The 60,948-nt window shown below is 34.5% G+C and overlaps 5 protein-coding genes and 1 pseudogene across 11 annotated transcripts; 4 read left to right on the plus strand and 2 right to left on the minus strand.

The window, feature by feature from the left end:
* Positions 1–2,194: 2,194 nt before the first annotated feature.
* On the minus strand, positions 2,195–4,792 carry CAM3 (calmodulin 3). Its single transcript, XM_086246056.1, has 2 exons — positions 4,611–4,792; positions 2,195–2,888 (listed from the first exon to the last, which is right to left on the minus strand). The coding sequence occupies exons 1-2, from the start codon at positions 4,684–4,686 to the stop codon at positions 2,515–2,517; spliced, it is 450 nt and encodes a 149-aa protein (XP_086102182.1). The 5' UTR covers positions 4,687–4,792; the 3' UTR covers positions 2,195–2,514.
* A 9,287-nt stretch (positions 4,793–14,079) lies between these two features.
* On the plus strand, positions 14,080–17,865 carry LOC147282758 (zinc ion binding protein). Of its 5 annotated transcripts, none has more exons than XM_086248346.1 (6): positions 14,088–14,184; positions 14,712–14,771; positions 15,329–15,395; positions 16,065–16,403; positions 16,521–17,447; positions 17,571–17,865. In XM_086248346.1, the coding sequence occupies exons 4-6, from the start codon at positions 16,243–16,245 to the stop codon at positions 17,671–17,673; spliced, it is 1,191 nt and encodes a 396-aa protein (XP_086104472.1). In that variant the 5' UTR covers positions 14,088–14,184; positions 14,712–14,771; positions 15,329–15,395; positions 16,065–16,242; the 3' UTR covers positions 17,674–17,865. The 5 variants fall into 5 exon arrangements, with proteins under 5 accessions (XP_086104473.1, XP_086104469.1, XP_086104472.1 ...); XM_086248344.1 differs by having other exon boundaries at positions 14,101–14,184; positions 14,649–14,771; XM_086248347.1 differs by lacking the exon at positions 14,712–14,771 and having other exon boundaries at positions 14,080–14,184; positions 16,019–16,403.
* Positions 17,866–19,125: 1,260 nt separating this feature from the next.
* Positions 19,126–24,100, plus strand: LOC147282759 (DNA replication ATP-dependent helicase/nuclease JHS1-like; annotated as a pseudogene).
* Positions 24,101–29,942: 5,842 nt separating this feature from the next.
* Positions 29,943–35,025, plus strand: UBC22 (ubiquitin-conjugating enzyme 22). Of its 2 annotated transcripts, none has more exons than XM_086247137.1 (7): positions 29,943–30,098; positions 32,507–32,646; positions 33,271–33,415; positions 33,497–33,574; positions 33,834–33,946; positions 34,109–34,212; positions 34,481–35,025. In XM_086247137.1, the coding sequence occupies exons 2-7, from the start codon at positions 32,644–32,646 to the stop codon at positions 34,842–34,844; spliced, it is 807 nt and encodes a 268-aa protein (XP_086103263.1). In that variant the 5' UTR covers positions 29,943–30,098; positions 32,507–32,643; the 3' UTR covers positions 34,845–35,025. The 2 variants fall into 2 exon arrangements, with proteins under 2 accessions (XP_086103263.1, XP_086103264.1); XM_086247138.1 differs by having other exon boundaries at positions 33,307–33,415.
* A 949-nt stretch (positions 35,026–35,974) lies between these two features.
* Positions 35,975–39,438, plus strand: LOC147282761 (uncharacterized). The gene is given in 7 exon segments (XM_086248665.1): positions 35,975–36,138; positions 36,688–36,780; positions 37,403–37,501; positions 37,992–38,033; positions 38,128–38,359; positions 38,809–39,074; positions 39,076–39,438. Coding segments are annotated over 7 exon segments (912 nt in total). The 5' UTR covers positions 35,975–36,015; the 3' UTR covers positions 39,133–39,438.
* Positions 39,439–51,200: 11,762 nt separating this feature from the next.
* LOC147282762 (PQ-loop repeat family protein / transmembrane family protein) lies at positions 51,201–60,669 on the minus strand. Of its 2 annotated transcripts, XM_086247257.1 has the most exons (12): positions 60,328–60,669; positions 58,668–58,710; positions 57,412–57,438; positions 57,201–57,293; positions 55,674–55,867; positions 55,303–55,471; positions 55,093–55,212; positions 54,331–54,450; positions 53,871–53,950; positions 53,611–53,701; positions 53,233–53,343; positions 51,201–51,627 (listed from the first exon to the last, which is right to left on the minus strand). In XM_086247257.1, exons 1-11 carry the CDS (start codon positions 60,561–60,563, stop codon positions 53,263–53,265), a joined length of 1,254 nt encoding a protein of 417 aa, XP_086103383.1. In that variant the 5' UTR covers positions 60,564–60,669; the 3' UTR covers positions 51,201–51,627; positions 53,233–53,262. The 2 variants fall into 2 exon arrangements, with proteins under 2 accessions (XP_086103383.1, XP_086103384.1); XM_086247258.1 differs by lacking the exon at positions 57,201–57,293.
* Between the last annotated feature and the right edge of the window lie 279 nt (positions 60,670–60,948).

Genomic DNA, 60,948 nt, shown 5'->3' on the forward strand with positions numbered 1-60,948 from the left:
GTTTCTATGCTTCTCTATGGCCTTCTGGACCTTCTGGTCAGTAGGCTTAGTTTAGAGCACGCAGCACGTGTTGGTTCAAGGAACAGTATTGTAAACTATTTAACTGAGGCAACAGGTTACTCATCAATTTAATACTAATTGAAGGGAGTTACGTGACTAGTACGTGACTTGTAAAAAATGCAGCTGCACCGGTGCAGTGCTCCACCGTCTCCTGACTTGAATATTTGATACTAAATATTTTTATTGTGAATAAAAATACGTATTTGATGTATGGGTTGACCGGCCCAAAAACAAAAAAGATGTATGCGTTGAGAAAGGGGCCGGGTCCAACCATTTCAATTGTTGCACCAAAATTGTTTTGTTGGCTTAAAAAGTATAATTTGTATCTTCATTCTAATATCCTTAATTTTTATGATTTTGGCTAGCAAATGTTATATTCGTGTTCAAAATTAAGCGAAATGATAATGAAACAATTTTATTTCAAACCCATTTTAATTTACAAATTTCAAAAGTAATTTGGTTACTTTGATTGTAAGCATGTTATGTTAAGGCATCATGTGATCCTAGTTTACATTTAAAGGAAAATACTGGATGCATACAATTGCTCAAAATCAATACGCTAGGATCATTGGTATATAATTTAAAGGGTAAATTACAATTTAATACCTCAACTTTACCTCGGATTTCAAGTTAGTACATCAAGTTTAAAAAGTTGCAATTTCATGCCTCAACTTTCATTTTGTTTCAAGTTAATACCTCTGTTAGTCTTGCCGTAAAAAAGGTCGTTATCTGATGACGTGGCACACCACTAAAAGGTTTTATTTCAATTTAGTACCTCAACTTTATCATATTTTTCAAGCTCATAACTCAAGTTTAAAAACTTGCAAATAAATAAATGTTTTCCAGTTTTTATCTCAACTTCACCCCAGTTTTTTACCCATCAAATCTCTACCAAAATTATCAATTTTATACTCATTTTGAAGCTATGAATCCCCTCTTTACAACCATATAAAAATCATGCAAAAAGGAGTTATGAAACCTAAGATAATTGGTCACAAAGTAGGCTACCCGAAAGTGCCAAATTTTTCAAACAAATTGACAATTTCGGATAGCCGAATTTGTGACTACTTCTTTCGTGTTTCATAACTCCTTTTTGAATTATTTCTATATGGTTATAAAGAGAAGATTCATAACTTCAAAATGAGTATAAAATTGTTGATTTTTGTGAAGATTTGATGGGTCAAAAGTTGAGGTGAAGTTGAGATAAAAACTAGAAAACATTTATTTATTTGCAAGTTTTTTAACTTGAGGTATGAACTTGAAAAACATGGTAAAGTTGATGTACTAAATTGAAATGAAGTCTTTTAGTGGTGTGCTACATCATCAGATAACGGTCTTTTTGACGGCTAGACTAACGGAGGTATTAACTTGAAACAAAATGAAAATTGAGGCATGAAATTGCAACTTTTTGAACTTAAAGTACTAACTTGAAATCCGAGATAAAGTTGATGTATTAAATTGTAATTTACCCTAATTTAAATTATCTTATATATTGATATTTGTCAATTCATCAAATAATTAATACCTATGTTGACACATGGACGGATAATGACTTTTTTTGTAGCTCGTATAATGGAAGTTTGACATTAACATTTAACTGAAATTGAAGTCCCAATGTAACTTTTTGAAGTTGAGATAACAAAGAATAATAACTTTAGTACTAAAACATAATTTGCCCCTTTTAAAATAAATGATCCACATTAATTTGTCTTTATTTCCCATCTTCTCGTTATCAACAAATTGAATGGTTGTTTTCATATTCCTCCGTTTATAGCCGTTGGTGCATATCCCAATATTGCATGGCGTTAATTTTTCAGTTATGCTGTTGGTGTATATTGATTGCATTGCTTCTAACTTTCAGTTATTGCTGCATATATACAAGGGAGTTGTATTCCTTTAATATATAATTACCTAGGAAATTTGGATATTTCCCCCATAAATTCCTAAAAATACAAGGAAAAATCATCAGTGAGGCTATGCAGAATACATCTTACAGACTTTAATGGTGGCCATCACCAGACTCTGCTTGAGGCTTACAATCATAGAAAATGAGAAAAATCATATGATAAAGAGAATCATTGTAATGCATGGTATTGTTCAAACAAAAGATTCAAAAAACTACTGTGAACAAGAGTGAGTCTACAAATAGAATGAGTCACCAATTCAACATAGAACACTGATTCCTCCCAAAAGGTTAAGGTTCACAATAGACCAGAACAGAAAAAGGAAGAAAAAGAAAAATTTTGACCTGCCAAGACATTGTCACAAGACATTAGAGACAAAATACCAAACACCATTTCCACAAGAAGAGTCTACTACTTTCTTTTAAAACCATAACATAAAAATTGAAGGAAGCTAGGAATCCCACATATTAGTTTAACCCTGTTGCCCACCTCTTTTTTTTTTTTTTTGGGTTCTTAAAATCATGTTGAGTTGGGTTTGTTCAGAGACTTATCACTTAGCCATCATGACTTTGACGAACTCCTCATAATTTATCTGGCCATCCCCATCAACATCAGCCTCACGAATCATCTCGTCAACTTCCTCATCAGTGAGCTTCTCCCCCAGATTTGTCATCACATGGCGCAGCTCGGCAGCGGAAATGAAGCCATTCTGATCCTTGTCAAAAACTCTGAACGCCTCTTTCAGCTCCTCCTCAGAGTCAGTGTCTTTCATCTTCCTGGCCATGAGGTTTAAGAATTCAGGAAAGTCGATGGTCCCATTACCATCAGCGTCCACTTCATTAATCATGTCCTGGAGCTCTGCCTCCGTCGGGTTCTGCCCCAGAGACCTCATCACAGTACCGAGCTCCTTGGTAGTGATACAGCCTGCATGATACAATTATTAAAAACAGCAATAAGTTACTTCTTAGGGTTGGAGGATCAATCTTTTGTCTAGATCTGCAGCTAATTTCTTAACAGCATCAAATTATTATTACTAAGCATAAAAGGAAACACAAGATATGCAGATTTTGGGATGTGATATGGAAAATTGTTGGGATAGAAACAGGAAAATGGTGAATATTCCTGATTTGTACAATATAGCATGAGCAATTTGAACTAGTCCATCTTGCAAACATCAATAGTCGTCAAATAGAAACAGCATATTATGATGAACATTCCAAATACAAAACACCATTTGTACAATACACACATGGATATAAACAAACATTGAAAAGCACAGTATTAGCCACTATCAACACTGTGCAAAAACAGAGTATATCAAATGTAAGAATCACTTTTTAATTTGATAACATCAATGGTAACAATGTGACATACAAACATCCACAAGCACAATATTAGGCTATTAGCCCACTATCTAGTATCTACCTTTATATGTAAAAATAGAACATAGCAATTGTAAGAAAATACTAACATGTACGAGCATCCAACAATGAATAATACACCAATAACAGAAGCACAACTACTCATCCTACTGAATAAGTAGACAATAGGAGCTAACAATATCATTCTTGAATCACATATTTTCTACAAGCACATGATCTGTGAATCTGTGAAAAAAAAAAAATACTGCAACAGACAACATGTCACAAATGACATTTCCACTAAGGAAAAGGAGTAGTACTACATGCACCAAAATAAATCCTAAATTTTGTGTATATGCTTTTATTTATTTGTGTTTATAGCAACAAGCATACTGTCATATCTTATCAGATATGTTTTCTTGCTAAGGAGTCTAACAATATAGCAATTTTATGTTATCAGACTGAATCTTATCATTGATTAGGTAAAATCTTTATTGGATGTGTGATCCAGATTCTTACTCTTTATTGCATGTGTGATCCAGATTTGGTCAAGAAAAACTTCCTTGGGACGGTCCTATACACCCATTCTGTATCTCTCTCACGTGATGAGACAGTCCTATTCGTGACAATCGCCGTATAGGACCGTTCCATAGAAGTTTTTCTCAATTCGGTCTCGCCAAACAACATTACCCCACACCACATCTATGCAAATTGAGATGTGTTCATATTTAATTTGAAAGTGAAAAATTATTGCAAGATAATTTATAATTAATGCAAGTATCGTCCTTGCCACATGGATTTAAATAAGAGATCACATCATAAAGATCCGGAATTAATTACCATTTTTACAAGTCTCAAAACCCAATACCATTCGAAGAGGAGATTAAAAACATTTTTGAATCGCTTAACCTCAACTTTTTTTCAGTCTGATTTTTCCACCCACATAACAAGTACAAGCCAATCATTTCCACAGATTCCCAGAGCAAAATATTAAAATTTAAAAGGAAATAAAAATGGATTATACATCCATGTCTCCATTTTCAAAAATCCCACAACAAAAATCAGCTAATAAACACATATGGTATGTATATGAATATTAAAACAAAAATCAAAATAAAAAAAATGGGGCGCAGACACCATAGATACATGTAACAAAAGCTAAACCCAATACAAGATCCTCAAAAAGCAACACAGAGAACTAGATCTGAGAGACTGACACAGAGGAATTGATCCATAACACGTATATACATGTGTGTGTATGAAAGTTTTGAATGAGAGATCTAACCATCGCCATCCTTGTCAAAGAGGCTGAAGGCTTCCTTGAACTCAGAGATCTGATCGTCGGTGAGTTGATCTGCCATTATCTCCTCCTTTGTAATCTACGAATCTCAAAGTGAGTTTTCTCTTCTTCTCTTCAAATAATTTTGCGAGAGAGAGAGTGGCTTCTTTGTTCGGACAAACAAGAATGTGGGTTAAGCGTTTTGGAATATGTTATATACGACCCCAACGCATCTTGTTACTGTACACCCGCCCCCACGCTATTAGCTCCTTTTGCATCTCTAGTTTTCAATTTTACCCCTTCTCGGTTTTCTACTCTTCCAAGTTGGACATGTCTCAAATGACCGTTTTGTCCCCTATTCTAGTGTGTTCTAAAGTTAAAAGATATGCTTCACACTATTTTTTAAGCTTTTAACAAGGACAAATTATTTTGTGTAACTGACACAGTAACATGTGGTGTAACTAATTTAATGTGTCATAATATTGTGTCATAATATAGGTGAATGTTATTAATATTATACTCTATTAATATAAATACATCGTCCAATAATATCATTACACGTTGAATTGATTACACCACGTAACGGTATATCGGTTACACCCAATAATTCTTTTATATAAAGCTAATATTTAAAAATAAATAAATAAAAACTAGAATGGAAACCCTCAATTACAACTTGATCTTAAATGATCAAAGTTGAACGTCGAAGTAGCCTACTTAGAAATGGACGACTGAATGAATTATTTATAATTTGTTATTTTAGAGATGGATTAAAAAATTAAAAAGAAAAATAAATAAAATGCTTAAATTGATTACCTGTGTTCCATTTGGGGACAGATTTACAAATTAACAAGTTTAAATGTTTTATCATGTTACACAAACTACATATATGTCATATATTTTATCATGTTTCATAGTTAATAAATACAAATGGTTCATGATATTAAAATTATAATATGAATTAAAACTATTTTTTTATTCATAATATAAATTAAAATCTTAAAAGAAAACAAAAATTCTTTTCTACAAGATTTATGACCTTCAAGCTTCAACTCATGAGTTATTATTTTATGAAAAAGAAAGTTATTATTTTCTTAAATATGTAATTGAAACATAAAATTAATTATTGCGATATGTTTGGAACCGATACTTTCATTAAATATTATATATTAAGTATATAGTAAATAATCCATTAATTCACCTAAAATTTTGCATTATATAGATTAAAAAAATATTTTTCATTATATCATTAACCCACCTAATTTTTTTTTTATGTTAAAAAACTTTTACAATGATAAATAAGTCCATGTTATAAATGTGGAGGTGCTCCTACTACATGGCTAATTGGTCCGCGTGCTCTTTTGTTTATTTGTTTTTTGTTTACTTTTGGTTGTTTTGATCTCTTGCCTAACGTGGTGATATATTGTAGTTTGTATTTTTTTTTTTTTTGTTGAGTTATGACTTAAGGTTTAGCTTCAAGATTATGATCCTAAATTAATTTGCTTAGCTTCAAGATTATGATCCTAAATTGATTTGCATATATTTATTAATTTATTTATTTTCTAAGTTTAAGAATAGTATCGAATTTATTATAATTATCACTCGGCGGCTCCCGTGATGATCGATCAACTTATTAAAATTGACCGACTTATCATATGTTCGGCAGGTGGATTGTTTTATCAACCAACATAATTATTGATAATATGCTTTATGCCATATGTGTAAAGTGCAATTATTTTTTCGAAGAACTCAATTCTTTTCTATACCGACAAAAAAACTCAATTTGTTAAAAACTTAAAACAACAAAAGGGAGAGGAGGCAACATAGCACAAATGAGGGGCATTTTAGGTTGGGAAAATTTGTGAGAAACTTTAAGAAAGGGCATAACAGTAAAAACAGCAATTGCTAGAAAATTGAAACAAATAGCATGGAAAAAGGTATGGTTTAGACAGGAAAATTAAGTGAGAGTTCTTGTGAGGGGCTTCCCATCTTGCCACGTAGCAGATAAGATACATCTAAGATAGGTGGCAAGTCATTGGCCGTCGGATATAGGAGCTCCTGTGGGCCTGACTGTACCGAAACAGGTCTTTGTCTATTTTTGTAAGATTAACTCTACGCGTCGGCGTAGCGGTAGTTGTGAAGATTTTGAGCTTTTTCTTTTTTTAAAGTTTTTCGAAGGATGTGAGTGACGATTATTGGTGGAAGGAGCTCACACTTGGAATTTGACGCGGTTTGTACGCGGAATGTGAGCTCATTCGTCATACGTTGACTGCCACCCAAGCACAGCACACTTCTCTTTCCCTCTTCCATGGCTCTATCGAAGCTTAAATTACGTCCCCTCTTTTTCTTCTTTTTAATTAAATGAATGAATGGGGATAAAGCCCCGGAAACAAACAAAGTTTTTTCAATGGGAGGTTTTAGGCCCCGTTTGAGATTGTTGTGGAAGATCCAAAAACTGCTGTGGATGACAATTCTCAATCACCCACGGCATCTTTGGTGTTTGGTAAAAAAATGAAAAAGTGTTTTGCCCAACAATTCTCAACTCCCCACAGCAAAAATAGAAAGCAAATTTGTAAGTGCTTTTGAAAGTTGCAGTGAATCACAGCAACAATGAAAATTTTATTTTACCTATAATATCCTCATTTTAGTAATTATAAATAGCCACATCAATTTTACATTACAATTTACCAAACACCTTCATACTGCTTTTTGTACTCACAACACTTTTGAAAATATAGTTTACCAAACACTCAACTGCTTTACTTCATAGCTGACTTTACTTCACATTTGCTTTACTTCACAGTTGTTTTTTCTCACAGCAATCCCAAACTAAGCCTTAGGGTCTTAGCCACTTCCTAGATTTGTCAATTATGTCCTTCACCACCTCATTAACAAAATTACAAACCTAAGCAAAGGTTAGGGTGTGCTAGCATTTGGTATCCTATTCAAACTATTTTAAGGAATTTTTATCCTCATTTTATTCATATATATCATAGATTAAAATAAAAAATAATTTTCAAAAAGAAAGTAAACTATTATTAGGTCCATCTTTTAGGTCTACTATTTCTTTTAATTAGAATTGAAGTAAATATTCTTTTTCATTTGGATGAGGGGATTTGAACTTGAGGCCTCTCCGATATTGCTTAGAAAAATACTATTGATCATAGCTAGTTGGGTAATTGAAATTAATATTCAATACATTGCAACACATATCATAGAAAAAAACGAAAGTTGAAATAATATAACTTGATTTAAAACTTTTGAGAAAATTACAATTTAGAAGATATAATTAATATACTTAGATAAACATAATAGATAATCAACAAGATTATTTAAACAATCGAAGACAACAACGTAACTATATTTTATTTTGAGTGTATACACACACATGCTATATTATATCTTTACTATTATAATGTCAGGAGAAGAGTTTGGTGGCTTCACCAAAAATAGTATTGCCTAAAATACTCTTTATTCAATAAAACAATTATTTTAAAATAACCAAATAAATGAGGGTATAGTTGTAAAATACAACGATTAAAATTAAAATTAAAATTTAAAAAATAAAAAATACACCCCACTGCTTTAAAACGTGAAGAAAGTAGTGAGAATAACAATAAATAAAAAATAAAAAATAAAAAATAAAAAATAAAAAAACAAAGTAAAAATAAAAATTGACAAGTGCGGAGTGCGTGCAAAGAGGCTAATATGTATATATTTGTCTTTCTGAAGAAAAAAAAAGGTATGAGAAACATTTCATTTCATTAGATTTATTTTTAAGCTATTTGAGCTCTCATAAAAAGAGAAAGCTTTCTTCCTCGCTTTTGGGCTTTCTGACAGTTTTATTTCAAACCTAAAAAGGAGAAAACTTTCAAGCCCAGTATAATTCTCTTTTTTTTTTTTTGGGCCATTGGCCCAGTATAATTCTATCAGCTCTTTCAATAAGGGATGGAGCTTTGGTAGCCTTCCTTTGCCCAATATTGTTAATACACATTTTGCGGATCTGTACCGCATGTTTTGCACCTTATTAGGCTACAGCATTCTAGGTACATGGACCAAACTCAAACCTCCTCTTGACCCAAAAAAAAAAAAAAGTTTTTTAAGTCACCTACCTAAATTATGACCTCATATACACTTCACTACCTAAATTAAAAATTGAATCAATCTGCCATTTGAATTTAAAAAAATTTGCAATATCACGCCTCCATCTAATTCCCTCAACTTTTTCGTCATTTTTCAGATATTTTTTCGTCTTTCCAAGCCTAATCTTTATCTCCACCGCCACCACCAACCTCCACCCACCCCAACCTTTCCTTCTTTCTTTGGTAGTGTAACTGTGTGTGTGCACTTGTGAATTGATTATATTGTAAAACAATTGGGAGATTGTCATCCGCTTATTATAATTTCATGTATAAACTGTACATCAAAACATTACTTGATTTTATTCAAAAACTGCTATAATATCTGAAATTTATCTAGAGATTTTCTTGATTTTCATGTCATCTTTGATATTAGAGAAAACCTGAACAAGCTTACATGCAATAACTAATTAACTGGTCATATAGCATGCCTTGTTTCTAAGCATCTGGTAAAGCTTAGGCCAAATGTGATTTACAGTAGTGTGAACATCATATATGTGTTGATTATTACATAAATATATGCAGATTTTGTAGCTCCTAGTTATAGAAGTCACCGATCTATCTGCAATAATGTAAGTAATATTGGATTTTACTTGCAGTTGTATTATTCATAATACAATTATGTTGATAACCAAATATGTCAAGAGCATCTAATAAGTTTTTGGGTTTTTTTTTTGTTAAAGTCCATTTTTAAAAATTTACTATTCATCTAGCCCGCATGCTACAGTAAACTACTGTAGCGGCCCACTTTTTAAAAAATTTGGTGCTACAATGGTGGCACTACAGTGTTTTTTTTTTAAATGCCATTTTTTTTCCTTCTTCAATTTTTTTTTTCATTTAGTGTCAATTGGTACATAAATTACCAAAAAATAAAAAATCATAATTTAGGTATTTTTCATTCCATAAACATATTAAATAATAACCAACATAAAACACAAAAAATCAAGATGAGACATCTATAATCTTTTGCGTTTTAATAGTAAATATAATTGTTACTATCGAATAGTAACAATCACCTATACTACTACTGTCTGGCAATAACAATCACCACCGAAAATTTATGTTTAGAGTTACATTTATAAGCAGTAACATTCATATATAGCCCCACTTACATATTTTTACTGACAAACAGAAACAATTATAGCCTCACTTACATATTGTTACTGTTTGTTAGTAACAATCATAGCCTCATTTACATATTGCTAACTGCTTGTTAGTAACAATCATAACCTCATTTACATATTGTTACTGACAAGCAGTAACAATCATAGCCCCACTTACATATTGTTACTGCTCGTCAGTAACATCATAGTCCCACTGACATATTGCTATTGCTTATTAGTAAAAATCATAACTTCACTTACATATTGTTACTCATAGTCTCACTTATATATTGTTACTGTTTGCCCACATAGGCTTACTTACATTTTCGATTTTAAATCAAAATCGAATTCGTAGCAAAACTTAAACCTACGATCATTCTATATGAAAATATCAAAATAAATCAAATTTCAAATCCTAAAGGAACATCAAAATCACAATAATAGGTTGACACTCTCAAACATGTAATCAAATCTAAATAAACCAAAATTAAAGCTTATGCAATCAAAAGCAATCAAAACAAATAAACAAATTGATTAATCAAATCCACATCCACCTATTAAACCCACAAATAAACCTGTGTAACCAAAAAAATCACTGGGGTCCTTAGATCCACGATCCGCACCGTCTCTAGTCGTCATGACACGCACAGTGGCTGCCGACCCCAATCAAAATACAAAACACCACAAAACTCACCAATTAACTTGGAAATGGTTTCTTCACAAAGCAAAAGTCGGCTCGTTTCCTTTGCAAACCCAACAACCTACCCAATTTTAAAAAGCAAAGAAATTGAATAAGATTTTTGTGATTGTATTCAACCCAATCTCATGTAAATTTATCAAATTCACTAGATATACTAGGCATTTTCAATTTTTCCACATTTATAAATGTTTTCATTATGATACACATAATCATACTTGCTCTCAATATATATTACTTTGTCAAAAAAATCTTTGCGTTAAAAATAACAAGCTAGATAACTAAAACAAGATGTTTTGATACGCTATATTATGCCTTTTTTTTTTTCCAATCTATCTCTAACATCCTATTCCCAGTATAATACACATAAACAAATTGTAAAATAAAATTTAGTAGTGATTTTTCAATTATGTGCAGGTGTCAGTGTAGGCTTTTTGGTTTTACTGGTTGAAATTTCATCGATATATGGGGGATTGGAGAAAAAAAAGTTCATGAAACTCAAAGAAAAGTACTTCAAAGAAAATGGTGGCTTATTGTTACAGCAACAACTTGCTAGCCGAGGAGGTTATGTGGAGACAACAAAAATCTTGCAGAAAAACTTAAGAAGGCTACAAACAATTACCATGAAAGTAGAGTCCTACAACAATGAGTTTCAACTTGCTAGCCGAAACTCACTGGCTATTTGCGAAGATGGCAAGGTGGGTCCCACACATAATACAACAGTAACAAAATAAGACAAGAGAAGGTCAAAAGGCAGCAATAAGTTCCATTTATGCATGTCACTGGAAAGCCACTGGCTTCTCGGCGTCGATTCGCTGCCATGGTTGGGTGGATGGGCGATCGGAGAGTGCCTCGTCGTGGCTGGAAGAAGCAAATCGCTGTCGGAGTTGACTATCGGGCTTCGCGTCGTTTTGTCGCCGTCGGTGACTGGATGGATGATCGGAGGCCACAGGAAGGAAGAGGAGGAAGAGGCGAGCATGGGGAGGTGTGTCTTGCTGCCATCCATGGACGGACGACAATCGAGGAGAAAGAGAATGGTGCTGAGTTTGAAATGAGAGAAATGAGAGAGGGAGTGGGAGAGAGAAGGAAAAATAAATAACGGAGAAGAGAAAAAAAGGACCGGTTTGGTATAAACTGGACCACCTTTAAACACAAAAAAAAAAAAAAAAAACCTGAGTTTTAAAAGTAGTGAGAGCCCAAAACTGGACTTTATAATCATTTACTTTAAGTTTTTCATGAATATCAAATAATTATCATGTACAAGCAAGGAGTAAAATTTCGGTTTCGAAGAAATTTTCGATGGAAATTTCGACGGAAATTTTCGTGGAAATTTCGATTAAAATTTCGATTTCGACAAAATTAGATAAAAACGACGGAAATTGCTATCAAAACACGGAAATTTTGAATGAAACTTGACCATATGCTTATTTAACATATTATCTACTGTATTGATAAAAAACATTGAAAAAATTAAATTATATAGTAGGTTTTATGTAATATAAGATGAATATAATATGCGCTGATGGTAAATACTGTTAAAAAAATGGGTCACTAATTAATAATTATATAAATAACACCTCACATTTGCTCAATCTGACCTATGTACCCCATTGTAAACTCTATTATTTTATGAATCTTCAGATCCAAATACTAACTTGCTATGTAGCCTGTGTTATGTCTTTTTTCGTTTTTTTACTAATATACCATATTATGTCTTTTTTATAATTTATGTTTACAATTAAACGAAACACCAAAATGACCAAATCAAATCCCAAATAAAATCTTAAATTTTTTTTTTCTTTCTAATTGTCTAAAGACTCCAAATCTCAATCTAACTAAAAAAAAAAAAAATTTCTTTCCTTTTTTTTTCTCTTCTTTTTTTTTTTCTTTCCTTTTTTTTTTCTTTCCTTTTCTTTTCCTTTTTTTTCTTTTTCCTTTCTTTTTCTCTTCTTTTTTTTCTTTCCCTTTTCTTCTCTTCCCCTGTGATTCACGCCTACCCCCCTACCCCACTCATTCTCTCTCTTCTCTCTCCTCCCTCTCTCTTTCTTTTTCTTTTTCTTCTTTTTTTTCTTCTTTCCTTCTTCAGTTCTCATCTTCTTCACTTCTTCCTGCTTGCCCCCGTGACTAACCAGACTCAGACCTCTTCTTTTTTTTTTTTTTTTCTTTCCTTCTTCAGTTCTCATCTTCTCTTTCTCTCTCCTAGTCCCTCACTCCCTCCTTCTCCTGTTCTCTTCTCTTTGCTCCATTTCCCTCTCCCTTCCCGATCTCCCTCTCTCCCTCCCCGGATCTGTTCTCTCCCTCCTTCGACGGCGCGTGCAGCTCTGCCTCTCCCTCCGGCGATGGTGATGGCGGCGGCTCTGCCTCTTTTCCTCCGGTCTCAGCCTCCCCTCTCTCTCCGGTCTCTATATCGGAAATTTCGCCGAAATTTCGAGAATTTCGGAAAATTTCGGCGAAATTTCGGCGAAATTTTTCGAAATTAATTTGGTATGGTGTTAAAATTTCCATACCCCTAAAAAACGAAATTTGACTCCTTGTGTACAAGTACCATTTAGAATCTTTTAATTGAATACTTGGATCTGGAGGCAACATGTGGAACAAAGAAAAAGGATGCACCCAATTATGGTCCCAAACATACTTTTGGAACAATCACCCATAATCCAACATAGCCCTTTAAACAAGAGATCATGGGATTCAAATGTTAATATACAGTCATTTTGTGTTCGTGTCGAATAATAATCAATTCTAATATGAACCATTTAGATAATCTTGTGAAATAACTAAACATAATCCAATATCGTTTATTATCGCATATTATTCAGATTGACCCATGTATATGCGAAAAAATGGCGAGAACTGAAACAAAAAATATGTTGATTTGGACTGGGAATACTATACTTAAATCACTCACCATCATGATCTAAAATCTCAAGACCAAGTATTCTTTTTTTTTTTTTTTTTAGCCAAACTTATCACTTATACATTACACATTAAATAAAAAGCCACATTACCCTGATGCTAACAAAATCATAAAAAACAGTCCTACAATAATACAAGGGTTCACACAATATGTATGAAAAGAAAATAATTAATCATTTTCTTCATATAATTACTAGTTTATCGTGTCAAATCGAGTTATTTGTAGTTTGACACTAACCTGACTGACATGTTTATTATTTGTGGCAGCGGTTCATATTTATCATTCGTGTCAAGTCATGATCAATCCAAACCCGTTAATTTTATATTGGGTGAAGTAAGGTTTTCGGAATATGAAGGTAGAGTTAAGTTTTTCACTATCTATTTCCAAAAGGGAAAGACTCCATTGTGTTGTCTCACAAATTGCCACCCTTGCTTGCAATTAATTACGAGGACTGAAAAGAAAATATGGGCCAAAACCCGGCCCCATTACCATCTCCATCTTAAAATTTGGTCTCTGATTGAGCTGGGTTAATTCATCCTGACCCTTCGACCAAAAAAAAAAAAAAAAATTCATCCTGACCCGAAAGCCCAACCCCACCCATTTTTCATTTCTCTTTCTGGAGCCGTACGTTTGGGCGGGAAGTCACAAATCAGCTTTCTTCATATTAAGCTCGATCTGAATCGCGTCCTTCTCTATCGGCAGTTCTTTTTCTTCAGAACAATCGGTGAGTTCTTCTTCAAACCCTAACCTCAAAATTTCTGTTACTTTGAGGTTGGTTAGGGGATTTGATTACTGTGAGATTAGGGTTTGTATGCAGAGGTGGAAATCAAATCGCCCTTTTCCTAGTGTCTAATTAGGACTTCAATATAATGCTTTGCAATTTCTGAGCTTGTTCAATGGTGACAACGATGGGGACATGGCGTTAGTTTTTTTTTTTTTTTTTTCAATTTTACTCTAATTAGTTACTTGATTATCGTTGGAGTTTTGATTATTTTTTCTTTTTCCTTTTTCCAATTTCTCTCTTAAATTGAGAAATAGGGCTTAAAGCTTGTGTTAGGAACAAATTTGTGCCACCTATGTCCAAGTTTATATATGATATTTATTTATTGATTTGGTTGTATAACTGTTTCTCACGGCTCTAAGAGCCTTTCTTATTATTTTATTTTTTTTGACAATCTTCTAATTTAGGGTTTGATCTTAAAGAAATTGATTTTCATTTTTATTTTTTCCTCCGTTCATGAAACTTTGGAGGTTGGCCTATTGAGGTTGCTTCATCAATCTCTTGCATGGATTCATTCTAGTTTGGCCAAGGTACTGCTCGTACCCTTTACAAAGTATTTATTTTCTTTCATGTTTCTAAGAAATTACTTTCTTCAAAACAAAAAAGAAAAATAGAAACACTTGGAGCAATAGCAGAGTATAGCTGATTAAAAAAGTTTTTCTTTTAATCTTTTTTATTTTAAGAGTTTGGCCAAGATATAAAATCAGTGATAACATAGTTAAGATACTGTACAACGAAATAAAAAAACTTTTGAGAAGACTTTGAAAAAGAAAAGCTTGTTCAATTCACATCACATGTATGTGATAGTTTTTTAGTTTTCTTATTGACTTTTGTGATTATACTTTTTCTACTGCATAAAAGGCTTATGTTTGAGCTGCGTCTTCAACAGGTGTTAGCATTTCCTGCTGCATAAAATGCTTAAGTATTGTTGCTCATGTTTAAGTTCTCTTGTTTTGAATGGGATGTTTAGAAGCTAACTCTAGTTGCTTAAGTGTGCATCTCTTGTCTCACACTTTTTTTCCCCCTCATTTGGATATATCTTATTTCTTGAGCCAGTAAAGATAACTCATTCTTGTTCTATTTGCAGGTATGATTATGCCAAAATTTAGAAGACCTTTTGAGGTTTCTTTAACTATTTTCTGCTGACGACATTGGTTAGTATAATTATGTTTATAAAATTATTTCCACTAATGGCATAGGTTAGCTCCTTACAATAAGAGCTATTTTCTGATGAGTTCCATCTTTTATAACTACTAAATTCCTTTAGGCCTAGTAGCAGTCTTAGATTAATTTTTGAACAATTTTTTATTGTTTATTATTTTGAAATTAACAATATATTTCATGATTTTGGATTACTTGTGTTGAAGAAGAAAAATGGGTGAAGTAAACGTTTGAACAAATTGTCCAATTTCTGTTTAGTTAATGTGTATGGCTTTTGCAATGATGTGGATCAAATCTCTCTCTAGAATAAATTTCACATTCAATATTTGTTACTGTACTAATATGCCTAGCCCATGTAGGTCCCTTTCTCATATTTTGAATTTGTTTCAGTGAAAAGTTTACTTTAGAGTTACATACCCTGTCAAAATATTTGGTGATGAAAAAAATTGTTTCAAGGAAGTATTAGATTGTGTAATAATTATCTGCTATGCTGATGGAAGTTCAAATATATTATATGAGGTCTAATGATTTGATAGTTGCTTTTTAGCAATACCAGAAAGTGAATTGTTATACGTAATTTATGTCTCGCCTTTTTGCTAATTGTTTTACCTCTTAGTTCCAACTATATGGAACTAAAACATTTTCTTGCACCATGAACTCAGGAGAAAAATTGACCTGCTATCCAAAGGTATTGCTCATCTTGGCTTCAAATTTGAGTGTTTGGTAATGGAAGTTTGATCCTCAATAGTTATTATTCTGTGTGTGGAGAGAGAGAGAGAGAGAGAGAGAGAGAGAGAGAGAGAGAGAGAGAGAGAGAGAGAGAGAGAGAGAGAGAGAGAGATGGAACCGCCATTTCTACACTGCAGTGGTGCAGAAGCAGTACTAAATCTCCAGCCCAACTCATCAATTCCTATTACATATCACCCTCTATTTGGTCCTCACGATGACCTGGTCCTCCTTGAGCTTGATCAGAAACTTCTCCCTGATGTCCTGCACCAAAGGTAAGGAGTAAACCAAATCTAGTTTCTAAAGTCTTATTTAGCCTTACTTATCTCCGATTGTTTCTTGTGCATGAAATTTAGTCTAAGGCGTCCAATTTTCCTTTTCTGCTTTTCTAGAGTAACTGTTAGAGGGCAACCTGATGAAGATGCAGTCCTGTGCACGGAGTCAAAAACTTATGCAATCAAGTCTGTTGGAACTTCAAATTCTGTTTTACTCATACCCCCATCAGATCAATTTAATTCTTTTGAAAGTCCAGAATGTTATGATGAGAAATATCATGACCCACGATCTGTTGCATCTGTCATGAAGGTTGCACCTGGTACCATGGAGCTTGTTGAAGTTGCTCCCAGACTTGACAAGCTTAGGTTGCTACTTTTCGAGAATCCTTACAGGTATGGGGAGGACACAGAAATGAGAAATCTGGAAGAGATGGATGGAAAGAATGCAGGACTGTATAAATGGAATGACCTTATTGAGAAGGTTCAAGCTAGTGATGAGGAATTAAGGAATGGTTTACAAGCTTTTTCAGCAGTGGAGATTGATGGGTATTGGAGAATTGTGGATGAGAAGTACATGGACACAATTTTAAGGATGCTTTTGCACAATTCAGTGTTGAATGACTGGTCATTGTCTTTGCTTAATCAAGATGAAGTTGTGGATGTGCTGGAATCAGATGGTTTTCCTCGCCAACTTGCTAACCATTGCTTGCATGTTTATTGTAGCAAGGTGGATGAGGATATGGGCAGTAGTATATGGAAGTTGGATGAGAGGAAGGTATGTGTGCATTTTGCAAGAGAAATATTGACAGACGGGAAGAGGAAGATGGAGAGCTTCATGGAGGAGTGGAGGCGGAAAATTCCCGAAGGGATGCAAGCAAGTTTTGACATGTTGGAAGGTGAAGTTCTGACAGACAGGCTTGGCGTTGAGACATGGATTCGTGCCTTCAGTGTTTCTTCTCTACCCTACAACCCTGCAGAGCGATTCTCCATCCTTTTTAGAGAGCGTCCAAAGTGGGAGGGGAAGGATCTACAGCCCTATATCAGGTTAATTAATAATTCTTGTGATCATCCTTTTTTTTTTTCTTTTTTCTTTTTTTCCTGTTGTATTAAGTTTAATAGAAATTCAAAAGTAATTTACTTTTTCCTTGTCTGAATCCTACTTTTTAGGAACTTGAAGGTGCCAGGTCTCTCTGCAGAAGGTTTGCTTCTCAAATACACTAGAAGAATACAACCAACTGCTGACACAGAACCAGTTTTCAGCTCAAGATAGTTTTAGAATATATGTGAATTGGCATTTCTTGGTAGTGTAACTGTGTGTGTATTCAGCTGCGTGCACTTGTGAATTGACTATATTGTAAAACAATTGGGAGACTGTCATCCGTTTATTATAATTCCATGTATTGTACATCAAAACATTACTTGATTTTGTTCAAAAACTGCTATAATATCTGAAATTTATCTAGAGATATTCTTGATTTTCATGTGATCTTTGGTATTAGAGAAAACCTGAACAAGCTACATGCAATAACTAACTGGTCACATAGCAGGTCTTGTTTCTATTGTTTGTTGGTAAAGCTTAGGCCAAATATGATTTACACTAGTGTGAGCATCTTATATGTGTTGATTATTACATAGATATATGCAGATTTGGTTGCTCTTAGTTCTGGAAGTCACTGATCTGTCTGTGATAATGCCATTGTCTTTTGTCATCATATATAAGTAATATTGGATTATTTTACTTGCAATTGGATTTTCCTCAATACAATTATGTTGATAACCGAACATGTCAAGAGCATCTAATATGTTTTTTTGAGTATCAAAGAATTATCATGGCCAAATTATGTTGGTTGGGTGGGTCGGTTATTTGGCTGATATGGGTCCGACCTAACCCATTCCCAACCCTACATAAATTCACATCGTTTATTATCGCATATTGTTCGGATTAACTCACATATATCATATATGTAGAAGAATTGCAGGGAGTAAAACAAAAAGTATGCTGATTTGGGCTGGACATGCTATACTTAAATCACCCACCATCATGATCTAAAATCTTAAGACAATTTCTTTATTTCTACCAAACCTACAAAATCACAAAAAATAGTCCAATTACCAGGGTTCACATAATCTGTATGAAGGAAAAAAAAAATTAGTCATTTTCTTCCTATAATACTAGTTTGATGAGTGCATCGTGTCAAATCGAGTTACTTATAGTGGACACTAACTTGACCAACTTGTTTATTATTCGTGTTAGCGGGTCATGTCATACATACATAGATTCATGTCAAGTAGTGATCAATCCAAATCCGTTCATTTTGTATCAAGTAAAATTTTCAAAGTATGAAAGTTAGTTAATGCTTTCACCATATGTATTTCTAAAAGGGGAACCAAGATTTTAATGTGTTGCCTCAAAAATTGCAACCCTAGTTGTAATTAATTACGGGAACCCAAAAGAAAATATGCGCCAATCCCCGGCTTGCCATATATCCATCTCAAAATTTGGGCTCTGATTGAGCTGGGTTAATTCATCTTGACCCGAAAGCCCAACCCAACCTATTTTTCATTTCTCTTTCTGGAGACGTACGTTTGGGCGGGAAATCACAAATCAGCTCTCTCTCTCTCTCTCTCTCTCTCTCTCTCTCTCTCTCTCTCTTTCACTCGTCTCTCGAAGCTGAACCAGCGGAAACTGGAAGCTCCCACACTAAGACACAATTGCCCTCCAATGCCTCCAAGAAAGAAACCAAATTCTTCATCTTCTTCTACGACGTCGTCTAAGAAATCCAACCCCAAAACTCAGCCTCCGCCTGCCAAGTTCGGCATCCAACATTACTTCGAGCGCCACACCAGAACTCCCAAAAGCCCAAACACGGCGCCGTCTCCACCCCTCAGAACCCCGAACACATTTCCGTGGGCTCCGTCCCCGTCTTTCCGGCATAATTGGTTCCGGAGCTCCGCCCCCGTCGTTCCGGCAAAATCGGTTCCGGAGCTCCGAAACGCTGCGCGGATTGATGATGGTACTGCGGTTTTAGCTACGGGAAGTCACGAGAATCGGCCGAATTCGCAGTCGAGTAATAAGAACGAGACGTCGCAGAACACGCGGCCGGAGAATTTGATAGCAGTGAGAGTCGTTGATGCCGAGGAGAATGTGGATGAGGAGGCCTCACCGGAGATCTCAAACGCTGCGCCTTTCAAGCGGTACAGCTTCTCGCCTGGAATGGTAGTTGTAGCTTCAATACTTTATAATGGAATTGCCATTTTCATTTCTCTATCAATCATGAGTATGCTACCATTGATGGACACGCATGAGTTTTTACTGATAGTATTAATGGAATTAGTCTAAATTCGCTGTTTGTTTCACTTGTGAGTGCTTGAGCAATGCTGATTGCAATGATTTTTTTTTTTTTAATTTTTAATTTAATTTTGTGAATGTCAATTTGGTGATAGTTGATAAAGCAGAGCCAAGATGATGGGGGTGATGAGGTGACATAGAGGATATCTCCGGTGAATGAAAGACTCCAAGCAGTTTCGAAGCGCATGCCGGAGACGATGATGCTGTTGGCAGACTCTTCAAGGATTAAATCTTTAAGCATTCAACAATGCTCACTAAACAAGGTATGTTTTTTATTATTTATTTTGCTTCTCTTGGTATTATTATCAGATTATTAATGAATGAAAAATGTACAGACTTCTCAAAAAGGTTGATAAGAGGCTTTCTTCACCGACACTGAATACTTCTGAAAGATCTTTGGTATACAGGGTTGGCGTAAAAAGGGTTAAAAAGAAAAGGCAAAAAACTTAAGGAAACATAAGGATATTTTGTTTTGTTTACATCATTTTTTTTATAAATTAATATTCATTCTCTTTTCTTTATTTTTTTGATATATATATTTTCTGTCTTTGGAGCTGCTAAGTAGAGATTGTGGAATCTTCTTTCTCTAATTGATGCTGTAACTGAAATGCAGCTTGCTAATGGGGTTGCGTATAATGGAGTTTCTGATCAGCTAGGGTCGAGGCAGCATAAAAAGGTTTGAATGAAAGAAACTTTATACCAATTTTTGGAGCATGTTATCCTGCTTCGATCAATCAATATTCATGATCTGTGTTCTGTTTCCTGACTTAATAAGTGGATTATCTCATGAGTTCTACTTATAGAAAAAAACTTACTCGGTTATTCTTTAAGTTGCAAGTTCCCCTGGTTTTGTTGATCGTATGGCAGGAGTGAGTAAATTATATGTTCTCATGCCATGGTAATAATTACAATTTTTTTTTTCTTGAACTCTTAGATCAAGTAGAAGATGTTATTTCTGTTGAAGATTCAGTATCTAATGATGCGGAGGCATCTCCATTCCAAGTTATGAAGTTAGAGATGGAAAATATAATAAGATGCCTGCCAAATTGGATCATGCAGTAAAAAGAGTTGTGGCAGCTCTAACAGAAAAGGTTACTTGCACATCTTCCAATTGTAATTTCCTTCTATTGGAGCCTTTGGAGGTATGATTTATTAATCCAGTATCTCTTTGATGAAACAATAGTGCGTTTCTTCAAGATTGATCATTTTTAACTTTTTTCTGCTATAGGTATCTGAGAAGTGTAAACCTGCTGACTCATCTGTTGCCAAATGCATGTTTATAGTTTCTAGTAAGCAACATCTTCAAATTTAATTCATTCCTTTTTTAGGTTATATATGATAATAAAGATCCATTGATTTTCAGGTTCTTTCCTTACTGAATGAGCAAACTGGAGAAGAGCGTGCTGTGTATTTACGGGATGAGTGGTAAGTACTTCTGGATATCTTGCTTTGAAGCACCTTGATACTTATGCAATTTTTTATTTTTTTTTTTCTGAAATCATTTTCCAATAATGATATACTCTTTCTTTGTGTATTATTTAGAGGTCGATTATTGATCCCAAATAAAAATGCACTTTCTCTGCGATTTCAACTTGTTCATTCCTGATAGTGATTATTATTATTATTATTATTATTTTTTTCTGTTATTATCTTATATGGCTCTTTATAGTGTCATGACTTCATCTCCATAGTCATCCACTTTAGGTAATAATGCGAGAGCATACTTATCTTTTGCCATGTCATTCCAGCCTTGTCATTTTTGACACTTACATGTGATTAGAAATATAGAATGCCTTTGGAAGACTAAGGTTGGCAAGGTTCAAATACTTTCTTGGATTATACCCCATGGGAGGGTCAATACTAGTGATAATGTTCAGCAGAGGAGGCCTTACATGTAGCTGTCACGCTCTTGGTGAGTTATTTGCAAGAGGGGAGAGTAAATATTTGGTCACTTTTTTCTCCATTGCCCAATTGCCCTTGGATTGTGGAAAAACCTTTTTGAGGAGGCAAGGTTGAGTTGGGTGATTCCAGCCTCTTGTGTGTCTTTATTAGTTGAGAAGCACTGTGATTATTATTATTATTTACTATTTTTCTTTTGGACGGGGGGGAATTTTTATGGAATTGTGGTTGGTTGGCTGTGTTTTGGGTGGTTTGGTTAGAGAGGAACGCTAGAATTTTTGAAGAAAGGCTAGGGGATCAGGTGTCATCTTTATGGGATAGAGTAAGAGTTGGTCTTCCTTATGGTCATCAATTTCAGCTGTTTGTAGAGACATTCCTTTTAATATTCTTCATTAGGATTGGGGGCAGCTATTAGTTGATCTTAGTCTTCGTCATTTGTAGTTAGAGAGAAGTTTGTAGTTCGATTCCTTGATGTAATTGGCTAACTTTGTTCGTTTGGCCTAGATTGTGAACTCCTGCCATGGCTAGGACCTTTTTTTTTTAACTTTTGGCTTTTATTGGTAAAGTCTTTGTTTTCTCTATATAAAAAAATGTAGTTTGTACATTTGGTTAAAAATGAATGTTCTTGGTGGGATTACAAGAATAAAACATGAAAACGCAAACTCTTCTTTTCTTTCCAAATATTATTATTAATATTCCCCACTCTTTTTCTTTTTCAATTATATTTTTCTCAGGTTTTACAGTGTCATTACACCTGGAGATACTGTCAACGTTATTGGTGAATTTGATAACCAAGGACAGTGTCATGTCGATAGTCATAAAATCTTTATAATTGTTCACCCAGATGAATTGGTGTCGGGAACTCAGTTATACTGCCTTTTTGTTCAATTGTTCTTCATATGTCATTATTTATTGTGGTTTTGTAATTGTGACTGCTCTGATCTTTGGTGACTAGTTTTGTGGTTATTGTTACCCTGCTTGGTCCTAATCAATAAAAACATTTTTTAGGTTGCAGCTAATTTCTTTTGCCCTAGGCGAACTGTCCTGGATGAGAGGCTGAAAAGCAGTGAGCATTCAACTGCAGCACTAATGGGTACAATAATGCACCAAGTTTTTCAGGTCTCAGAACATACCTATGACTTTGTAAAATTTTCAATAAATAGACATGGTCAAGAATCTTTCTCCATAAAATAGCTTCTAATTTGTTCATCTATGATATGTAAAATTTCTCTGTTTTTGTAGGCTGGACTTGTGGAGGAGATACCTACAATAACTTTCTTGGAGGAACACACAAGAACGGTGCTCCAGAAAAACATTGAGAACTTGTATGCTTGTGGAGGTTGGAATTTTTAAAGACGTTACTTTGAAATAATTTATAATTTCTCTCCATAATCATTCAGTTGAACTTTTATATTTGTTGCAGAACTGTATTCTCTTAAATTTGCTAGTTACTACTTTTGTAATGAAATCGATGTTTTGGTTGATAAACATAGCGCACTTTCCAAGTGTCAAAAACTTATTTAAATTCAGTGTCTTAGGACTTTCTTCTGCTCATGGTTGCAGGTTCTAGATCCAAGCAAACCAGTTATATTTATTAATACAGGTTCGTAGAAGTACTATTGCTTGTTTTCCATAATCATTTACCAAATTAGCAGGGTGGGTTAATTTGTGCTTGGGTTTTAATATTTATCATTTGTCACAACCTAGATACTCTACCTGCTTTTGAGGTAAAGGACCACAAGATTGTGAACAACCCGATGGAAGCTCACATAATTGTAGAGGTTTGATCCTTGCTTGAATATATATTGCAAATAATATTTGTTGCTTGAGGAAAAAATACTTTTTCTTTTCAAATTTTCTTGTCTGATGCAAACCCTTTAAGTAGCTTGTAGTTTTACAAACTGAAATAAAATCCTCATGTTGATCATAGTTTGTGGAGAAACTAGTTAGCAGTGGAATCAGGGGAGAAGATATTGGCATCATCACCCCTTATAACTCCCAGGCAGAGATAATTCAGCTTACCATCAACCTTACCTCTGTGGAGATACACATACCATTGACAAATACCAGGTCAGATGGAAGCCTTCATTTTCTACATTGTTGTGCTATTATTTATTTATTTTTTCTAAAGTTGATTACATATATATGGAAATTATATGATAAATACCTGAATATTATACAACCTGCATGTTCATGCGATGTTGTGGCCTTTAATAAACCTTTGACAGAGTTTAAGAGTTTATTCGGAATTCTTTTTTATTTTTTAAATAAAAAAGGAGAAATTGTATCCAGTATTCAACCCTACTATTTATCCTTGATCTAACTATGGGTTGCTTTGGAAGGAAAAGATATATGGCTTTGTTATCGAAGTTAAATTATCATGACTCCACTATTGTCTCTTACATGCATTTTTGGTTTATCCAGGGAAGAGACAAGGATTGCATACTAGTTTCCTTTGTTAGGACAACTTCAAAACCCAAGAAATTGCTCTTCCTCAATGCTAGGAGACTGGCATAGGATTAATGTGGCTCTCACTCGTGCAAAGGTAAGGATCACATTGGTGTTCTCACTTGCTTAGAAAATCCCATTTCAATGTGAATTCAAGATGACTTGAGTTTGTTGGTTGCTATAATGATATATGTATATACGTGCGACATATCTTCTTTTTCCGTGCCCAATGAATTATAATTATTGAGTGACTTTGAGATTAAAGGGAAAAAGAAAAATTAAATGAATATTCGAGATTGATAATTGAAATCAAAGACACAGTATACATAGTAACTAAGAAATTAGCTGAGGAAGTTAAAACAGTAGTGCGACTAAATTAGCTACAGCTAGCATGTGTAGTTCTTGTGTACATGCTAAGCTAGCATTGATGATGTGGTCTAATGACCCATTAAGAACTCATTGGCAAAGGAGTACACCAAGAATTTTATGGGTAGTATTGATGATGATGTCGTCTAATGGTTCATCGTAATAAGGAGAATTCCTCACATATATAGGATATGGAGTAATTAAAAGAGGAACATAGAATTAATTATGTATATATATTGATTTGACCAGTGACAAATACAGTAATGTTAATTACATTGGTAAAGATCATGATCGATGAACTTAGATGCAAAAAGTAGCAACTAAATAAGAATTCAAGATTGATAATTGAAATCAAAGAAACAGTATACATAGTGAATAAGAAATTAATGCATGAATAGTTCATTGACAAAGGAGTTGGACCAACAATCATAGCTGCTACTGTTGATGATCATGTCGTCCAATGGTTGGTATTGGTTGCTGTAGCCTCCTGCTACTACTTGACCATCACCCATTCCTACAGCATCGTAAGTTGTGGAGGTCAAGGGTTGGTCTTCAAAGACGACGGTCTGGTTGTTGTCGTAGTTGGGTAGTGACTGTAATGCTTGATCAATGTCCAGCACCGGATCAGAATTCATCAACAGAGAATTATAATCAAAGCAATCAAGGTCGTCCAATTGTGGAAGTTGGTTGCTGAAGCCTCCTGCAGCAGCTGTTGAGTAAGTTGTTGTGGAGGTCAAGGGTTGGTCTTCAAAGACGACCATCTGGTTGTTGTCGAAGTTGGGTAGTGACTGTAATGCTTGATCAACGTCCACCACCGGATCAGAACTCATCAACTCAGAATTATAATCAAGGTCTTCCAATGATAACAGATCACCGATATCAACCATGAATCGGTCATCCTCATTATCATCCTCGTCAAGGTAGACCAGAGGAGCACTTGGTTGAGCGTGACAGCTTTGCTCTTGCCCTTGCCCTAGTTGTGGAAGATGATCATGATGATCATGATAAGTAGTAGTAGTCAGAGTACTAGTACAGTCTTGCCCTAGTTGTTGTGGATGATCATCATCATTAGTAACCCTCAATTTTTTCTTCTTTGTGGCGCATGAAGATGATGATGACTTCCTCTTCCTTGATCCAGTAGTAATAGTAGAAGACGACCTGTCGTTTTTTCTGAGCCTACAAATCACCAACTGATCATAACAAGAACGACCAGCAGCATCAACAAGACTGTACTCGTCAATGAACCACCCTCCATGGTGTTCCGACCCTTTCTCTTCGTATCTCAGCTTCCTCTTCCGACCAATCACCACCTTCTTCTCCTCCTCCTCCTCCTCCTCCTCATCATCATCATCATGTTCATAAATCAATTTAGAAACCTCTCCCTCACTCCAAGTCCCCAAACCCACCTTACGATCAACCCTCGAACGGCTCACCATCTTCAACTTGGTGAAGAAGTACAAATCTGTGCTCAACAGTTTTGGGACCCGAAGCTTCTTCCACATCTCCCACGGTTTAGTTTCGCTAAAATTGTCAACCTGCGGCACATCGAATGGTTGCGCTGCCGCCGTTGCTCCTGTCAACTTGTTACACAGGTAATAGCCCAGCAGTTGTTGGTCCGACGGGTTGAACCGGAAACCCACCGGCAGGCTCATAGCAGATTCAGCAGAAGAAGAACAATTAGATTCCATAGCTAGAGTTTGTGTTTTCTTTCTTGGAGAGAAAGAAAGAAGGAAAGAACTTAAGAAACCTAGAGAGAGAGAGAGGGAGTGATCGAGGGTTTCCTGAGACTCTCTTTGCACTAGTGTGTGAATGGAGGTGACCGTTACACCCATTAAATATATAATCCCGAATGATTTTTACGCACCGCCATCTTTTTTTCTTCTTTTTTCCTTCTTTTTTTTTTAATTTCTTTTTTTTTTTTTTTTTGGTAATATAGAGGGTGCCGCCTTATTATTTTTCCGCTGGGATTCCTCACAATTGGATTTGGAATGTTCAATTTTTATAATAAAATTTTTAAATTTAACTTTTTAATCAGATTTTTTTTCTTTCTTTTGTTCTGTTCGGAAAATTGTAAAATTGTAAAATTTTACTAATAGAATGTTTTATATTTCTATCAAATGCTTATAAAAAATTTATCAACATTAATTAAATGATTATCTTTATTATTATAAAGCGAGAAGAATGGTTTGATGTTACAGGCTGCATAAAAAATTGGATTGTCTAAAATATCATTCATTCAATAAAAGAGTCACATAAAAAAAACCTAATAAATGAGGGTATAGACTTATAGTACAACTATTAAAATAAAATTTAAAAAATAAAAAAGACACTCACTACCTTAAAACATGGCAGAGTAGTCTGAAGTTATCACACAGTAAAAATGTCAATTGACACTTGCGAAGCGCATGCGAATAGGCTAGCTAGTATATAATTTAGTTATATCATATGCTTATTTAATATGCCTACAATAGAGATTTTTTTTTGGCCACTACCTACAAATAGAGATTTTAAGTGAATGATATTGGGTATTAAAAGTTTTGTGGGCATAAAAACTTTTGAAAACATTTATAAATATATAGTCTATATAAACATAGCAAAACTTCATTAAATAACCCAGTTTAATTAATGTCATTTTTATGTTTTTAACCATCCCCTCTCAAAACTAACAATAATGACTCTTTGACTATTTTTTTAACCAAAATATCATTTTGAGTTGCAAAGTGGTCTATAAATATCGACCAAAAAATTGACTTTAACAAAAATATATAAAAGGTGGAAGAAGATGATGAACATAATGAACAAAAACCCATATCTAAAGTGTGTTCAAAGATAATAATTTGGACTGAAAACCAATTTTTTTTTGAGAAATGCATTTCCTTATTATTTACATGAATATTTACATAATATTGGTTTATTAGTTTTTATTTTTTTCACACATATCAGGCGCCGAGCGGTTATTTCGAGTGTTCGGTAATACATTTTTACTTCTTTCTCAAGCTCTGATTTGTCGACTTTATAATCTCATAATTAAAACCTAACATACAGTCTTCACAAACCTTATTCAATCTATACCCTTAAAAATAAAATAAAATAAAAAATAATAACATATTTCTTTGACTAAGTAATGGTCAGAGGGCTTTATATAGTAAAAATAAGGATTTTATTTGAAAAAAAATAAAAAATAAAAAAACTTATTCAAATAAAAAATATTAGAATTACTAAACTCTAATTTTTTCAAATAAATAATAGTAAGCCTGAAAGTTTAGAAAGCAAATAGTACGTGGGGTAGTTTAAAAACTTTTCATCAACCTGCTGGGCTTGAATCCAGCCCGAGCCCACCAACATTTTTATTTAAGCCCACCAAAAATGGAATCATAGTCTGGAGCTAAGCTGTGTAGTGTTATGGCATTCTACATTGTATTCGATCAAATTGACTTTAACTAGCTAGCAAGAATTTTTTTTGGGTGCAAATTAAAGGGAAAATCTAAAAATAAATTGGCAATTAGGAGGAAGTCTATTTCTGCAGTACCCATGCGGTTTTTAGGTATGTGGAATTTATCTAGTGTCTGAATTTCCACTTTAACTCTTTTGTTATGGCATATGATGAACGATTTTGTTTGGACTTTATTGAAAGACAATTTTGTTTAAGAAATGCATTTCCTTATTATTTACATGAATATTTACTTTATCTTTATTTTTATTTTTTATTTTTGCAGTCCTCCTGCTATAGAGAGGCTGTCAAGTGGTTTGTTTCAAGAGGTGATCATCATAACAAATACCATTCCAGTGTCAAAGCAGAATTATTTTCCCCAGCTAACAGTCTTGTCGATCAGTAGCAAATCTTCTGGGCTGAGACCAAATGGCGTGTTCATGATGACTGTTCTGTGAGTAGCATATTTCAGTAAAATTTGTTTAATATGATTATGAATGAAATTAGTTAATTCATTCTATCCTGATTCCTGATACATAAACAAATTCAATTTATTTATTTGTCATACATGTAATTGGCCTTTATAAAGCCTTAGCTCTGCTTCTACATTCAACTGGTGAAATATTATAATAACCTAAATCAAGTCATACATGTACCCTCCGAATTCTTTAGTGGATATATATCTCATGTGTGTCACGAGTTCGACAATAAATGCTCTTTACCATTAAAGTTATGTACTTTTACCTACTGGTGAAATTTTATTATGAATTTTTTGGCGAGCATTTTTATCATGATTTTTTAATATGTGAATTTTTAGGCAAGCATTTTTTTAGGTTGCAAATGCCTTTTATAGGTTGCAGATACATTTTTTAGGTTGTAGATGACATGTTTTAGGTTGTAAATGCATGATTTAGGTTGTAGATGAAGCGTTTATGTTGCAAATGCACTTTGCAGTTACAGGTTGCAAATGCATTTGTCGAGCACTCAGTGGGAATTGCCGAGCGATTCCCACTGAGCGCTTGGTAGACAAGTAGAGCTTCTACTTAATTTTTGGGCCGGCTGAGGTTGAAGTTAAATTTCTTTCTCATTTTGAGTTTCTAATTAAAACATCCTTTTTAATAAAACAATTTTTTGTATATGCAATAAATAGGGAGACTTAGAGTTTAGCCAATTTTATGAGTCTTTCTTATACTAAGACATGTAGTGATTTAGAGTTTTTAATGAAGTTCTTTTTTTTTTCTTTAGCTTCATGTTAGGTTTTAACTCTAAAATTTTGGGCTCTGCCTAAAATTCTGGAGTTAAAACCTAACATGCAGTCTCTACAAAACCCAATCTACACCATAGAAGGGAAAATACCCTTCAAATATGGGGAAACACCCTTCAAATTAGAGGATGACTTTATTATAAATTAAAATGATTTTCTTATGAATTTTAAAACACTTTCGGTCTCCATCTAAAAACTATTTTTCTAAAAGACTCAAGTCTAATTATCTATTAAAAATAATACTGAATGACAATAATATAATATAAGAAGTGTAAATATTAAAGCACGTTTTCAAGTGGACCGAGCTGCATAAAAGGACCAAAAACTAATTTTTTAAAGCTCTTTTATTCAAATGACTAATTTTTTATTTATTTGAATAAAAGGACCAAAAAAGACATACTTTTGTTGAGAGAGTTGGAAGAGCTCCGAAGTTAGAGACTTAGAGTCAAGTATTGTTTTTATTTTTTTAGAAAAATCAAATTGATTAAAAAAAAAATGTAAAAAACGGTGGGAGCGAGGTAAGCGTCAAGGCAACAGCTTGTGTGGGGCACTCCCCCCAGAGAATCCAACGTCTATAAGCCCTGATGATTTCATATAAATAACGACACACGTCACAAACCTCATTTCAAATCATATTTTTTATTATTATTTTTCTTAAAATGGTTAATATTCCTAAAAAAAAAAAAAAAAAGGTTATTCTACAATTTTATTTCAAACTTGTTCTTTTAAATAAGTCAGTAATATAAAATTATTTAAAATAACATATCTCTGGCTCCTCAAAGTAAACCAATCAATCATTCCAAGGACAAATCGCTTTCTCTCACACACACGCACAGTCCCTCTGTTCTTTGCATCGCAACCCCTCAATCGTACCCACAACACAAAGACTGAGCTTTGTTGCGAGATAAGCCGAATTCTCATCTGGGTTTTCTTTCTTGGGTAATTTTCTTTCTTCAATTTCAGTTTTCATCATCAAATTTTCTTGAAAGATGCTCTCTTTCTCGTAGGAAAGATGGGTCATTTGGTTTGTGTTGACTTTTGATCGTATTGGGTATCGATGTGAAGTGGGTTTGCTGGTTCCTCTGAATGTCTTTAGGTTTGAGTGGATTGAGGTTGTGATTCTTCATGACTTGTCTTTTAGGGTTTTGAAAAGCAGAATATGATGGTGTTGAAGACTTCCCTTTTGCTAACTTGCAGCCTTGGGCTTTTGAAATTCTTCTTTTCATTTTAGAATGAAGTATTTATGCCTGTAATTAGATTATAACGACTCTAATTATCTTTATTTTTGTAAAGATGGTTTGTTTTATGTTTTCAGAATTTTATTTGTTTACATATTTTTGTAAGGATAACAGTAGGAGAAGAACTTGGTGAATCTCTCTTGCAGCTTCCCCAATTTTTGATCCCCTCCTCACACTCAGACAACCCTTAGAAAAATCATAACAGTAGGAGAAAATGGTGTTGTTCATGCTCAAACCAACTCAACTAAGCCTTTATCAGGACACTGATCGGTCAGTTGTAAGTTTCCTGAAAGGAAAAGCGAGAAAATGAGAAGGTAGAAGATATAGATCACAAGACCAAAAGTGAAAGAAGGATTTATTCTTTCATATTCTATATTGATATTCAACTTGGTCTGTAGATTTCAGTGATGTGGGTAGGTGCTTCGATGATTGAGTACCTAAGAAACTAGTTAATATTCACCTTTGGAGATAGTTATCAGGTTGTTGATTTTTCTTTTTGGAGTATGAAAGAAATGTGGAGACATATTTCATTGATTACCAAGGATCTTCAATGTCTCTCTCTGTGCTTCAATTTCTGCTAGACAATTTGTGCACCTAGTTATTAACCACCTAGTTATTAATAAGTCTGTTATATATTTGCTTGATTTTTCTGATGTATAGAGTCACTTGAAGGACATTGTCAGATATTTTAAATGTATGATTACCATTTAGCTAGTCTAATTTGTTATTATAAGGGACAGAAACAAGATTAGATTTGTTTAGTAGTGAGGATTTGGGAATTTATGTTGCACAATGCTTTCTGAAGTCAATCTTATGTTTATTATAATCATTTTAATTTGAAATATTTCTTTTTTCTCATTCAAAACTAGTTCTAGAAGGGACTTAGACAAATTGGAACTGGTCCAATCCCCCCCCCCCCCCCCCCCCCCCAATTTTTCTATATTCCTTTTGTTATATAGCTTACAGAATGAAAGTCAAAATGGTTTCAAATGACTGTTGATAATGATAATGATAAATTATATTTTGATTGATTAATTCTTTTAATGCAGGGCTCCTGCATGGACCGAATGATTTGTGCATAAATGTGTTCACAAAATCAAATTAAATTGTATAAAATGAAGATGCCAGGAAGTGGACACTTTCTATACTTTCCCCTTCAGCATCTTTTAGTGTTCAGGATGAGAAATGGATAGGAGTTTTGATACCCGAAATATGTGTAAAGCACAATTGTTGTTCTTTTCCCTTTTCTAGGATGGGTTTGGCTTCTGGAAGAGAGGACCTCTAGGACGCATAGAAATGAAATTGAGTTTTTTGTTAGTGATGAATGATTACTAGTCAGTTTTATATAAACTTTTCCTTGTGTCATTAATTGTTTTAGTCTTATACCTTCGGCACAATCTTACTCTTGAAGAAGTAAATTTATGGTAATTTTTTGGTGTGAGGATCTATAGATTTATAGGTACATGAGCTTGAAAGATGTTATAGGTTGTACATCTGTTGTCTTCTTTTTTGGAAAAAGTAAATAAATAATTTCAAATTATATATTTGTTTGCTATTTAGACTCAAATAAATTTCCATCTCTTATACCAGTTTCTTATCCCCTAATTGATGACAGACTTGAGGTTTTACATATTAGGGAAATTAAAGGATTAGGCTTAGGATGGGTCTATCTACAACCCGTCGAAATGCAATCAGAACTTTAATACTTCAGCTGCATTGAATCTCATTGTCTTTTGGTGCCTAGATCCTTAATGCCCTAAGAACAGAAGCTGTGCTTTAGTTGTCATGGTTTTGAGTGTCAATGTCATGTACTTTGTCTCTGATTTATCTTAATACTGTTTAAGTTTCTAACTACTCACCAGTTGTCTGCATTACATTTTTTATTATTCTTTTTTGGCAATTATTGCTTGTTTGTTATGTTTGAATCTGCTGATTGTGCTTTGAGGCAATCAAATGCTGATAATATTTTGTTTAACTTCTGAGCAGAAAGGGTTGTGCCTCTTGGTTGTTCATTCTGTCTGCTATCTTCCATTCTTTCTTTGGAGACATATGACTGATCTTATTGTACTTCCCTGATTTTTGATATTAAATGTTAATTTGTTATTGCAGGCATTTTGGCTTACAGCTGGCTTAATTCTGTCACTTTAATCAGCGAAGTTGAGAAGTTTGTTGCACATAATTAGCTGAGTTGCTGATTTGTTTTTGGTAGAAAAAGTTTGCTCAAGGACTTCATATTTTTAATTCTTATGGTAATATACCGCCTCTTTACAGAAAAATCGTATTCTCTCCTTTACTTTTACACTGTTGGCTAAATAACTGCATATATAAAATAGCATCATGATATATTATATGGATTAATATTTCATACACTGGCATTGGACTGAATGCAAAGGCAGATGGATGTTTAATTGCCATGCGTATTCTCATCCAAATCTAACAAAAGGTTTTTTCCATTAGACTTTTGAGAATACGTGATGGTTAAACATCAATCCGTGTGTGCATTAAACTCCACTGCTGGGGTATGAAATATTAATCCTCTTTATATTGAAACATAACCATGAGAATATAGTGACTCAGAGTTTATGTGCACATGTTGTTTGCTTGGTTTATTTAATGGGCTTAAGTAGTTGTCTTTGAAATTTATATGAACTAAATGAAAAAATGTCATAGTTGGTGTGCATGCTGGGACAACAAATTGTTGGAGAAAATTCAAGCCTAGCTGACTGTTGTGTATGGAGTTCATCATTCTTCTTAGATAAAAAGGATTGATATGCTCTGAGCTAGTGGTGCCTTATTTTATTTGCAACTGAGAATTTCTTTCTTTTATTTGCTTTTTAATTCTTACAATTTTTGTGATCATGTTACCATGTCAGGCTACTAATGAAAATCTTCCACCAAATGTAATTAAGCAACTTGCGAAGGAATTGAAGAGTCTTGATGAATCCCCTCCTGAAGGCATTAAAGTTGGCGTGAATGATGATGATTTTTCGATCATATATGCTGATATTGAAGGGCCAGGTATGTTCTTTAGTCTTTTCACTCCTGCAGCTCTTTTATACATCTTTGAATGGTTTTTGAGCTACGATCTTTACCTTGCAGCTGGCACTCCTTACGAGAATGGTGTTTTCCGCATGAAGCTGTTATTATCTCGGGACTTCCCACACTCTCCTCCCAAAGGTTTGTTTTGTTATGAATTATCATAAATGACATAAAACTATATTATTTACATGGGCATGTCATATTTCTGTTGCTTCATTCTGTAAATAGTAACTCAAGTATTTGAGTGTACAATAGAAGAGTGAAGTTTATGTTGATAGGATGCTTATATACAACCGTTCCACTATCCTTTTCATGTCCACACTCAATTCTTGAGCCCCTATCTGGTTCAAGTTATTACTTTGTCCAACTTTAAATCTTTGGCTTATAATTGTTGTAGGTTACTTCCTGACTAAGATTTTCCATCCAAACATTGCAACTAACGGTGAGATTTGTGTCAATACATTGAAAAAAGATTGGAATCCAAGTCTAGGATTACGGCATGTTCTCATTGTAAGTTCCCTTGATGGTTGAATTATTGACTTCCTTTCATTTCCACTTCTTTCCCGTCCATTTGGGGAGAGTTGTGTCAGAAGTTCATCCACTTATTCAGCTGAGAATTTTGGGTTCTCTGATAAACTTTAATTTTCTTGAATCTGTGCTTTATGATAATAGGTAGTTAGATGTTTGTTGATTGAACCATTTCCAGAATCAGCCTTGAATGAACAGGCAGGCAAGATGCTGCTTGAAAATTATGAGGAATATGCAAGACATGCTAGGTGAGTCATGGTCTTCATGTTTACCTTGTCAATGAGTAGATTATCCTTGGAAAGGCAATATGGGACCTTGAATTGTTGGTACCTTTTCAATGGGGTCAACATTCAAAAAGTCCAAAAAAAAAAGGAAGCACAACATTCAAATGTTTATGAATGGAAAATGAGACATGTATATACCAACTTGAGTAAACTCCCATATAAATCAAATGATATGACTATCACTAGTGCACATAATTATGAAACTTAAGTATCCTCTTTCTTTTGCATGCAGGCTTTATACTGGAATTCATGCTAAGCCAAAACCTAAGTATAAAACAGGAGCTATTTCTGAGTCAACCACTGCACTGAACGTTGACCAAACTAACACCTCGACACTTAATGCCGATCAAAAGAACACAGCACCCAGTGCTGCTTTGCCATTGCCATCCCCGTCCCCGCTGGTCCCCTGTATAACAGCTACCAGAGGAAATGGTCAGGATCAGCTAGCTGTTGTAGCTCCAGTGGAGACAGGAGTTAGTGGGTCCGCTGCATCAGCGGCAACTACTACAACACTAAGGAAGGAAGGTGGATTGACAAAAGCACAGGCAGACAAGAAGAAAATAGATGCTAGAAAGAAAAGTTTGAAGAGATTATGAAGTTCCCTGGGAAAAATGATTGAATTTGCTTTTATGCAGTTTGTGACTTATTTGTTGTTCATTGATGCATGGGGGCTAAAAAGGTCAAGAGCCAAAATATGTGGGGGGTACTGTGTGGTGTAAGAAATGCTTAATTTGGGATAAATGATGGATTGAATTGAGCAGTTTCTCTTCATCTTCATCTTTGATCGTCTTTTGACATTTCTTTTCATATCGTTACAACATCATGACATGCTTTGCAAATTTGCATCATTACATTTCAACCTTTCATGTTTGTAAGTTGCTCTTGAAGATCTTGATGCCTATTCCCTTTTTTCACTAAGTGACAAACCTCCAATTGAGTATAAATACACATATACCTTTACAAAACAGAGATTGAGTAAGTTACTAGTGATATTACTATCTTCTTTTGGGGTTTTCCGTTTTTATATTTCAATTTGGTATTCTATTCAAAAAGTGTTTTTCAAAATTTTCTTCTGCATTTCATCTATATTTATAACTAATGAAAACAGAAAACAGTTTTTGGATAGAATACCAAACGGCCCAGCTTTTTACTAATGGTTTTTTCAGTTCTTAGGTTTCAACACAACTTATCAAAAAAAAGAAAACAATCATCAGAGTAATGAGATCTCAATATGTTAGAATCTTGATGCGTATTGTGTGCAAGTGTCAAAGACAGTGGAGTGTTTACTCTTATGTTGTGGAATTGTATGACAAGTCAAAAAGTCATATCAATAAATCTTTTTTATAATGAAGAAAAAAAGACAAACTGTAGTTAATCGGATTTATATTTACAATAATATTATATAAAATTATTGATAAAAAATAAAAAATAATTTGTTCATAGCTTATAAAATAAAAATGGGTATTCATACTGGCCACTATATATGGTGCAAAAAGCATCTGTTAGGAGTAAGGACTTAGGAGGTTGCACGTGGAACACCAACCAACCATACTGAAGCAGTGAGTAGTTGGGGGCTTAAGTTCTGAGGTAGGTAGATGGAAACACGTACCTCTCTAGAAAGTGTAGCTAGCTACCACATATATTATTGGTCTCTGCATTAAGTTAACCCATTGTTTTAATCAGCCAGCCGAGAGAGAGAGAGAGAGAGAGAGAGAGAGAGAGAGAGAGAGAGAGAGAGAGAGAGAGAGAGAGAGAGAGAGAGAGAGAATGGAAAGTGAGAGGGAGAAGAAGATGAAGATACTATGCCTCCATGGATTCAGAACCAGTGGTAGCTTTCTGCAAAAACAAATTAGCAAATGGGATCCTTCTATCTTTTCTCACTTTGACATGGTATGTATGCGCAAGTGTATAACTAACACAGCTCATGCATTCACGGTTTGATTGCTTTGACAGAAACTATATATCATATGGTCATTAATTATTAGTTGTGTGCTTTCACAGAAACTATATATTATATGATATTTGACATAAACTATATATATCATATACACAATTTTCACATTATTTGTGCGGTTAAAACAAAAACAAAAAAACAAAACGGAACAAAGTTTATCACAGATACGAAATGAATCCCACAAATGATACCTCACTGTCCCTCAAAGGAAAATGCATACATCATGTAACCTTTTCTTACACACTTCATTTTAAATTCGACACTTAATTATAGCGTGTGACACAAACGCAACATAAGTTCTCTTTAAGAACACATTGAAAGGAAATTTCCATTCATTTATGCACATACCTTGATCGCTGAACATAGATTTCTTTTTAGTACTGGTCTGGCTACATAAGACCCTTTTTCCTCAAAACTTTTAAGAGACTTATGATATTTGGAAATTTAATCAGACCAACATTCAAACTTTCTGGTTATACTATCAGGACTTTCCAGATGGCATATTTCCTGCTGGAGGAAAATCTGACATAGAAGGCATCTTCCCACCACCTTATTTTGAGTGGTTTCAATTTGACAAGGTATATATAATCTTTTTGGTCTTTGTAGTCAAATTTTAATATTGCTCCTTAATCCTTAAGCTTGTGATTGTTCCAATTAAATCCCTTAATTATTCTTTTCAATTTAAGCTCTCTACCCTATTGCCCACCTTAATTATGATTTAATTACAAATTTTGTTGGTTTATAGACCATGCTTTTGACTATATGGCTGATTAGCTACTTTAACAAAACACATGTCACACAACTTTTTGTCAGCTAGAAATACATTAAACTGATATCCATTTAGTCCATTTGTTGATGCGTTACTGTACACACACGTCTCTGTATCCATCAAGGAATAAAATTCTGATTGGATCTAATTGGACTCAAAATTAACTACAGTGACTCATTAAACCATATTACATTACAAAATTATACTTTTGGTGGAGGACAGAACTGTTTCGATTATTTGAAAATAGGAACTAAATTAATATATGGATCATACTTTCGGTACCAAAAATATAGTCCAACCATTTTTTCTTTGTTTTTACCTTCTAATCACATGCAATGGGATTTGATTTACATATTTTATTTGAAAAAACAAAAATTAACTTGGTGTTCTGGACTAAATGGATGTTTCTTATTCATGATATACTTGATCAGGACTTCACGGAGTACACAAACTTGGAAGAGTGCATCTCTTATTTGTGTGACTACATAACAAGCAAAGGTCCTTTTGATGGGTTGCTTGGGTTTTCTCAGGTATGCATCTATGCCTAAATAACAAGCAAAGGTCCTTTTAATGCAAAATTGCAAATACATATATATAATGGTTACAAAAGCAAAGAGCCAAAAGAAGTAACTGAATAAGATAAAGGAAAATAAAACTCAGAGATCGCTCTCATTTCATGTTCTTATTAATATTGTCTATTACATCTCCCGGAAACATCTCTGTAAGTGCATGTTGTGTTATATTGATACATCCAAGAACCAATATTGCCTAAAATAAAGCTAGCCATTCATTGCAGGTTGCTTCACATCATGTGCAGCCAATTATGGCTTCATTTTTGTAGCTACAAAAAGCAGCTGCTTGAAAATTGTTTGTTGTCAAAATTTTGGCGACAAGAGTGGAAGGAGTATCCTTCCACGGTTCCACCCACATATAGTGACTATAGTGGAGCGCTATATATTAAGCTTATTTTATTGCTTTCATGATAGACATTCCTAACTTACATTCTCAAAATTTACTCAGGGTGCGACACTGTCAGCACTCTTGTTGGGCTACCAAGCTCAGGTAATTAAGTCATCTCTCTCTCTCTCTCTCTCTCTCTCTCTCTCTCTCAATCTTAAAGGTATAGCATATTTAGCTACAAAATTTGGGAATGCAGGGAAAGCTGTTGAAGGAGCATCCACCTCTCAAGTTTTTTATATCGATATCAGGAGCAAAGTTCAGAGATCCAATCATATGTGACGTTGCCTATAAAGACACTATCAAGGCCAAATCTGTCCACTTCATAGGAGCCAAAGATTGGCTAAAACAACCTTCTGAGGATCTTGCCTCCGCGTTTGACAGCCCACTTATCATAAGGCACCCACAAGGGCATACTGTCCCAAGGCTAGGTCGGTGATTCTAGCTAATATACTCTCTCCGATGTGTATGTACACAAGCACACATTTATGCACATGTATAACGTTAGTTTGACATATATTGTTAGACTCATTTCCAACAATTTAAGGTTTTGGGGTTTAGTAATTGTCTTAACATGATATTAGATCTCTCGTTCTAAGAGGCCCTGAGTTTACCAGAAACTGAATTAACTATAAAGTAAGTGAACCAAATCTGTAATTTTCTATATATATTATCCCTCCACTTATCACTTATCATGTTAACCTAGAGAGAGTGGGGCTGCACCTCAGTTGTCTGCACTTATCTATCTCTCCGTTATGCACGCGAAGGCCAGGAGTGCTAGCATGATATACATTACTGTTTTTGGGTCCAGTGGTATACTGTGGTAACATATATATGTACACACACATGTGCTTAGCTGACTTTTAGGTTTTGTAAACAGATGAAGCAGCCACCGAGCAGTTACATGGTTGGACTACGACAATCATCCAATGCAATAGTACTACTCTAGGTAGTAAGCATGAACTGAAGAATGGAGAAGACAAAGAAGAGCTTAAGGGCACAGATCTCATCCAATGCAATAAAACTACTGTTGAGTGCAGTAAGCATGAGCTGAAGAATGGAGAAGCCAAAGAAAAGAGTTTTGGCACAGATCCAGTAGTTGCACTTGCAGCAAGTAAGATCCAAAACCAGGAGACAACTGCAGTACGTTGACATAAAAGCAAATCAGAGAGAAGTGGAGGTTGTGGAGGCAGCTCAAGCATGAAGATCTCAAACGTGCAGATGTAGATGTTTTTTTTTTTTTTTTCTTCTCCTAGTCGTCTGAATGCCCAAATCACATTTACCAGTTCATGTTGTGTGTGGATCTAATTATCAGTTGTAGAATTGTTGGTTACCTTTTTATGGGTCATGGAGTTTCACCTTAATGCAATTATGCATGTATGAATTGTAAGAATTAATTAATGGACTTAATCATTGTTCTATTAGCTAGGAATCATTGTTTACACTGACACTTGAGGTACAAGTAATAGGAATTGTCGACAGAACAAAGTCCGGCCTATAGGTTTACTAACTGGCTGATGAGTAATCTGAGTTATATTAGGATTACTTATACATGTGGGAGTCAACTAGTATCAGCAAGGCATTAATCAAGAGAAGTCTCTTGTAGATTCACACTAGGAATGTATCCGAGTACACCTTTATATATGGGAGGGTTTAGGATTCAGTTGACTTTATATAAGAGCATATGTCCCTGGCCACACAACTAATCTAAGTCTATTCATTCTCTACCCCATCTGTGAGAGGCTGTTCGGTTGTGTTGGCTGGAAGACTTATGCACCGACTTCAAGTCTCTTACTGCTGCCAGGTCTTCAACAGGTAAGTGCAAATTCTGTTTCTTGCACATCAGCAATAATGCAGTGATGTTTGTTAGCTTGTCTTGTTTTAAGTGTGCTAAAGATGTATATAGATTTTACATGAATGACAATAACCTCTCTCTCTCAATAAAATGAAGATGACATTAAATAGAAAATTTATCATTGAAAAAAGAAAATTATATATATGATTGTTTGATTGAGATACTTTAACCTGTGAATTCCTTTTCTCCAGCACAACACCCTTTCATTCCCTTTGAACTTGGACATTTTCAATTTAGGTAGTGTAAGGAACCTCACATGTCAGCCTCCTATATATATCTGGCTAGCCGACCACTTTTGAAGGGAGGGAGAAATAGAGAAAGAAGAGAAGAAGAAGAAGAAGAAGCAGAAGAAGAAGATGAGAGAAAGATAGTGAAAGAGAAAAGGAAACAGAGGGTGTGGGATCAGAGTGTTGTCCCACATTGGAAATGTATAAGCTTGCATAGTGGCTTATAAATGTTTGGTCTACTCCTTCCATTGCCAATTGGTTTTGGAATAGATGCCTAGATTTCTTCATGGTATTAGAGCAGGTTCACCCTCGTGTGTTAGGTCGAGTGGCCACGCCACACGTGCATGGGCGTGTGAGAATGTAGAGTGTTGTTCCACATTGAAAATGTATAGCCTTACATAGTGGCTTATAAGGGTTTGAGCTACTCCTCCCATCGCCAATTGGTTTTGAGATGGATGCTTAGATTTCTTCACGGAGGAGGGGTGCCATTTATCTTACTTCCAATATAGTGTGTCACACTCATACTCGTTATGTGGAGGTTGATTATCATTATGTACATAAAAAAGTTGTTCGTGTAGAGATTGATGTTAATTTGCTACTTATGCACTGAAGATTAACTTGCCGATTTGTTTATATACAAAGGTATTGTCTTTGGCTTGTTTTCCTTCTCTTGTTTCCACATTGCCAGTCCGCGCCCGCCCTCTCAGCTTGCAAGGGGCATGATAATTAATTAATTGTATACTTGTCTTGCATTCCAAGACTTGCTCTATTTAGACTCCTTCTCGATTGATTGTATACTTGTCTTACATTTTAAGACTCCTAAGATTACTTGTACGTACTAGTACTATTAGGTTTCTTGTAAGTTTAGTATATTTCTTATATTGATAGAATAAGTCCTACATAAATATATGTTTTACTAATCAATGAAATTAATTATTTAGTTCACAAGTTTCTTCTGGAGGCAAACTGCAAATTGGGAGGAAGGGTCGCTGGAGATTGGCGAAGTGGGCGGAGTGGTGGTTGGTGGTGGGGTGAGGTTGGGTTGGGTGGCCGGGGTTTGGGAAGGTGAGGGAAGAAAACGGATATTTTTGTTCAAGGCAAAATTTAAGAGGGGTATTGAGATGAAATTGGACACTTGTCGGCGCCATGTGTCCAATTTTTAGCTGTTTCCAACTTGCTCCAGCCCTTCTCTCCGTGCTAATCCCCCCTTTCTCGATCTCTTTATTTGCTGACCCATCCACACGCTGACAAGTGTCCCTATTCACCTAAGATTACCTCACTTCCTTATACATTTTCCTATAAAAGGCAGCCCCCAGCCCTCTCTTTATGGGGATCTTTTGCTCTCTATTTTATTTTCTACTTTATTTTAGTAGTCCTAGGCAAGGAGTCAAATTTCGAAATTTTCGGCGAAATTTCGTCGAAAATTTCGTTTTTTAGGGGTATGGAAATTTTAACACCATACCAAATTAATTTTGAAAACTTTCGCCGAAATTTCGCCGAAATTTTCCGAAATTCCCGAAATTTCGACGAAATTTTCGATATAGAGACCGGAGAGAGAGGGGAGGCTGAGACCGGAGGGAAAGAGGCAGAGCCGCCGCCGTCACCATCGCCGGAGGGAGAGGCAGAGCCGCGCGCGCCGTCGAAGGAGGGAGAGAAGAGATCCGGGGAGGGAGAGAGGGAGATCGGGAAGGGAGAGGGAGATGGAGCAAAGAGAAGAGAACATGGAGAAGGAGGGAGTGAGGGACTAGGAGAGAGAAAGAGAAGATGAGAACTGAAGAAGGAAAGAAAAAAAAAAAAAAGAAGAGGTCTGGACCGTCTGGTTAGTCACGGGGGCAGGGAGGAAGAAGTGAAGAACTGAAGAAGGAAAGAAGAAAAAAAAGAAGAAAAAGAAAAAGAAAGAGAGAGGGAGGAGAGAGAAGAGAGAGAATGAGTGGGGTAGGGGGGTAGGCGTGAATCACGGGGGAAGAGAAGAAAAGGGAAAGAAAAAAAAGAAGAGAAAAAGAAAGGAAAAGGAAAAAAAAAAAGAAAAGAAAAGGAAAGAAAAAAAAAGAAAAAAAAGGAAAGAAAAAAAAAGGAAAGAAATTTTTTTTTTTTTTAAGGTAGATTGAGATTTGGAGTCTTTAGACAATTGGAAAGAAAAAAAAAATTTAAGATTTTATTTGGGGTTTGATTTGGTCATTTTGGTGTTTCGTTTAATTGTAAACATAAATTATGAAAAGGACATAATATGGTATATTAGTAAAAAAACGAAAAAAGACATAACACAGGCTACACAGCAAGTTAGTATTTGGATCTGAAGATTAATAAAATAATAGAGTTTACAATGGGGTACATAGGTCAGATTGAGCAAATGTGAGGTGTTATTTATATAATTATTAATTAGTGACCCATTTTTTTAACAGTATTTACCATCAGCGCGCATTATATTCATCTTATATTACATAAAACCTACTATATAATTTAGTTTTTTCAATGTTTTTTATCAATACAGTAGATAATATGTTAAATAAGCATATGGTCAAGTTTCATTCAAAATTTCCGTGTTTTGATAGCAATTTTCGTCGTTTTTATCTAATTTTGTCGAAATCGAAATTTTAATCGAAATTTCCACGAAAATTTCCGTCGAAATTTCCATCGAAAATTTCCTCGAAACCGAAATTTTACTCCTTGGTCCTAGGTTTTCTCTCTTAAGCCTTTTGGCTATGTTGTAAGAGAGAGAGTGTGAGCTTTTATTTTATTGTAGCACTTTTCTTTTTAAATTAATATGAGCTTTTAGTATTTATTTCTTGTCTCTTTTATCTTTTATCTCTTATTGTCCTTAATTTACCTCTTGCACTTTAATTACTTTATGAAGTTCTAGTAAATATATTTACTTTATTTATCTTTTATTTTGGGAATGAATCTCATGGGATTCTAAATCTCATCACCAAGGTAGAGGAGGACATTCCCCCATCAGATAACCCCTATTTCCTATAATTTAGCATATATTTTCCCCCATAGATCTCTAAGTTTATTATAAAAAGTCTTGTCTTTTCTTTAAGAGGAGCTCATTTCACCACAAATGCCATGTATTTGTGGTAGTTAGGAGCAACCCTCTACATTGATGCTTGGTGTTTTAAATATCCATAACAAATACCTTTGATTCCATGTTTATACTTGGTTCACTTGGAAGGCTTAGGGTTTGTTCTTCCCTAGGCAAGACAAGATTTTTACCATAAAAATTACATTTTTTTGAGCTTCAAAGAGAAAAATCCTTAGTGAGAGCATCAAAGTAATTTTTGGTGCTCTCCTTTTTGGGAAAGTGTTAAATAGTAGTTAGAGTCTGATAGTGGAGGTTTGGATTCCAAAGCCTTGGTCTTTTATTCCATTGTTTCAACTCCAAAACCCTAAAACTGCTAAATTTCTAATTCTTCCTCCCTATTTCCTTAGATCTATTTAGTTTATAGTCTTTTGCATTTTACCTTATTTTCTTTGCTTTTATTTCCTTGCATTATATTTGTCTTTTTATTTCATCAATAACCTATATACCATCAATATATTCAACTAGGTTAGGTTTAAACTTAAGTGTATCTCTTTCTTAAACACTCCCTTGGATTCGACCTCGTTAATATACAACCCTTACTACAAGGTTCGGATACTTGCGAAAAAATAAACAAATAAAATTTATCAAGAACAATAACTAACCTTCCTTCTCGTATATATTTTATGTTTTTTTTTTTTACCCTTGTTGAGTTCTTATTGGTCTTTCTTATACAATCCCACCAAAGCCCTTTTGGTAACCCAATGTCCTTAATTACATAAAGTTGATATACAAGGCAAAAAATATTAATTGATTTTAATCAGATATAAGCCAGTTCAAGCCAATGTTGTGGAATAAGATGGAGTGGAATATCACCTTAAAAATTAATAATATGGAGATAAAATTTGCTCAGAGGCATAATCGTAAAATGTATGTTGTTGTGTTTTCTTGTTTTTGTTATTCGAAGAGTTTAAATAAAATATAAATCCACAACCCTAACATGTTAATTCTCCATTTGTTATTCTCTTATAAGTCTGAAAAATATTTGCAATAAAAATTCTAAAGCATGATGTGCTTATGAGTCTGGTGAGTGATATCATGTCCTATTTGCCAAGATATAATTTTTATGATAGGAGAGAAAATGAAGAACCTTGATATTTTACGTAAATAAATTTAAATGGTATCCTCATTCTAGTTTTTCAGATAATATTTGAGAAGTTAGAGGTAAGGAAGAGCATTATCAAACAAGATATCTTCAATTCAAACCCTAAATTGTTGCATAAATGTAATATCCATTGATATTTTAATTTGAATGCTCCTATTTGCACACTTTTTTTTTTCTTTTTGCACACCTTTTTATTTTCTCTTACACACCTTTTACCCTCTTATAAAATTTAAAATTTCTCTTAATACACCCCTCCAATTACCTTAATGCCCCTATTTTTATCCATTTCAAAAAACAAAACAAAAAAACACACACACACACCCAACCCTTTCTTCTCCCTCACCGACCACCTCCCTGTGACATTGTGAATTGTTTATTAATCTCTCATACATCCAGTACTACAATTTACAAGATTTTATATACGACCTATACATAAACTTGGAAGAAAATATAAGAAAATACATAGCCTTAGTTACAGGGATTTCCTAGTCTAAGAAAGGAAGTAAATAATCTGCAGCAATCTTCTAATATCACAGAGATATGATATCGTAACACTCCCTCCCTTTCTGTCTCTGTCCAGCTCTGGCGTCAACCCCGACCCACCCCTTCCCTGCCCCTCCGGCGACCACCTTCTCCATTTCTCTCTCTCTCTTTGCATCTCTCTCTCCTTCCATCTCTCCTCCAAACATCCACGGTAAAAAAAAATTTGCAGGTGGTGGCTGGTTCGGCGGGCCAATGCCGAAACCGGTGGTTTCACTCGGCATGTACCCGTCGAACAGAACAAGATTGTTCGTCGGGTACTTGACGAACGAAACCATAGGTTTCGGCACTGGCCCGCCGAACCAGCCACCATCTTCTCCGACGAGTTCATCGTTTCCGACGGCGTCGGGGAAAAAGAATAAGGTGAGAGATAGTGGGTTTGGGAGAGAGAAGAAGAGTGAGGAGAGAGATTGGGTTCGGGAGAGAGGAGAGTGAGGTGAGAGAGAATGGGTTCGGGAAGAAGAGAGATGGGGCTGGGGAGGGAGGTGGCCGGGGTGAAATCTACACCAAATATTTGCAGACATCCCTCTGTTTCTTCCTCTTTATTATTATGTATTTCTTCTTGCAGTATTGTCTTTGGCTCATCAATTCTCTCTTATACATCTAGCAGTAAAATGGCGTGAGTGAGACAAGTTCAAAAGTATTTGTAACTCAAAATATCCAAGATTTGAAAACAAGTGCAAGTGTAGCTGTAGATGATTCTACATATTTAGAATTTTAATTCTAATTTAATGAGGCTGTGAACTTATTATCCAAAAAAGGTGATGGGGAGGTGGTGTTGCGGTGAGGGGGGAGGGGCTGGGTGGTCCGATGACTGGTGAGGCAGGGGGGAGGGAGCTGGGTGGGTCGGGTGAAGGGGTGTGTATGTGTGTGTGTGTTTTTTTTTTTTTTTTGTCTTGAGTGTGTAAAGAACTAAAGATTGTCCTTTAAGGTCTTTTTTTTTGTGTCAATTAAGTAAATTCACAAATTAAATTTTAAGGGTATGCAAAAAGAGAAAAAGAGATGTGCAAATAGCAGCTCTCTTTAATTTTTAAAAACTAACCAATAAAAAGTTAAAACTTCACATCTAGTTTCTATTCATCCAGGTTATCTAGACTTAATTATCACAAATCGAATAAACAGATATATCTTATATCAAACCGATTGAGTGGCGATTGAACACAAAATGATAAAGGCGATGCATTCCTCGATGTATTTAATTACAAGCCTCCAGTGGAACAAAACAGAATTTGGTGCAAAAAGATAATTACAATGATAGTCTCTTATTTTTAAAATATTATGCTTCTTTTGTGCACATTATAAAGAAAGTAAGAATTTTAATTGTTTATTAACTTCATTTGATTTTTTTTAGATGATATTCTAATTTTTGGTATTGTGTGATGTATGTAATGCATGATATCTATTTATAAGCAAATTGACAAAACGATGGAGTCATTTTATCCTAATTGTTTGGTTGTACTGCACAATTATATTAGTGTTCCACTTGATTTTTCTGAAGATGGGGTTTGTGTCTCCTTTATTGTTGTACTCTTCTATATATTTTGATATTTTCTTTAAAACAAAGCTTCCACGTACTTTAACTCTTCAGGCTTCTAGACCTTACATGTCACCCTTTACTTCGAGAGTACCTGAAGTATTATATATATATATATATATATATATATATGGAAACACTAAGACTTTAATAAATAAATATAAGTCATTCTTGTTATTGTACGTGCTATGATTGGATATATGTATTTCAGTACGTAGTTTAGAAATTGTAATTTATATATGGTCCTTTTAATGGCTTTTCTTCCGCATGGTTTGGGGTGTTTTAAAAAGTGGGTCTGGCAGTATAGTCATTGTAGCGTGTGGGTTTTATAATCAGGCCTATTTCTAAAATGGACTTTAAAAAAAACAACCCTAAATTAAATAACCTTGATATTTTACGTAAATAAATTGAAATTATATCCTGTATTTTTTTCAAATAATATTTGAGCAGTTAGATGTAAGGAGGAGCATTATCAAACATGATATTTTCAATTCAAACCCTAAATTGTTACATAAAGCTAATATGTATTGATATTTTAATCAAATATTAATGACAGAGAGAGAAAAAAAATAGAGGTACCATTACGTAATTATTGCAACAACCAAATTGTTTTGTTACACGTTATTTACCACACATCATATTTCTAGGTCGTTCAATATATATGCGCTTTAGTATCACATATGATTTGTTTTCCCACTATTTGTGACAAGATACACACAACTCAATGTTGAAACTCGGATCTTCTTGAAGAAAATGAAATGAAGTCTAAACCTTCCAATATTGGCCGCTATCCATAAATATGGCTTCAACAATTTTACATTATATATATATATATATATATATTTGAACGAGTCCAAGAAAATTCTGACACTACTTTATTACGAACAACTTAGATAATTACATAAAAAACATATGTATTAGCAAGTGTGATATCTTCTACTACAATCTTAATAGTATCATCGAAAACATATGTTGCAATTAATATAGTTACCTTGCAGGACAATTTTAGGGATGTACCTAACGGTGTGGCGCTTAGTACTGATGCATTTAAGCGATACGTGCGAGCGTACGTTTTATATTTAATTGGTTCGATTGTTCTTCCGACCAAAATATGAATTTGTAAATATATTGTTTACAGTCTTGCGATGCAGCGGCACGTTGCTCTTTTATGTGATTGAATAAACCATTTCAAATGTGGCAATTAGTTTTGTGCTTGAGTCAATATGCCTAATTGTCGTAACCTTGATTTTTCATTCCTAATTTTCCGCGTGCCACAAGGAAAACATTTTTTTATTGCTACTTGTTTTGTAATTTACTAACCTTAGTGTTAGTTAATCAAGTGTTTTAAGTGAAACAAACCTACACTTTGTGTGTGGTGGTGTTGAACTTGCAAACTTGTTTTTTGGCTTTGCTTTTTGGTGCATTCATACCTAGTGGTACATGTTCGAGAGTATGTGACTATGTTTTGAATTTTATTTTGGTGTTTTACTAGTGTGTTACGGTTTTGGCATTGCTGCAGTAACGGATTTTAATTTCTAAACTCTTTATCAGTTTATTTGAGATAATTTATGTCATCTCTAGCTGCCCTAAAGTAGTGGTGAATTAATTAAATTATGCATGGTGCATTGGACCACCCATGCACTATTTAATTTGGTCACGTTTGCTACTTAAAAGTTGGTTTCGAAAATCCCTTTGGATTATTGACCAATTGAATGGCATTGTGTGCCAAGTTGTAGAGACATGGACAAAAGTGTATCTCTAACACATGTCCCTTGTATTTTTGGACATAGGGTGAGAATTAAAATTCTCCTAAAATCCATGTTTTACTCCAAAATTGCTAAATATCATTTAACAAAAATGTTAAATGAATTGTGCATTATTCTTAGAAATCATTTACATGCAACCAATGTGATGGATTGATCAAGATGTTAAATAAATAATTCAAATTCAGAAATTTGAATTGTTTATTTCTTACATCACGTACTCTCACAATATCAAGACTTGTAATCATTATAAGAAATTGAAGGAGTAAAATCGAGTAGCTTGCTTCTAATAGACTGCACTTGACTTTGTTTGACTCAACAAACTAATCACTCCAACCCTTGGAGTTCTAGCTGAATTAGACCCATGCCAGATGAGTTAAAAACTCACTCATAGCTCAATTATTTCATTTCTCACATTCACTCAACCCAGCCCTTCACATTTTCTCTTAAACCAAACACTCTCATTTCCCTGCTCATTTTTGGACAGTCACCTTGTAAGCCACCTATTTCCATTGACTGCAAATTGATTTAATTGAATCTTTATTGGAAAATGTGATATGTGTGCTAATACGTGAATTATACGAATTACTTGAGAACATCGTGAATTGTTTGAGTAATACGAAATTAGTTAATTATTTATATTAATTAGTAATGCATTTCTCTGAATATATATGACATTTATTTGAATGTAAACATGATTCATTGATAAATGGATATTACGGTGGTGAGAAGGCGGAATTGGGAATTTAAATTTCGTAGTGTGCATGGAGAGAGAAGCCCCTTCAGTGGAGACTGATAAAACAATCTAAACTCCCAAGGCGCATTGGGACCTTCAGCTCAGACCGAAGTTAGAATGTATGACAATTTATATTTTCAAGGGATTATTAAGGAAGTGCAACATAACATTCATGCATCAGTTTAGTATTATTAGACTATATATTATCTGATAAATGTTGTGTTTTTCACTAAGTTTCAATTTAATCATTCATGCATGATAAAGTCGAATGTCACTACTGAGCGGTTAGAGCTCACCCCCTCAAAGACTTTGCAGGTACTATAGCGGGAAATAGTACGGAGCCGACCGGGAATAGTCATTGTGATTAAGTGTGAATTGAGTCAGAGTTTGATTTTGTTTTGGATACCTCGAGTGTTGTAAAGTACAGAAGTATGACTTATTTTGTATATTAAGCTTGAATTCATTTTGTGGTACAATAATAGTATGAAGTTTATTTTTATAATTTTTTTTATTTTCCTTAGTCATATTCTGATTATAGGAGTTAATTATTTACTTAAAGTGTGATTCAGTACTTAATCCAAGATTTACCCTTAATTTCGGATTGGGGCGTAACAAGTTGGTATTAGATCTCAAGGCTTAGAGAATCCTAGGCTTGAATTAAGTGTTAAAGAACAAAGTTGGAGTTTAATTTGTCGTTAGGATTAGAATGTCATTAAGATTTGAAATTGTGAGTGTTTTGATTGGAGATATTATTAAGTTATCGGTATATCTTGCAGTTGATCCTAAGCACAACTTACCACTCATATCTTAGACAAATAGGCAGTCAGAACAAGTTGATGTACTCGAGGATATGCTTTGAGCATGCATTTTGCATTTTAGAGGCCGATGGAGCAAAGATATGCCACGTTGACTTTGTGTACAATAATAGCTATCCAAGTAGCATTGTTATGGCTCCATATGAAGCTCTTTATTGGCAACCATTTCCATTTTGTTGGTCTGATTTTATTTCTTACATTAATTGGGCCTAACACGATATATTAAGCGTGTATAAAATTTGGGGGACAGAGGTGGTTGCCTCACTCAGCTATCTTCAGATACGACTTTACTTAAAACTAAAGAAGATTGCAAAAGTGGTGTTGTGTAGAAGTGTAGAAGAGAGTTGTGTTTCTTTTTTTTTTTTTAAGTGGCAAAAAAAAAAAAAAAAAAAAAGACCCTTTTTTGTTGCTAATTAGAAAAAATGTATAGAAATTACTGTAGTGTCAGGTGTTGTCAGGAGTTACTTTTGATTAGAGGAACCAATTTCAATTAACTGGTGTTCTGATCATGTCACCGACAAAATCAAACAAAAAAAAAATACTTGGGTTGGTCCAAATTAACTACATCCTTTTATTACATTCACAATGCACAGATTAGTAATTCAGTAATCGCTGTGTGGCTCTTTCATACTTGGGTTGGTCCAAATTAACTACATACTGTGTGGCTCTTTCATATATACTCTCTTCCCTCTTTCTATGCCTTCTCACCTCACACTTATTAGTAATCGCTTTTCGTTCATCACTCTTTTCAATTGGGGACCAAGAATTACTCTTTATTTATTTAAAAAAGTCAATTAAAAAAATATTATTCCTTCCTATATATTGAAATAAAAAATTCTCTATACTCGTAAATTCGTAATCATCACCCAATTATATAAGATTACATTTTCTAATTAGTTTTGACATAGATATATTAGAATGCACCAAGTTTTCTTATAATTAAAAAGAAATTGCACGGTTACAAAAATGCGCATGGGGTTCCCACGTGAATCTCAATTGGAAATAATATTTGCAAAACATTGTCATTGGTTATTCCTATTCTCAATGACATGTAATTCAGACCACTGTTGAGACTGAAATTGGTGATCATACTTATTCAAAGAAAAAACTTACTTATCTGATTTGACATTTTATGAGATATATTTTATCTTAAAATGAGAGTTTTATGTCATAAAATATAAAAGTATCCGTGCCATCATATTGTTGGGTTGGGATACCAAATTAGTCATATCTAGAAAAAATTTTCTCCTTATTCAATTATTGATCAGTTTTGCCTATTTGCACACAAGTCGTATCGCATTCTGACTCATAGACCTGTACCACCATCAAGTCCAAACTCTGATTAGTAAGTCCTTTGATCACAAAGGAATTAAAAAAAAAAAAAAAACCTTAAAACTAAGAAGATTGTTCCATACTTGAGTCATACCAACCACATGTTTTCAGAAGTTAGATTTCACAGACCTTACTAATTTTCACATCTTTCTACGCAAGCCCTTAAAAAGACCCTGCAGTGGCACACCCTTGCGAAATCCGTTGCCAAAGGACAATAAATCGCTTATCAGCATCGCCAAGCAGGCCATTGACAGATTTTAGCAAACAGATGGAATGGACCAATAAAGTGCAGAAAACACTTTGATAGAAAAGAGTGTCAGCTACAAAATTCCTTCAATTAAACAAAATAAAGTAAAAAGTGTCAACAGCTATAGCTTCCGAAGAACCCTCAATAGGTAGCAAGTAGTAATAGCATAATCCAATTGATTGTTTTAACAAATAACAACTGCTGAAAAATGCAGAGCCTGATTTGATCTACCAATAAAGAGATGCAAAATTGAACCACTAAATGGCATGTAGGCTGCAGGACCCGTAAATTACTTAATTGACTGCACAAATCCAATTGATAAGCTGCAATCAATTCAGAAATATTTTGGCTGTTGTGCTCATGTGAGTGTGGCTGGGTCAGTTTGGATGAGATCTCAAACAGGCAGCTCTGGAGATTCATTTACAAGGCTTCATGAAACCATGATTTCTGAACCCTTCAACCCAAGCTGAAGAACATCATGATTTACAAAAGTTAGATTAAATTATAGAATGTGACAATGATGAGATCAAGATTGAAAGAAAAAAAAATGTGCATTTACAGTGGCAAGGCCTTGAAGGCTAAAGAAATAGACAAACTTGGGGGTTGATATATGGGAAATATGAGTTGTAACACATCACCGATCAATGACAACATATATAAAGGGGAAAGAAAACAAAAAACAAGCGTGCATGACTCAGTCATGAGTATACTCCCTCTGTCTCTCATGTTAATCCCTCATCCGATTAAATTACCAGATGGACTGTCTTTCATTCCAATTTTTTTTTGACAAAGTCCGGTACAATTTTTCCGTTGGATTACGGGTTATGAAATTTTAAATTCCAATGATACCCCTAAATCATTAACTGTAGTAACTTATAAGATTCAGAGAAGAACTTACCTGCAACGGGGGGGTGCGCCAGCTGTTATCCCTCCCCCCCTTCTCTCTCTATCTCTCTCCTTCTCTTTCTCTCACTTTCTTTCTCTCTCTCACTTTCTCTCTTCCTCTCTCTCTCTAATGGGGATAACACCTGTCCCTATAACAGGGACAGGTAAGTTATTCTCTAAGATTCAAGGGATTTAAATTATTTTCTTGTGCAAACACACAATACAAAAAGATATTCTTGCACTCGAACAACTGACATTATATGCAAATTTTAAAGTCAACTTCTCCACACACAAAAATAAAATATCCATTCAAATTTTGGTGTGCATAAGAAAAATCAATTACATAAAAATCAAAGGCAACCCATATATCAACTTAATTTAAGTGTACCTCCTTCACAATTATTTCATGGCAGGTACATTAATCCAAGAAATTTTAAATTTCCGATAATGCATACACCAATATATTTTCTCTCCAGACTCACAAGTACATAATACAAAACCAAATAAGATATATCAACATATATCAGCAGAGAACTCGTAACTAGGTGCTTGCAGATAGGGAGCCATTATATGGCTTAGGCATGTGAGTACGGGTGTGACACAACACAGCTTGAGAAACCCGCTTAGAAATTAAAAAATTAATTAAGTATTGCGCCTTATGGTTGACCAAAAAAAAAAAAAGTATTGCGCCTTATGAAAGCCAATCAAATGATGTTGAGCCAAGCATGAAACTTCTTCTCGGTCAAAAATCTTTTCTATGCCTGGCGAGCTAGGCCTTTGTATTTCGCTCTACTTGTACTAGGTCTAAGAATGACGGTATTAATCAAACCATGAAAAATAAAGCAATGAAAAAAGATCATAATATTGAATTAAAAATAAAAAACAATAAAATGAAAGAGACTATAGGTCCTATGGTTTGACTATGATTTCCAAACTTCAAGAAATACTAAGGCTACTTGAAGGGACTTAGCAGAACTATCAAATCAAAGAAATGAAAAAGAAAACCTAGAACTTAAGGAAAATGGCTGAATACAAAAGCTGCAGAAGACAATGGTCTGTGTTTGGTTACGCCTTAGCTCCTTTCTCCTGTGCAATTCTTCTCTTATCCAAGGGGATAAAACTCAATTTCAAAGACCATTTGGCCTTGACAACATCTGTAGAGAGAAAGAGTGAGAGAGAGAGATACCTTGAAAAATTCTTGTTATTCCTTCATTAACTAGGCTGCACTAGAGTGTCCAACCTTAACCTCTAGGCCACGGTGTCTCCAATATCGGAAGCAGATGAATTGAATTAGTATCTTACAGACATTAAGGCAACAGAGTTTCAAAGTGTTCAAGATATTGTACTTATCTGGCAAAAAAAAATAATATTGTACTTATTCTGTAACAGAAGTATAACAAGTAAAATGTTCAACCTTCCAAGTAAAACCATTAAATTAACAAACTTTTGACAATTTGTCAATGCACTTTGCAGTTTGCACAATTGAAGAGTAAAAAATATGGACCCTTCAACAAGGTATGATATATTCAGAGAAACATCTGTAATAGTGATATAATAAGGATACAAAAATATCAAGAAGCATGCATCCTCCAGCATCCACCAGCCACGGTAGATTTGGTCTGATCCTCGACCACTCCAAGCTGTTCACAATAATGCTACACAACAAAGAACCACCCTCATTAGAAATTTGAATAAAAGTCACACTCCACATCTTCTTATAAAAATATACATCATATTAAGTTATTAACTTTGGAACTAATGATGAAGTAATTTACTGTAAATAACAGACCAAATAGTAGAAAAAGAACTACAACCAGTATTCACCTTGCTACATAAGTGGCATTTCCAACCACAGCAAAGACGAACATTAAAGGATTAAGCCCTTCAACATTGCCCCTTCTCATCTGCGAAAATTGATCAAAAACCAGAAGTCAGCATTACTCAGACAACTGAGACAGGAAGACAAATGCCCATTTTATGCAAAGGATTAAAACCAAGGTATTTTTTAGCATAAACAGCTAATTCTGATTGTCATGTCTTCTAGATACCCACACATGATGCAGGAACATGCCATACTAAATACATGCACAATCACAGTCAATGTATTCATTAGGAGCGGTGAAAAGTAATTAAACTTTCCCCATATAATAGGGAAAACATAAAAAGCATTGGGATATTACTACAACTAGCAAAGCTCAAGAAGTTGCCGCCTTTTCACAATATGGCACATCCTCCTTTAAAAGTATATGAGACTCGATAAGCCATTTTTAAGGGTAAAACTCACATTTAAGCAAATTTGAGGAAGCCGTCCACCAATGTAAATAGCTGCCATTCCCCAACCTAGGAAATTTCCAATCCCACCGCCATCTTTAATACCATTTTCTTGCAACAGCCCACTAGTTACCTGAAATTCAAATAGCAACCCATGAAAAAGAAAAGTGCTGGGTTTTTCATTCTTCCTCTTTGGAAAACATTTACGAATTCTACACAGAAAATTATCATAAAACTGAAAGACTAGGTCTAATGAGGCAGACATGCAAACCCAGAAAACATTCTGAAGTATAACCTTGTGCATCCCCAATCTCAAACCTTTATCGAAATTCCAAAGTTCAGAACAATAATGGTGATGATAATAATGACAAAAGCCGGTACCTTTGTAGCATGTTGGCTTTGTCTTACCACCAAAGACCAACATGTCCTAGGTTCGACTGGCGTGGTATTGTAACGAAAAAAGATGATAATGATGACAAACGATATGCCTTTAACCCAACATTCCCACAGCTAGTCCACATATTCAATAGCTTAAAAGTTAAAACCAACGGTCACATATACAAGATTATCCAAGTCATAGAAAAAATAGTTATTATACTTACATATTACTTGAAGTTCTGGAAAGAACCATTTAAATAGGCAACCAAAAGAGAAAACTACTTAACCAAACTGTAAAAGGGCAATTTTAGCGGTGCAGCAATAAAGATGTCCAACATGCCAACATATTATGAATCATACAAGCGAAAGTAAATTGCAACTTTCAAATTTTGACTACCTGCAACAACTTTCTTCCTACTTGCATCACTACTCCTTGATTTGGATTTTCAACAATTAAATCAAGTTTGTTGTCTGCTGATCGATGATTAAAAGTGCCAAAGAGGGTCATCAGAGAGACCTGAATAAGAAGATAAAGATAAAGTTTGCACTCCATGATCAATATTCTGACAGTGGAATAGAACTATACAATCAGCAGAATAGAGCTCACCACACAGAGCACCGTCTTGACATTAGTTGGTGCAGACTGTGTAGATGCAACTGCACCAAGCAAGGGCTCTTCAGTGGAATCGCGTATATGATTAAATGTAGGGGTCATTCTTTGTGCTAAATAAGATCCTGCTGTAGGAGTATGACTCCTTGATAGAGATCTAGCTGATCTGATGAATTTCCAAACAAAAAAAGAACTTACTACATGATCATGATCAGCAAAAATGAAAATTAGATCAATTACTAAATTGTCAAATTTAAAATTTAAAATTCTCTCTCAGAAATTGTCGGATTATAGTTGCAGGGAATAATCGATATTATAATCACTCCATAGATGAACACTTGAGAAATTGGAGGAGAAAAATCAATTACATGTAGTATGGTTCTCTTCCTGGGGAAATACTTGGGCAAATTCGTGGAAGAGGAATGGGTGAACTCAAGACATTTCCTCCACTGGGGGTGTCAAACCCATTACTCCTGCCAGGATGGTTAACCTGTTTCCCAACGAAATCATTATTGCTTTTTCTAGCTTTTCCTGGAACCTCAGTCGGGTTAGACTTGGAACCCTACATTACAGAAAAGAGCATTAAAATTTCTTCTGTTTTTTTTCTTGTATAACATTAAAGGTATTCCATGTATGATTGCAGAAAAGAACGAAACCTAACCAGAAAATCAGTAATAAAGAAAGCAGTGCAATTAGCAAAGATAACTGCCATAAGTAAATTAAGTACTTTAAAATAGATGGTACGGTTGCCTACTTCTCTGGAATTGTATTTATACCATCACTTGCCTGAAGGAATAACTTGGCCTTTATTTTTCCTGTATTGTTCCTTTGTTCTTTCAAGAAATTTGAATTCCAAAATAAAATTAAAATAGCTAAAAAACTTGTCCAGTGGAAATCAGCTAGTACATCTATAAGCCAACTAATCACTTTAAAACCTGCAAGAAAGAAGAAGCTGTCTACAATAGAAGTTCAATTTCCACATCCCAATTAAATGGCCACAAGAAAGAGAAAAGGACAATGAGGTGCTTCTACAATCCTTCACATTAGATGAAAGAGGTAATTGTAACACTTGGGTGTCTGTACGTTATAAGTTTAGGGATTATTCCTTTCAGGGCTATTTTTAAAAATTGAAGTGCTGCTGTGATTTAGCCTATTTTTATTTGTTGTTCTCTGGTAACTCTATGATGTATTGCTGTTGCTAGCTTTAAACTAGTATTGAGATTTGATACTGCTCAGTAGACTCCTTGTCCCTGGTATTGTAACTTTCATTTTTAATTAATGAAAGTATGTTTCGTATAAAAAAAATGTAACAGTTCGGCTCAAAAAAATAATTCCTCCATGATTGAGATATATTCTCTAACCAATTGAGGGAATCATGTGTCTCTCGTATCATATGGTTTAAGATCCAATAGGGAACATATTCGAGAGATACATATTTGATTAATGTGTACCTATTTCATGTAATCAGAATTCAGAAATTAATCACACATGCATGAATTGCAGAAACCCTCAACCACTTACATCTTTCTCTGTTCAGATTAAATTCAATTAGCCTACTTTACCAAAATCTAGATTTTATTTGAACTTGGAATCTATATTAGGATCTTTGGACAAAATTTCCTTTATTTTAAATTTATTACAGTGTCAAATAAATCCACGCAAGGCAATCGATTCAGCTACTAAGTCTTGACTTGGTCTCAGCTTTACCCTGAAATGAATTAGAAATTTTCCTCCTCCATTCACCTTTAAAAATGTGCACACCTTTTAAGTCAAGTTTTCCAGAAGCTCTACTTTTTCCTACCCAGATAAAAATATAAATAAGGCAAAGATGAATCAGTAAGTGGCTAAAGGTTATGCACATTGTATAAGAGGAAATGAGTATATCAGCTTCTAACCTTTTTCTGTCTCAAATTGCATTTAAGTCGAGGGTATATATAACCATAGTATATGGTCTGTACTGCAAGAATTAGGGTGGTAATTGTATACAACTGCATATCAAAAAAACAGTGAAAGATCACATCAACTAATTTGTTGATGATATGAAAAAATTTTAAATAAAAAAGGTATGTTGGTTTATTAAAGTGCAGCTTCAGCCGACATTTGTACCATTGCCATATAGTATTGTGTTGGAAGCTGCATAAGCAAGTATACAAAGGCAGAGTTAGTTACGGATAACTTTTCTTTATGAAAGAAAATATCTACTGAAAAATGGCCTATGGTAAACTTAGGTTATTATCTTAATGTCTTGAAGAAGCAATAACACAAATACAAAAAAAAAAAAATCACAATAAGCATCATGGTCACCATTTGTCAACAGAATCTAAGCTTAAATGCAAACTTTCTATGCAGAAGTTATTTACCACATGAATAACTTGACAAAATTGTCAATCATAATAATGTGATATCAGCTTTTACTAATAGAAATGTTGAGGTTGTTGCTATTGTTGGAGCGGGTACCCTAGGTTCCACTACTATTTCAATGGCTGAATGTAGAGCTATCATAGTACTTCTCTGGGTTCTACATAATGGTCTTGAAAAAGTCAAATTGAAGGTGATTCAAAAGTTGTAATCAATAGTACTAAAGGTAAATCTATAATGCCTTAAGGGTGATTCAGAAATATTTATCGAGAAGCAAACTCTATTATTGATGCTTTACCAAGTTTGAAAAGGTGCAGATTCTATCCTGAATCCCTGATTAATGGCTCATGGTAAGGTGCATATTATTGGTATGGCTCAAAGAAGACCAAATACTTGTTTATCCCCCCAATGGTGTATTTGTGCAAGAAAATTTTTGAATCAGTTGATCATATCTTCTTGTATTGCCCTGTGACTTTGTGTCTTTGGATTAAGTTGTTCGGGGAGATGAAAATAAACTGGGTAGTTCCAAGGGATTGCTTTTCCTTTCTATGTGAGAATCATATAATGACTTAAGGGCAAGAAGCAAAGTCATGTGCAGATGTTTGGATTGTGGATTGACTATGCTTTGGGAGGTTTGGCTGGAGAGAAACAAGAGGTTTTTGAAGATAATTCTGGCGGAGGGTTGAGGAATTAAGGGAAAAAATTCAGTTTTGGTCAGCACTTTGAGCATCTGTTTCCGCAGAGTTTAGGTGTTTTTCTTTCTCAGATTTATGGTTAGATTGGCAAGCTGCTGTTTGTTAGCTGTTGTGCTTGGGAGGGTCCTTTACGTATTAGATTAGATAAGCTTCATGTTTTCTATTTTGTTTTGACTTTTCCTGTAGTGGACTTCTTGCCCATTGTTTTTGTTCTTCGTACTTTTATCGTTTATTAGCAATAAAATTGTCTCTTTCTCAAAAAAAAAAAAAAAAAAAAAAAAAGGAACTCTAACATAAAAGAACACTCACCGTAGCTGGTTCCAACATGCAGCCAAAAAGGTTAAAGAGGTCTCTGCATAAGATTTCCATATAAAATAAATTAAGAGGCAAAATAGGAAAATTACAATTCTGGTTCGAGACTAAAGTCTAAAACATCAAAAACAGTAGAAGAATAAAATGAAATGAAAGATCCAACAAATTTCAAAAATTTACAAAGTATGCAAGTTCAGAAGCTGAAGGATTTTAGGTGACAGTGAAGAGATCCATCAAACTATGATTAAAAAAAAAATTAGAAAAAAAAAAATTAGGTGCATGAAAACTTAATTAACCCTTTTTTCCGCTCATGGTGTTTTCAAAGTTTCTTCTTATAAAAAGAAAAAGGGCATAACAAGCCTTAGGAGTATAGCTAATCTCTCAAATTAATTCATACAAATTCAATACACCTCATGAACAAAGGGGTTGGTGGGAACTCTTTGAACTATTCCAAAGCAATAAATTCATAACATTTTGCTGTTATGCTTTTATGCTTTTATGTTGTATTCTGTTTAGTGGCTCCTATATTATTCTAGAGTTTGCTAGATAGGATCCTTTAGAAAAGTGGAAATCTTGTCCACTTTATTGTACTTTGTACACTTCATTTTCTTCTAATGAATAAAAAGAAATAAATAAAAATCCCAAAGCAATTAGCCTCACGTCAATATCAAAAGTCAGCTTAGAATTCAGAACTTAAATTCACATATTATTTGCAGGCTGTATGAATCGATCTATGAAAAATTTTCAGCTACATATAATAAACAGATAAATGAAAAAAACAAACTGCCAATTGTTTGACAAAATATGATGATATAAAATCAGTTCTGTTAAGTACAAATTCCCTAGAACTTAAGACTCAAACATTTTCCACTTTTATATTTAATGCACGGAATGAACGTGATCCGAAACCCACCCACCATTTTCAACCTTCAACCGTCAACCTCCAAACTCTCCCTCAAAATTACTCCCAAATCACTCCATGTACCCCAAAAAAAAAGTCACTATAATGCATCAAAAAACTGAAACAATTCAAAAAGAAACATATCGCAACTAAGAATCCTAAATATTTGAATTAGATATGAATTTGTATATAACTTTAAAGTTGAAAACAATTGTTTGAGGCATGGGGTATGCCGAAGGTGGGTATATTAAGTAAATATGTTTGAAAGGGTGGATATAGTGAGTAAAAGGGTGATGGGTTATGAATTTTAAATAAGTGGAGACAATTTGGGATGTTGGGTGGGTATAGAGAGCAAATATATATGCAGTAGCGGGTGTACAGAGCAAATTGGGGGTACCAAAAGAATTCCCCTATGATTAATTTGTATCAGCGTGATGAGCAAAATATCGGGTACGAATAGCATCTCTCTTTTCCTTCCCCTCTTCCTGCTTTCTTTCGGCTAAAAAATGAAAAAAGAAAACCCTACAAAAGCACTGGACCAAAAAAGAACGCCCACCACAGTATGACCCAAAGCTGCTGCAGCTGCATCACCTTTGAGAACATCTATATATGTCCATGTTTTTAGAAAGCCATAAATTATATTTACAAATTGTAAATTTTCGTGTTATCGCATTTTCATGAATTGGAAACAGCTTGAGAAAGTAATTGGAATGACATTGACATAAAGAGAAAAAGGGGAAGAGGCAAAAGGCGTACCCGACTATCCAAGTCACCAAGAAAGCAAGGGAGAGGCCATCTGTGGATTTTTCATGGTAGTTTGTGATGATTTGAGGAATCTCAGCAACGCCCCAACTCACAACGCTGATTAAACCCAGCGTCAATGAAACGCCGTCTCTCACACTGCAAAGGTTGTATTTCATGTACTTCCTCGCCCATTCCCAACAATGCAAATGCAACTTATTTCTGGAGATTGAGCTCTTCAACAATCCCATTCTCTATCTCTATTTTCTGCACAAACAAACACTCGCCTTTATATCTCTGATTCTCTCTGCGTCTTTATCTCTGTGTTCGAAGAGAGAGACTGACTGAAAGGCAATTTCTAATAATCTCCTCAGTGCACAAAAAACCGAAGACTAGTATAGAAAATTACTTAAATTGGCTTAAAAATGTTTTATTTTAAAAAATGGAAATATCCTATATAAAATTATATAAATGCATATTATTGTTAAGTAGTAAGTAGTAAGTAGTAACTAGTAAGTACATTAATAGGAATTTGTAATAAATATCCCAACTCCCAAGTTCTTCGACTGGTTAGACTCGTGAATTTCAGCAGACGTTTCGGGAACAGAATTCTGTTGTTAACAGTCTACCTTTTTT

The sequence above is a fragment of the Dryas octopetala genome, chromosome 6 (genome assembly GCF_963921425.1).
Source record: "Dryas octopetala chromosome 6, drDryOcto1.1, whole genome shotgun sequence".
In the NCBI taxonomy this organism is placed as follows: domain Eukaryota; kingdom Viridiplantae; phylum Streptophyta; class Magnoliopsida; order Rosales; family Rosaceae; genus Dryas; species Dryas octopetala.

Excerpts from the sequence above, each read along its gene's own strand:
- LOC147282758 (XM_086248347.1), top strand. The coding sequence starts at position 16,243 with ATGGAACCGCCATTTCTACACTGCAGTGGTGCAGAAGCAGTACTAAAT. Across the intron at positions 16,404-16,520 it reads CCTGATGTCCTGCACCAAAG|AGTAACTGTTAGAGGGCAAC; the intron begins GTAAGGAGTAAA and ends CTGCTTTTCTAG. Across the intron at positions 17,448-17,570 it reads GATCTACAGCCCTATATCAG|GAACTTGAAGGTGCCAGGTC; the intron begins GTTAATTAATAA and ends CCTACTTTTTAG.
- LOC147282762 (XM_086247257.1), bottom strand. The coding sequence starts at position 60,563 with ATGGGATTGTTGAAGAGCTCAATCTCCAGAAATAAGTTGCATTTGCAT. Across the intron at positions 55,868-57,200 it reads GCAATTTGAGACAGAAAAAG|GGTTCCAAGTCTAACCCGAC; the intron begins GTTAGAAGCTGA and ends TCTGTAATGTAG. Across the intron at positions 53,702-53,870 it reads AATGCCACTTATGTAGCAAG|CATTATTGTGAACAGCTTGG; the intron begins GTGAATACTGGT and ends TTTGTTGTGTAG.
- UBC22 (XM_086247137.1), top strand. Across the intron at positions 33,416-33,496 it reads TGCTGATATTGAAGGGCCAG|CTGGCACTCCTTACGAGAAT; the intron begins GTATGTTCTTTA and ends TTTACCTTGCAG. Across the intron at positions 33,947-34,108 it reads GATTACGGCATGTTCTCATT|GTAGTTAGATGTTTGTTGAT; the intron begins GTAAGTTCCCTT and ends TTATGATAATAG.
- CAM3 (XM_086246056.1), bottom strand. The coding sequence starts at position 4,686 with ATGGCAGATCAACTCACCGACGATCAGATCTCTGAGTTCAAGGAAGCC. Across the intron at positions 2,889-4,610 it reads CTTTGACAAGGATGGCGATG|GCTGTATCACTACCAAGGAG; the intron begins GTTAGATCTCTC and ends TGTATCATGCAG.